At 45.8% G+C, this 63,051-nt stretch overlaps 1 protein-coding gene across 3 annotated transcripts; it reads left to right on the top strand.

The window, feature by feature from the left end:
• The first annotated feature begins 2,828 nt into the window (after positions 1-2,828).
• On the top strand, positions 2,829-53,972 carry LOC118771860 (receptor-type tyrosine-protein phosphatase beta-like). 3 transcript variants are annotated; one of them, XM_036519985.1, is made up of 34 exons: positions 2,829-2,965; positions 3,772-4,173; positions 10,201-10,388; positions 15,047-15,320; positions 18,028-18,300; positions 19,806-20,063; positions 21,630-21,893; positions 22,326-22,595; positions 23,053-23,313; positions 23,725-23,991; positions 25,395-25,658; positions 26,116-26,379; positions 26,627-26,890; positions 27,304-27,567; positions 28,758-29,024; positions 29,473-29,736; positions 31,975-32,241; positions 32,655-32,945; positions 37,292-37,570; positions 41,000-41,149; positions 41,385-41,658; positions 41,746-41,852; positions 42,229-42,334; positions 43,173-43,253; positions 44,446-44,463; positions 44,576-44,657; positions 44,779-44,869; positions 45,581-45,657; positions 47,173-47,307; positions 47,596-47,718; positions 48,032-48,195; positions 50,028-50,163; positions 50,733-50,853; positions 51,458-53,972. In XM_036519985.1, exons 1-34 carry the CDS (start codon positions 2,911-2,913, stop codon positions 51,478-51,480), a joined length of 6,624 nt encoding a protein of 2,207 aa, XP_036375878.1. In that variant the 5' UTR covers positions 2,829-2,910; the 3' UTR covers positions 51,481-53,972. The 3 variants fall into 3 exon arrangements, with proteins under 3 accessions (XP_036375878.1, XP_036375877.1, XP_036375879.1); XM_036519984.1 differs by lacking the exons at positions 2,829-2,965; positions 3,772-4,173; positions 10,201-10,388 and adding an exon at positions 10,396-12,080; XM_036519986.1 differs by lacking the exons at positions 2,829-2,965; positions 3,772-4,173; positions 10,201-10,388 and adding an exon at positions 14,699-14,893.
• The last annotated feature ends 9,079 nt before the right edge of the window (positions 53,973-63,051 follow it).

The following is a 63,051-nucleotide window of genomic DNA, read 5'->3' as shown; positions in this document are numbered from 1 at the left end:
AAACAATGGTTGCAATTACAGTTACATGACAATTTCAATGGTACTATCTAGATATTTGACAATGTAGTAATGTTGGAAATAAAGTTAAAAGAAAATGTAAATGTAATATTTTTGTAAAATTATTTTCAATAATGTTTTAAGATTTAAATCCGTAATTATGTGACTAGGTATGGGATTATGAAATGTGAATCTTTTGCATGTCTTTCAACATTAGAAATCAATGCATTTATTAAATTGGTAATAATCAATCGCATTGTCATGGATCTATAACTACGCTCACACCCATCTATTCTGCCTACACCCTCAGGTGAACCAATTCTGATTTGGCTAGTCTCATTCACTCTGATTCATCTAACTGCACTGAAAGACTGAGATTCTAACAAATAATTTGCCTGAAAGGCATATTAAGCCATTAGATGACCTACTCTTTGAAAAAATCTGGGATGCCACACCCTCTTACCCTCACAAACCACTTTTAATCACTACAGTGGCATCATAGATGGAGGATGTAATTCAGGGACAGGGAGATGGAATTCATTCTCTGAAACTCACATGGTGTACAGCATCAATATTGCTTTAAATCAACCTCAGACATTTCTGACTGACTATAAATGCTTTGTCAAAACAAAACTACAAATCCCATGGATGCATGGAACAGGAATCACACCCAAAGCAGTGACTGTACTTTAAGGCTATTCTGATGTGGATGTGTGAGCTAAGCTCACCCTGAATGGCCAAATCTACTTGACCCCGACATAATGTGCTCACATAGGCATATTTTAGACACCACTTGTGAGCTTTGAGCTTCACACACTAAATAATTGAAAGAATCAGAGAACGAGGTATTCAGAATAAGTAACGCTGACAGCGCATGCTTTCTGAGCATTGACATTTTTGCTTTTGTTTTGGTAAAATATTTCAGATTATTGAGCGATGCTTTACAGGGTAAAATCATTTAAAAACTCATAACCGCATCAAATGTATCCATCCATCATAATGATATACAGTATATGAGAGAGATATCCAGTGGGAAAATGAGTATGTGACAGGCATTACTAGGGTATGTAGGGTCACACAGGTTATTGTGTCACCACTTCTGAGGTGCTGGTCTGTTTTGCTCCCACCTGCCAATGCTGGTAGCAACTACAGTTACCTTTGTGCTTTTCAAACCCCATGTGAACTTTCTCAAATGTATTTACACCCACCCACAGGTAAAACATGCTGCACCTGTGAATCCCTCCTTTCACTACAGTCCTTTGTAAGCCGAGTGAATTTGTGCTGAGATCAGGGGGTCTGTGTGTAACTGCTTCTCTTTACGGTCTTTACACGCAGTACATGTATTGTGGAGCAGTATGTTCAATACATGTAAAAGTGCTATTACAAATTATGTGGCTGGCGTATCATTTGACCACATAAGAATCTTGCTGCTAAGACTGCAAGTGTTTTATCTTTAGATCTTACGAAGTAGATGGGGGGGGGGAGATTGTTGTTTGACAATGAGAACTTTATGGAAACTTTTTTGTATGTATTGATTTTTTATTATTATTTGTGATACAAAGGTTTCGAAAGATATATTTGTCTATTTATATTAGATCTATGTAGCAGGTACAATGCACAACGTCCATTGATTCATGTTTATAACTCCAATGTCAGTGTATATTGTTTACCGTTTGTAGCGATTATCCACTATGTGGTCTCATGGTTGTAAGAGCCAGACCATGAGCTGTTTTCCTATAAACTATTAATCAAAATGAATGTTGTGATAAGTTCACTGTCTAATATGACTATAATGATAACTGTTTATATCCACAATATACTGTACATATGTATGCCTCAAATTACACATAAGGAGAGAGAAAAGTCTAGAGTTGAATTGAATGACTGCTTACCGATGTGACACTTGATTGAAAGGTTTTTGTACTGCGTTGTGATACACCTGGGCTGACCTCTGATCAGTAAATCGTGGTTTTAAAATTTAAAAGGAAAAAAATTCCATACTGGCCAAAGGCAACAGTGCATTTTCATTGGAGGATTTCGCTGATTAGACACTGTAATAGTGTAATTTGTGCTTAAGTTCCTTATCTCCACAGAGTAATCGGGGCAGTTTACAAGTGTTCAAAAGCTTGCGCAGCGTGTTCAGAAGCAGATATTCCAAGTGCAGGGGTGGCCCGGGTGTGTTAACAAGCCATGCTATGAAGCTTTCAGATGGAGGTGTCGCATGTTTGTATACTGGATTTAAGCAAACATCACTATAATGATAATGTTGTCTTGTGGAAAGAGTTGTTTCCTTGGATAGACTGAGCAGTGTACGTCTTTGCAGACTGCCCTGTGTTGTTACCTATGCTGTTGACTTTATATTCTTTACTGCCAATAAACTGATACAATTTCAACAGATCCACTTGTGAAGTTTCCTTTGTTGTATCAAATGTTTCAAGGTAGCCCTCCACAAACTGTGAAATGTGAAATGGTGTATGTCAGCGTTGATGTTGAAGATGTTCTAATCCTGATGGTTTTAAAGTACTTCATTGAACTGACAAACTTGTGTACTCAGCAGATTTGAAATAACCTGTTCTCAAGAATGTGGGGTAAACACATTATTAAACCGAATTACGCCTGCCATAGTTAACGCCCTGCAAACTAGGATCGTGGTTTTGGATGCAATTATAGGGTCCTGTCGCCGCAGATACGTGGTCATTTGAACAGCTGCGATGTACTGTGGTATTTCCGAGGGGAGAAGGCTTCCAGTTTGATGAGTGTCACTAAATGGTACTTTACTATGAAACTCCAAAAACAATTGAATAGAAGGAAGCGCTCGTCATTGGCTTTTTTCCCCTTGTAGGCGCATTTCCTCTTGACGCCTTAACTTCGCTCATCTGAATCTAGCGGACGCGAGGAACTGTTGTATGTAAAATGGATACTTTGTTTTTGACCGCAATGTTAATGTTTCTGCCTTTTACTGAAACAGGTGAGTAACACGCGTAGTTTTATTAGTTGCTTCTATTTGTTTATTTAATTAATTATTTCTTGGATATTTGAGTATTAAACGGTAAGACCACTTTCTACAACTTGCCCTGGGGGCTGGATTTGGTTAGCCGACATAACGGAAATCTGTCGTTTTCATCACAAAGACAGTTAATTTAAGATAAAAGAAAATATAAGAGTTTTTTTTTAAATGTATCGTTGAGAAAGCCAACACTGATTTTCAGGTTAGACTACGGACCATGTAGACCAAGTACAATAATGTTGTTCAAATTATGTGTCTAAAATAATATCTGTTTGTTGCATTGAAATGAACACAGAGAAGGGATGGGTTAGTGATTAATCGTTTTCCAAAAGTCGTTGAAGTTAGGGTTGTTAGTTATTTTAGTTCATCATATAAACTGGTATTTATATATAATATGTGTGAGTTATATGTATATGTATGCATATAGTTATGTATATATGGTTGTCAGTCAGTGATAATTATATAACACCTATAATACCTAATAGGTGCTTCATCAGCAGATTTAACATAACTCTTACTTATGCAGAATACCACGCTTAATCAGTCCATTCATTCTTTTTTGCATTGTGGCTTGTGTTATCGTATTGCGTAATTGTTCGTTGTTTTATTCAGTCCATTACTTCTGAATGTGATTATTCCTGTGTTCGTGGCGTTTTTTCACATTGATTGATTCATGAACTAATTTCAAACAAGGGCGAAACACCTGATTACCTGGAAATGTTTTTTCCGTGTGTGGCCTAATTGGTCCGTGTATGTTTCGCTTATAGAGGGGTTCCTTATTGCCCACGCTCCCAGGCGAGTATGCTTATTAACACATCAAGAAGCGGTCCACGTTGGAAAATGCAATTTGACAAGTCCTCAGCAGCACTGGAGGTGGACGAACGACATGAAACTCCAGCACGTTCAGTCCTCCAAGTGCCTGTGGGCCAACTCCAGCAGTTCCATACCACACCACACGCGTTCGGCCTCCATTAAAGACTGCAGCATCGCACCTGCGTGGCGGTGCTACGATAAGAAAGGGACGTTCGGATTGGCTAACTGGCCAATGTACCTCAAAAAACAAGGTCCACGAGTGGTGCTCAGAGGAGAACCCAAATATTCAAATTGGACCAAGTACAACATCGACTCCGGGGGGCGACTGATGATGACGACTTTGTGCCAGAATGAAGGTGAGTGGAAATGTATTTACTAAACATTGTTTAGTAAACTCAAAACAAAACAAAAAAGACACTATGTTGAAAATAATTTCTCTTTACTGAAAAAGGCCATTATGCTCAAAAGGCTATTTGAATACCCGAGAAAATATAGCTGTAACTCTTAGTGGCCTATTTGGGAAAAATAACGGGAAAGGGAATAATTATTTCATTCGGTACCGACAGTTAACACGAAAATAAATCGTGTCAAGTCTGTCAGTGTTTTGGCTCTTCAGACATTTGTGTTAATGAAAGCAGAGGATATCACTTTTGATACCTACTTCCCCGCACATTGTGCTCTGGGACATTCCCGGCCTAGACACCGGCACAGGAATGTCGTAAGCAGCCCCTCGGCTTCCTGAGAAAGTTGGCTTTGCTGGAACAGCGACTAACAGGTCCGCATGGAAGTCTCATTTCGCCGCGCATTGACATTGCTCTGTTTAATATGAACACATTTTAAACGGTATATTATTGGTTAAATGTAAATGTTTACCAAACGGACGTCATAACTAGTTTTGCGTCATTTTGGAAATCATTTATGATTACACTTTATGTTGTCATTTGAGTGTAAAGAATTACATTTATAGCGATTAACTTAACTAAATGAACAGACAAAGTAGTACAGCAAAATATGCTTGATCTAAATTGTGGTGGGTCATTCTGTAATTTTGGATTCATCATTGCTTACATATACTTTAGTTTTGTGGGATATTGCACATGGTAACATTGAGTTGAGAACTGTTTGTAAGTCCCTTGAACTAAATGGCTGTAAATAGAAACCGAAAAAGAAAGAGATCCTTGCCTTGCTCATTCATAGTACTTGCCAATGGATTTGACCAAACAACAGGCTCAAAGTATGGATAATTTAGAACAGAAATGACCGATCCCTGTCCCTGCAGGCAGGGAGTCCTGGGGGTTTTAGTTTTACTCTACCTTTAATGCTAAAACTAGATAGCAATTGGATTTACACCTGGTACATCAGGTGGGTTGACTTCCTGCCCAAATCAAGACTGCACGTTAAACAAATAATAGGTGAGGGAGAAGGAGAACCAGCAGACCAGTTCAGAATTAGCGACGACTCTCTGGGATTTGGTGTTTTATGCCAAGGTGTGTGCTTGACCAAATGCCTCTATCTGTTTGAATGGTAATAAACCACATACATGACTTTGATCAGAGTTATAGTGCAAGCATTGCTGTGGATAAATAGGTGCTCACACTCAGCACATTATACACAACACATTATACCTGTATCCCAGCAGAAATATGCGCAGCCAGCTGTGGCCAGCATCTGGGCTTTTCCCGCTGCAATAATAATGGCACTCAGTATTCTGTTATTATCATTGTGTTGATTTTATCACTCTGTGCTTTGCGTGACATATGGCCATTGGTTTTAAAGGTCTGCATTTGGGTGGAGGGACCAGAAATCCACTTGAAATGGCAAGGAAAGGGCAACAGGGGGGCTATAGTAAAACGAGGCTCTGCCCTGTCCAGAGGCAGTAATTACGCACCCGCACAGGGCAGCATGAGATGAAGAGGCATTGATGATGGGATTTCAGTCATATTTGTGCTGATGCGAGACCACCATCTGTAAGACTGGATGAAATGTCAGCACAGCTGTGAGGTAGCTGAATGAGGTGCAGGGGCCAGGGCTGGCACTATGGAGGTGTTTAGGGGTGCATTGCACCCCCAAACGGACCTCAGTGCACCCCCAGCTGTCTCCTTATATCCCAATGTCTACATACATTTTTTAAATATTGACCTTTTGTGCCCCCTCATGGATTGCAAATGCACCCCTCTGTATTTTGTTCTGGCGCTAAGACTGTCTGGGGTTATTCTTTACCTCAAAACTGGTACATTTACTCAAGCAAACCTACAAAGAATGTTCTTGTTTTCTTTTTATTTTATGAAAAACAAACAACATTTAACGTACCTTTTAAATACCCCCGAAGTTTGTAGTTTAGTTTTAGTGTACCACTCAAATACAGATGATCTGGAGTTGCCTGACTAAAGTGTAAAAAAAAATCTTTAAAAATCTGATGTCTTCTTTAGGGTGCAACTCATGCTTTCTGCACCATGGCCCATATTCATGAAACACTGATCCTGTGCTGCTCTTCAGTGAACTGCCAAGCCTGCTGCTCTTAATCTGGCAGGCAGGGGAATCTACCTTAAATTCTCTAGGTCCCATTTTTTAATCTCTGTAACCTCTCAGACCTCTCCCTCACAGCCAGAGATGTTTGGCTGCTAATGGCACCAATTTGTGGCACATGCCAGTGTGAACGTAATGCAAGCCAAAGGCTAATGTGCCCAGATAAATGTTGTACTGCTGTTTGCTCATTGTGCTTTTAAATTGTGACATTCTGAAAATGTCAGTTAGTGAAATTAGCAGGTTTAACCAAACTGTCACATTCAAAAAGTGTCAGTTGGTGAAGTGGACAAAATATGTTTGGGTTAGGGCATTAGCTATGTTTGTAGTTTTAAATGACTTCTTCAACATTTATTTGGTTAGAACAAGATTCAGTCATAGCGGAGAACCTTGTCTGTGATCTGGAGAGGCTCCTCCCATTGGCCACTGAGGGACTTCCTGATGGAGAGTCACACAGGTGGCCTTGTGACCTCAGACCTTCAGCGGGACATCTCCCACAGGATTTGCACATGTCTGGCCCCCTCCAGAGGGGAGGCTCTCTCAATTTTGGGAACAGCACCTCCTGCCGGTCAAGTTTCATAGGCACTCAGGTCTTTTAGGAGCCCGGCGCGTTAAATGCCATCCAGGTTCCTTTGCCAGGTATATAGATTCATTGCAGCTTTTGAACAGCAGCTCCCAGGTGCATCTGTTCACACCCTCCCCTGACATACCGCTCAGACAATCCAGGCATGTCCCTCATCTGACCTTTCATAACCTCAAATTTCAGTCCACATCAGTAGGAGGCACAGGTGGGACCCCTGCATACTCTGGGGTTTGATGGCAGCAAGGGAAAATTGAACTGTGAGGTCTTGGATTTTTATGTGCTCTTCAAGGTCTCACAATACAGACTGCAGTAGAATCCAATTAAAAGCTGTTTTAAATGTGCTTTATTTGATCTAAACATACATCAAATGTAGGAAAATCCAAATAATGTTAAATCAAATGTAATTGAATAAATGCACAATTTATTTTTTGGTTGGATTCCCTGTTTTAGTCAATTCCTTGTAATGTAGCATAAAATTACATGTATAAATTAGTGCATGGAATCCCTAAAATTCATATACTGAGATAAGCATGCTCATGAGCCCTAAAGCTGTGTGTTAGCATTTTAGCTACTTCTTGTTAAATGCACCATCTTCTGCCAAAGTCACTCATATATATAGTTTGTGCTCCTACAGGCCTATAGGATTGCATGGATATGCCTTAAGTAGAAGTTTAAGGCCCACGCAAAGGCGTCATGAAATATGGGTTGATAGCTGTCTGAGTGGTTGAGCCCCACCCAGGAGTTATAAAACTCTTCCCTCTAGTTGTGGAAGGGCTTCCTGATGAGCAGACGTGGGCAGGCGTATCCGTCCTTGGTGTAGAGCTGCAGGCTGGCCTCCTGACCCCTCGTTCTAACAGGATTTCTCCCACAGGAGTTGCTCATTTCCAGCTCTTTCAGAAGACTCAGTCTGCGGTTGGTGGGAAGAGCACTTTGGGTGCTGTGAATGGTCTAGCCTGTCGTCCAAGGTTCAGAGGCGCGTGAGGTTACATAAGAGCGTGATTTAATGATGACCCAGTTTCACTGTCCAGAGAGGTAATTTGTGTAGAGATAGGTGTCCTACTGGAAAAGCCTCTGCCAGGCTCTGAATTGAGGGAAGTCCACCCCTGTGTCATTCCAGACAATGTCAGCACATCAGCTTGATGAGGTTTTTATTTCTAGTTTCCTAACAGCTAGTTTCACTCTTCTCCAGGTGTACTAACAGCCAAAAAAGAACCAAGAAAGCACAAAACTGTAAATTGGGAAATCTCCATAATGTGGCCAGTGCCAGTGAAATAGATGATATGTGATACATACTCGTTTCTTAACAAGTCTGACAGTAGTGCAAGCCATTTAAATCTGAGCCCTCTCTAACACATCAAGGAGGGTTGTTGGCTTGAGAGTATCTTCAGGAATCCAGGATGCCTATAGTGTAGTATCAATAGCACAAAGGCAGAACCGTAAGAATGTCCTGGAACGGATGAAAGCCAGCAGCCTCCCCTGACAGGATCAATGCTTGATTGCATATTGTCATAGCTGTTGAACCCTGTCACTGAGTGTGACAGCCAGTGCCTGAGGTGGAGAGTCTGTCTTCAGGGCTTCGCTTCTATCAAATCATCCATATCACGCAGCTTCCGTACCACTGAGACGTGGGCAAGGGTCAGAACCAACAGGAAACTGTACAGGATGGTCTTCACAGTGATCCAGAGAGAGAAGCGACACAGAGAGAGAGAGAGGGAAAGAAAGAGGGAGAGAGCGCTTCTAGCAAGCAAAACAACATGACACTCTTTAGCAGGATAGAAATGCAGGTTGTGACAGTCACCGGTTTTATATTTGTTTCGCAGTTGCTTCTTTGCTTTCGGATAACACAAGATTTGATAAAACCAAGCTGAAACCTTTTTTAAACATGTTTAACTTTACTGTGAACATACATCCAATGAGGCAAATCCAACTAATGTTGAATCAGATGTTATTAACATACTGCACACAACATGTTTTGGTCAATACACACACAATGGCTGGTTTTAATACTGGGTGAATAGACATTAACATGTCTAACATTAACAACAGCATGTGTAACTTTTAACAACAAAAAATATATATTTGCAGTATACCAGAATAGAGAGAATATAGTTAAATAAACCAGTTGCAAACATTTTGTTTATGACCCTAAAAAGTAGGTTTGAATGATGAATTGTGTGAGACAGAAACCACTAAACTGTAGATTACTACTCTTGTTTCTGTAGTAACAGACAGTTTATCTCTATGAGTAGTGCTTCTTATCATTATTTTAGAAAAGGAGGTTACCTTAAGAGGTTAACAGTGCCGGTTGGTGGAATTATCTGTGAAAAATAACCCTGCTTGGCTTGTTGGTATGTCAAGAATTAGGTTTGCTCAGTGGATCAACGGCACACAGATTTAGTGATCTTTATGATCACTTGAACAGCTCATTCTGTTCGTTCTGACCATAACGTTTCCTCTAAATGTAATCGATGGGAGTTATAGTTTCAGGTCTTCAGAGTCTTCATCTAACTAGTTTTACTAGTTAGTTAACTACATTGGTCCTGAAATACAAAGAAGAAAGGACTAGATTCCCAAAACACAATTGTATACTCAACAAAATCATTTGTGTATAGTGAGTTTACCACTGGTTATCTGTCAATTCCCGATTTAAGCACTAAGCAACAAAGGTATAATCAGGTTGTTCATGAAAGTTACTGTTATTCTGCTATTGCAACATGTACAGTACCAGTCAAACGTTTGTACACACCTTTCTTTCTTAATTTTTACTTTTTCAGCATTTTAGAATAATAGTAAAGACATCAAAACATAATAGTAAAGACATCAAAACTAAAAAATAACACAAATGCATTTGTGAATTATGCAGTGGCCAAAAAAGTTTTAAGCAAATGATTATATTTAAGATTCTTCAAAGTAGCCAAATATATGTTTTTTTTTTATTTAAAATGTTGTTTGGAAAGAAATTCATACATAGGCATCATTTTCATGATTTATATTTGTCTAAGAAACAAATTTCAAGCATTTAAGCATAAGTCTTTAAATCAAAATATCTTTGAATGTTTGTTTCCCTATATCTTAATCAGGTCTATCCAAACATTTCACTGGTACTGTAGATGGATGGATATATATATATATATATATTGATACATATACAACAATGAGCAAGATACTCATAACTAATAATAATTAACAGACTGATATTTCTGTTTTCTAACTAATATGGAGCCACAGTCGTCCAAGCACATGTATGTAAGAGAACCCTCTTGTTACTTTTTTCCAGGTCCCACCACACTCGCGACTCCCACACATGCGCCCTCCACACTCAGCAACACAGCCAATCCCAGGAAAGCTTTCCCCACCCCCAGCTCCGCCCCCACCACAGTAATGGCTGCAGGCCTCCCGGCGAGCCAGGGGACTACCGGAATCACAGCCACTCACAGAGGCACAAGCAGAGCTCCCAGCACTATGGTAATCCGCACCAGTGACGCCATCAAGACCCGAACCAAGCGGACCGGTACCACTGGTCTTTTACCCAGTACCTTCTCTCCAGTGGTCACCAGAACAGCTCTCACTGACAGAACAGCCCGCACCACCAGTTCACCAACCCACACCACACACGCTGCTGCCCACACCAAGACACAGGCCCACACTTTGGCCCCCACTGTCACTGAAGCCCTGTACTCAACCAGTGATGAGGAAGAGGTGCTTCCAAGGACTGCTGCAGCTCCTACCGCTACCACTGCAGCTGTTACTGCTACCGCCACAGCTCATACCAATCTTACCACAGAGGTCATCTTCACTGCACCTCCTATAACTGATACTGCAGTACCCATCTCCATTTTAGCTTCTAAAACTACTAATACTGTACCCATCTCAAACGCAGCTTCTACTATTCCTTCTTCAGATCCTACTACTGCTAGTATAGCTGATACCGCTAATACCGCTGCTCCTATTTCCACTGAAGATCATACCAATATTACTAACGCACCTATCTCCAGTCCAGCTCCTGTAACTGCTGCTGGAGTTCCTATCTTCACTGTTGCTTCTACAACTCCTTCTATGGTTCCTAACACTGCTAGCGTAGCTGATGCCACAAATACTGCAGTGCCTGTCTCCACTGTAGATGATACCATGGCTACCACAGCTCCAACAATAGCTGCTACAGTGCATATTAAGACTTCTACAGCCCCCATCTTTGCTGTAGCATCTACCGGCACAAATATAGCTCCTACCTCCACTGTACCTACTACTATGCCAACAACATCTCCTAACACAACTACTACAGCACCTACCCCTACTACTGTATCCCCTACCATCCCTACTACAGCTATGACTACCACTGCCGAAGCTCCTACCACTGCAGTTATTATCATGACTGAAGCTTCCACTATGACTTCTGCAGCTCCCACTACCAGTACTATAGCAGCTACCTCCAGTGTAACTCCCACTATATATACTGCTTCTACCATAACCTCTGCAGCTCCGACTATGACTAAAACAGCTCGTACAACTACCACTACACCTCCTACTACCAGTACTACAGCAGCTACCTCCAATGTAACTCCCACCACACCTGCTGCTTCTACCATAACCTCTTCAGCTCCAACTATGGCCAAAACAGCTCTTACCACTACTACACCTCCTCCTACCAGTACTACACCTCCTACTACCAGTACTTTACCTCCTGCTACCAGTACACCTCCTACTACCAGTGCTATAGCAGCTACCTCCACTGTAACTCCCACTATATATACTGCTTCTACCATAACCTCTGCAGCTCCGACTATGACTAAAACAGCTCGTACAACTACCACTACACCTCCTCCTACCAGTACTACAGCAGCTACCTCCAATGTAACTCCCACCACACCTGCTGCTTCTACCATAACCTCTTCAGCTCCAACTATGGCCAAAACAGCTCTTACCACTACTACACCTCCTCCTACCAGTACTACACCTCCTACTACCAGTACTTTACCTCCTGCTACCAGTACACCTCCTACTACCAGTACTACAGCACCCACCTCCACTGTAACTCCCACCACATATACTGCTTCTACCATGACCCCTGCGGCTCCTACTACCACCACAACTGCGACCACCACAACAGAACTCACATGGACCACGACGTATCCCACCACTACTGCCTCGACACTGAGGGTGAGTGGGGGGTGCTTAGAGGCAGCCTTGGCTGTTCTCTGACTAACGAGTGGTAGCTTATCGTCATTTAAAGTTCATACTATATTACAGATTGAGTTTTTAGCTCAAAGTGTTCTGGAGAATGCCCAAAATGTGGAAATGAAGCAAGGGGCGGTGTTCAGTTAGGGACACACTGAGTGTCCTTCATTCACGTCAGCCTTTACAGGGCACTGAAAGCTGAACAGAAAATAATGAATGCCAAAACATTATAACTTATTTATAGCTTGCCATTTCTCTTCTCTGGAGGAAATTCATAAGTTCTATAATTATATTTCCATTCTGGTGGGGTATTGTAATTCACTGTCAATAATTTAATGATATGTCATATGTTAATGATATGTCAAATTGTATGGCATGTCATTCAAACTTTTTTGGTACATTAGAAATAAGTCCATAAAGTAAACAGAACCTTTGGTTTGTAATATGGTAATAGTTATTATTACTGTGCACCAGTTGTACTTGTGATATAGTTATTTGGTTCTTTGTGTAAATTTTCTGTCGTGGGTGTTCATACAGTATGTGCTTGATAATCGCATGCCGACAATGAAGGAAAAACGCGGATCCACTGAAACAATAGCAGACGAGCTCAGCCAATGGAAAGTAGCCCCCATCCACTGTGCACAGGCCACTGGGCGGAGTGGAAACCAAAACACTCTGCGAGGGGGCTCCACTGTCTCTCTGTAGCCTCATCAGATTTTAATTTTATCCCAGGCTGGCATGCCCTTTAGTGCTGTATGAGTTTTGGCAGGCCAGGTTATTTTCTTTGTATGCCCTCTGCACCGTGGCCGGCTGTGGTCATGATCCCCGCGAGTTTGCCCGCGAGCGTTGCGCAAGGCGCCCCCCCCCCACCACCACACCGTCCTGGCGACGCATGCCAGCTCCCAGCGTATTTCTCCAAATGCCAGGAAGCGATGGAAAGGTTTCTGGGAGTGGCAGCAGGGGGGGGCTCCTATTTAAGCACATCCGGCCTCTCCTAGCTGCTCTTCCGCTCCATTCTCTGTTTATAGATTACACCTTTGAAGAAACATGCGTCCAGTCGGACTCTGTGAGACACGCCAAAAGTGTTACTTTTTTGTACTTTACTCATAGATTATGAGTTACTCTTCCTGAGTTTTTATTTCATGCAATGTTAGGGTGTTCAAATATATACGTTAGCTGATGTTCCATATATATTTTTTCTTTTCAAGAATGTGAAATTGAAAATGGGCTTTTCTGTCTTATTAGAAAGAGCAGAATAATATCAATAATTCAGTTTTTATTATACAATATAATAGTATTTGATTTCATTTATACAGTCACACATATTGTTTCCTTTGTATTTGTGAAGTACAACAGCCCAATATTACATAAGGGCTAAGTGATAATTAGTAAATGTAGATGTAAATGTAAGTGATAAAAGTGCTCTGATTGACATATACCTTCACTAGTGTTTAATTAAGACAATTCAAATTTTTAGTGGATTAAGCCACAGTTTTGGATTCATATTTAAAGTACTTGCTATGGATTTTCCATGATCCTAGTACAGTTCAGTTTCACCCGACAGAGAGGCTGACAGTGACAGTTAAAGTCATTATGGCATAGGTTCAGTATCAGAACTTTTACTTTGATTGGCTGGTGTTGGGGGGAAAGGGGGCGATTCAGTCCGACTGTGGTGCCAAGGTCGACGTCCCGGTACAGGCTGGCATTCTCTGGTTCTTTCATTGTGTTACTTCAAAAAGCACATGCAATCATTTCCATACAGGAATTGTAAAAGTAAGTTCGAATATTTTACTGAGCAGATTTCCGTTTTCCCGTATTGTTTTCTTTGGATTTGAATTGGCGGAGACTAAATCTGCTCGCTTTTTCCCATTTTGCAACAAGTAAGAGACAGTCACTTTTATAAGGGACAGCGCTATCAAATGTGTTTAAATGATCTGTAGGTGATGACAATGATGCATAGTGCGGCTTTAGAGCATTTAAAAATGACCTAATGCAAACAAAAACCTGGGTCTCCAGAGAAAGCTCAACAGGAAGGAAAGCTGGGTGGGACATCACAAAGGAATCAGGACTGCTTAAGGTAGAGGCGTCCTCCAGTCAAGTGAAAGTTTAAAGCCGCCCCTTTGATTAAGACGTTTTGAGAAATTGCCGTTTAATTTCAGCGCTAGAATTACAGAGAAGAGAGACGCTAGAGCTGAAGCGGATAATTGTCGGAGGAGCAGAAAAAATTGATCCCCAGGACAAGAATACATTTATATCTTATTTTTTTATTTTGCGGATGAAGGATACTGCCTCTGTCAGTTATAGGGGTTGTATTAGTGTGTTACTTGGCTCCAAAATCTGAATTAATTGTTTGGACAGAGCCTAGAAACTTTTTTCCCCCTTGATTGAGGACGTACATGAAAGAGGCTGTAGCAAGTCATCACGCGTCAGAATGGCCGCGTGGGAATGGCGACAGGCTGCGAGCTCCGATCTTTCATCAACCTTCCCATAGAATGTGTAATAAATGCCACTTTTTTCGAATATCGGTTTACAGGAGCGTCACTGTTATTTCTCATAACCTGCAACTAAAAGCAATTTTGGAAAAACGTAAACGGAAAAAAATGAACAAGAAAAACTTTTTATGCTCTGGAATACATTTTGATTATTAGGTCATTCATTTTCTCAACTGTTTGTTTTTTTTTAATATATTAATTTTTTTTCCTATTTATTGTACTGGATTATTTAAAACAAAAATCGCAATGCTGACATATAAAGCTGTGTATTTAATACTATGTGTAGCATCGGGGTTTCTTCAGGTGAGTCTGTAGTCATTAATATATCTTAAATAAAAGCGTTTGCCAGTCATGTTTTGTAATTCCTTATAATTATGCATTTGTCTTAAAGCGAATTAGGATTTAAAACGTTTAAAGCGTTTTGCTAATGCTTGATTGTATTTTCTTTTTTTATAGTTCGAGACCACAGAAGCTGTGAAGTGTAGCGTGAACCTAACTGAAGCCGGCATTACCCAAAAATCTATTCTGCTAAGATTGATTACCCCCGGAGAAGCGTGCAATTTCAGTGTGAGTCCCGACGACGGAACATCTGACACGGATTGTGAGAGCGACGGAGAGTACAGGCAGAAGTTTAAATGCGAGATAAGGGATTTGGAACCTGGCACCGTTTACCACCTGGGAATTATATCCAAGACTGATGGAGAGCGAGCCAACGTTTCACTGCAAACAGGTACGTAGATAGGAGTTCACATTCGCTGTCATAATTTTATTGTGCACCGTTACATGCTTCCTAAAATCCTTCATTTTTCTAATGTTTTACCTAACGTAGTTTTGCTCTTTTGGTGACTTTTTTCTATATCCCCTTACTTTGATGTATTGTTTCGATCTGGTGCATATGGTAATAGTAATTGCTATTAAAAAAATTTAAAGTCGACTTTGGTAATGTGAGAACAGTTTTAAGTAAAAAAGCTGAATGTGGATGCATGAAGTGGTCGAGCTAGTTTTTATAACAGTTAGAAATTCACTAATTCAAAAAAACAAGAGAGAATGAAATGCAAGAACAACAATAATATTCTGGCTGAACTTGAGAGATATCTTTTTGACAAAGCACAAGCAGTTTAAACCTCTTTGTTCAAAGTTTATCGAATTGACTCCTTGATGTATACAGTTAAATTACTTCTTATTTATTTTGTATTTCAAATTATGGAATCTATGTATGAGGTGAAATCAATATATTTTCAATATTTTGTTTGAAATCATGAACTGATTTACAATTTCTCTAACACTGCTAGAACATATTTAGTGATTATTAGTGAGAGTGATCACAGCTGTCTTTACAGTTTTACTTGAAGCTGCATCTCATTTTTTGATGTTCTGAACACTGTTGTATAGAGTTTAAAGAAATGATTTGGAGGTGGATAATGATAACACCTTGTGTCTATATTGTTATGCATGGATGGATTTCAGTGACTGACAGAGACCTGCAGTTGTCTGCCCTGATTTTGGTGGTTTTCTTCTTTGTGAAGGCTTTCACCACAGCAGAGTATGGGTCAAAAATTGGTGTGGACAACTTCCTTAAACTGTGCTGTTTTCATGCATTCCTTTGGTCATCCCAAGAGGTCATGATGATTAAGTGACTTGGCCTGGGTGTTGGTAAATCATAAGTTGTCTTGACAACAGACCAGGAGTCACAACCAAAATGACTTGTTTGAATGAACTTTTTGCCCAAGTGTTAAAACATTTCTAAGCTGTGCTTTTGTTGTGGTTGTTATTGTTGATTATTATTTCTGACGGAAAAATGATTTGCGCAATGGCATAAACCTGCTTTTCAGTGAAACCAGCGATAATATGGATTTCCCCGTCCTGTAACTCACTCTTTCCATTTCCCTCCCTCTCTTGGTTGCCCTTTAAATAGCCAAGATACAGCAACACACTAGGCTTACATGCTTTGGTAATCACCAATCAACCTATAGAGACACTATAGAAAGAGTGTGGAAAATATCTCGTGTCTATCTGTGATAGAAAGACTGTATTTCCCACTGGGGTGTTATATATAGAGGATGGTGGCTTGCATGTGGTCGAGGTTAGGGTCTCTCAGTTTAAGGGCTGCTGGCAGCGGGCCAGAGCAGAAGTCAGTAACAATGCGGAGCGTCTAATCTTAAGTGTTTGTTTCCAGACAGGACTCCCTCTCCCCGGCCATTTCCCGCACTCATTGTTCCTTTGTTCTAACGGATACAGAAGGACCCAATGTTTAGTTTTGTGGGACCGATAGATTAGATAAAGCGTGCACTTGTGAACTTTACCTTCGAAGCACGCAACCTTTTTTTTTTTTTTTGGTGAACCCTCGAAGTCACTCTCCTTATGGCCTCAAATTGATCTGCCATTTCAACATTCATCCTACTGTTTCGTGGTTGGTCGGATTTTAGGATTTTAGGAAGATTTATTAATATTTGATATTGCAATATTCATTCGTATTACATTTATGTATTCCAAGGATTTATGCATTGTACTAGTATGCATTTTATTTTTCTCTGGTTTATTTGAGTGATAGAACATAGGAACAAAAACTCATTCCATAGCATATCATTCTGCAACAATATAATGCATGGCATTTTAATTCAAGGCTAATTTTACTTAACAAAAACGTGATTGTGCTTAAGCACATTTCAAAAAGCCCCGGTGGCATTTGTGGAGCTTGGCATTGTTCTGGCGTCCCAGTTGAAGTGCTGATTCTGGGGGTCGCCCCCCTTCTCCCTTCCCCCCCAAGGGTGCCTGGGAGGAAGCCGTAAAGAAAGGTTCAAGGTTCAGAGGCTGCCGGAGCAGGGGACGCTGGCTCGCCCCGCTCAGCACTGCCCAAAGGTCCCCGCTCTCTGGTCCCGTTTCCTGCGGGTCTGCCTCCCGCTCTGCACGCGCGCCGGCCCCCTCGGCTCCCACGCAGACGCCCTGTACTCAGAGCAGCCCAAACAATCTTATCGCCATCCGAAATCTCGGCCAGAGCTGCTTTTCAACGTCTCACAAAAGACGGACTCATGTCAATCACGCTCTTTTTCCTGAAATGTTGTGTAACGGTGGAAAGAAAAAAAAAAACAAAACAGAAAGTTCACCCAATTTCATGAGCTCCTGTTTTGCTTAATCTTGCTGGAATAGTTCATGCATTCACCATCTCGTTTTATGTCTAAAGTTTTAAAACCATTGGAAGTCCAGCTTTTTTAACCAATCAGATTTTGGTATGAGGTCGTGTAAAGATGGCTTTTGCAAACAATAAAAGAATACATAACAGGTCAGGTTAGGTGTACAGTTTGTTAATGCTTTATTTCTTTTGCTTAAATACGCTTTTTTGCAGAAGTAAGTCTTGCAGATGATGCACTAGGACAGGCTAGTGAATGCTGTAGCCTCCTCAGGTCCTGACCCGTCTCTGGTGCCTCTCTGTCCCTCAGAGCCTCAGGAGCCTGCCAGCCTGAATGCCCTGCCTGACGTGGGCGGAGCCGGGCTGAGGGTGTCATGGACCCGCTCGCCCGGCCGGGTGGACTGGTATGACCTGACGCTGTGGGACACGGTGACGGGCGAGACCCAGAGCACCCGGGTGATGGGCACCGCCGCCCAGCAGTCCGGCTTCACCGCCCTCACCCCTGGCACGCCCTACACCCTCAGCCTGACGGCCATTGCCGGAAACAAAACCTCAAAGGCTGTGACGGCCACGACGGCCACAGGTATCAAGCACCACTCACCTGATGACAGCAGACATATAACAGCAACAGGCGTACAGTGATATAGCATAATGTAATGTAATGGCGTGGTGGTTTAGTGGTGAAGTCATGCAGCACTGCAGAGCCACAGCGGTGCTTTGGTGGTTTACTGGCGTAAAACTACCGTAGTGGTGCACTGGTGTAGTGATGCTGTGGTGTAGCTGTGTAAGGGTATAATACTGGTATTGTGATATGTAATGTAACACATATAGATATGTAATGGTGTAGCAGTATAGTTGTAGTGTAATGGTTAAGTGGTATAGTGTTGTACTGGTGTAGTGGAAAAAATGTATAATGGTAGAATGTGTTATTGGTGTAGTGTTATAGTAGTGGTTTAACAGTGTAGTGGGTTAGAGTTACAGTGGTATAGTTTTGTAGTGTAGTGTAGGAGTGGTATAGTGATATTTTTGTGGTGTAGCAGTGCAGCGGTCTAGTGGTAGTGTTGCAATACAGTGGTGGTCTGAGGTATTGCAGTGCCTTTGAGTGAGATGCTCCTCCTTTTAGGCAGTAATTTGTATACTGTAAAGAAATAGTTGACTCTTTAATCTTTTGAAGTTACCCTGGATTTAGGAATTAATGTAATCAGAATCAGTTTGTTGGAATAACACCATGCAAATCTCCCTACAGTTGAGATTCCTCACACTTGTTTTTGCTCCCCAATATGCTCTTGTACAAAGACTTCAGAACAGTTTTCACAAGCCACCAAATTTTTAAACCAACGACACGTTCAGGAGAGTCAAAATGTTAATGAGAGCTTTGCCACCAGGTTTCAGATCATGCAAGATGTTTTCTAAAATGGCCTTATGACTAAGATATAGAATTTCCGATCCCAAAAGCCATGACCATGAATGTGTGGTGTGACTCCTGATCTTAATCTGGTCCAGTGTGATGTCACAGGTGTGAAAACTGCACACTGAGAGGGAGACGTTGCTGGTGCACGCTCATTTTCACTTTGTACTTTGCCGCTTTGCGAGAGGCAGACTCGGTCGGGCTTTGTGTAGATCCACCCTCGCAGTTTTACAGAGGTTTATTTTCCGTTTCAGGATTCCTATTTTGAGCTATTTTGAAACTGAAGTTCAAACAAAGCGCTGTGTTTAACTGCAGAATTACACAGCGGGCGGATGCCTTTTCAGACAAGCTTATTCACCGTGTCTGTGCTGCTGCCTGAACGGTGTCTGTACTCTTCTGGAGCTGAACCAAATGTGTTTGTCCTGTTCAAATGCAGATTAATTTAACAGTGCACAGCCACTACACAATAGAAATAAATAACAACGAGAGCTTTGATAGATATCACACTATTTTGAATATAGATTGTGAAATGTGAACATGTGTGAAAAACAGGTATGTTAACATTTGGTGTGTTAAGCCTTAACACACTCTAAGAGAACCCACCATCTGAGTTGAGGAATTCATGGAATATCACAGAAACAGTATTTTATCTTGCTTTTTGCTGTGTTTTTGGTTCATAGCTCCTTCGGCTGTCAGAGGCCTGCAGCTCTCCCAGTCCTCCAACAGCCTGGGTGTTTCCTGGCAGCCAGGCCCAGGGAGGGTAGAGCGTTTCCGGCTGCTGCTGAGGGACTATGACAGCCTAATCCAGAATGTATCCCTGGAGAGCAGCGTCACCTCCTACAGCCTGAACAGCCTGATCCCAGGACACCTCTACAACGTCACCGTGGTAACAGAAGCTGTGGGACAACAGACCTCTGTCTCCAAACAGGAAAGGACAGGTGAAGCACATCGCCATGAAACAGCTCACTTGCTGCTCCAATCAGAGTCGTGTTCCTTACTGTGTTTACCATGACAACCATAAGTGTGCTAAAGTCAACTGCAAATTCAGTAACTCTTTACCATCTACGTTCAATATTGTTTTTGAAGTGAGTTTAAAGTCTGTGTTCTGTTGCATTTTTTAAATTAAAATCTGTGTCTATCATACACTTACTCTAAATCAACATTTCTGAATAACAAAACCATCCCCAAAATGATTTAAATCTACTCCACCCTTTGCATAAACAGAGACCTTGTGGCTACTGCGAAATGATGGTTACCCTCTTCTCTGTCCTTTGAGGCCTGTAGAGAAATGTTCCACTGGACAAGCCTGCTTATCTGTAGATCCTGGGATCAGGATCTTTACCAGAGGATCCAGTTAGTGGACCCTGGCCTGCCCTATAAGAGCGCAGTTAGGCTGCCCTCGCTGCACTCCGACAAGGCCCGTGTGAGCGGGCCGCAGGTGCGGGGCCCCACGTGAGGCTGGGAAAGGCGTCTCTGCTAATGAACTGGCCGAGCAGCTCTTTGTTTGGCTTTCCACACGCCTCAAGCGTTGGAACCATTTCCAAGATATTTTCAGCAGCCCCCTCCACCCTTCCTCGGCCGCCGGCCGGCGATCTGGTCGAAGTGTCTTGGGACACCCTCACTTCCCCCATTCCTCCCCCCCCGCCGTCCACCCTGTACTGTCCCATCCCGTCCCGTCCCAAAGCCTCCCTGCTGTTCCCTGGTCCCTGCCTCATTATCATTTGAGACTCCCCCCCCCCCCCCCCCCCCCCCCCAAAACTGTGACCCGTTTATTTCCCGTGTTCTAACCCCTTTGTTTGGGAACACTTTGATGTGGCAACATGAGAGTCGACACACACACGCATACACACACACACACCGAGGCGACACAGTGCCTTTCTCAGCAGGGTGTGAACTGTAGACTTTGGCTAATCGGTGTGTTTTTGCAGTCCGAGTCCTGTCACACTCCCTTTGCTCTTCCTGAGTGTGTCAGTGCATTTGAGACTACAGTGCTTTTGACTGCTGCCAACTAACCTGATGGCCCTTCACTGATATTTTAACATTGTTCCACTCCCCGCACACAAAGAGTTCAAAGGCTCATAGGTCTCTATATGACATTTTTGTCAGAAACAGGTAATAAACAAGAACACTTAAAATAATATGAGTTAAACATTCACACGGTTTTGTACACAGCAGGTTGAATACTGTTAATGGTTTTCTTAACAATTTAAAATGTTGTAGCTCTAATATTTTATTATATTCTGATAAGGGATTTGAATATTTTGAAAGCTTGGCATTTTAGAATTATGCTTTGTGCAGCTAGAATTTTACTGTCCCAGGTCTTTGTCCTTAAACACACTGTGAGGGTAATCACTCTGTCCCTCCTTTTTTGTTAGCTTGGCATGTGGGAAGTGATTGTCAGGCTGGGTCCTGTCCATCAGTAATGTCTATATGCAAACTGCACAGTTGATGAATATGTGTCACCATTGCGGTGGTCTGATCTGACTGCCCCCTCTTATCTCCAGCTCCTGCGGCCGTGTCGGACCTGAAGCTGGTGAATAATGGCAGCCGGGACACCCTGCAGGCCGTATGGACCCGGGCCTCGGGTGACGTGGACACCTATCTGGTCACCCTGTCCGCCCCCAGCTCACCCCCTCAGGAGAGGACCCTCCCCGCCGGCACCTCCAACGCCCTGTTTGGCAGCCTGACCCCCGGGCGCATGTACCAGGTGTCTGTCCGCAGCAGGAGCGGGGAGCGGTCGGCTGAAACGCAGGCGTCAGGCAGAACAGGTAGGCTGAGCTCCTCCTCACACCACCTCAGTCTGAAAGCTGCCTCAAAGCTCCTGCACCCGGCAATTTAGTGTGATTGTTACATAAGCACAAGCTTGGCCAAGAGAAAAAAGGGCAATTACATGGAAAGTAATAGGCACTTGGAATCACTTTCTCTTAAATGCTAGTCTCTTAAAGTAAGGTCTCTTACAAGTCCTATTCTGTGGAGCTTAGAGGTCTCATATTCATGTCCTTTTAAATTCTTAATTTCTTAATTGAAGTGATGAGTTGAGAAAGTATCTACTTGCTGTGGCTGGATATGTTGTCCCACATGCCAAAGAAATGAAGAGACCTATATATTGAAATAGTGTGTGTGAGAGCTGCTGCTTTGCATCATGGGAAGGGTGGCTCATCTTCCCCTGTGGATTAGCTGCCTCCCTGTCTCTCCCTCAGTGCCAGACTCGGTCGGTCAGCTGGCGATGGTGGGCCTCACCGAGCAGGGTGCTCTGAAGATGACGTGGGCGGCCCCTAGAGGAGACTGGGAGAACTACCGCATCCTGCTATTCAACGGCTCCCTTCCGCTGGTGAACAGGACTATGGGGAGGAGCGTGCGGGAGTACACCTTCTCTGGCATGAGCCTGGTGCCTGGAAGACTGTACAAGGCTGCGGTCATTGTGGAAAGTGGAGCCCTGGCCAGCACCTCGTACTGCCAGGGCAGGATAGGTACACCACCTCATTACTGTCTGTGGCAGTATGGCTATAGCAAATGATTTCATGTAGCAGCATAAACATCATTTATATTGTTTTCAAATAAACAGACAAATGGAAAAAAAATGAGAACACAAGAATATCCATTATTATATTGATAATTGATGCACAGAAAGTAACCTATTGAGAAAGATAATGATTTGTATGCAGTCTCCAATCAAATCCGGGAGGATATCATTTATGACAGAGCTATTTCAGGGGGCACTAGAGTGACTCAGATAAAAGATGGCCCTGAGAGAGTGAAGTTAATTGTAAGCAGTAAGCACATGTCCTTCAGTTGGAGGGCACTTATGTGAGGAAAGAGAGCCCTTGTTAAGAAATATGATTCACTGTATCAGCCAGGCTGTAATGTTACATAAACATTGTGAGAATGTTGTTTGACAGCTGGGTCCATCCTCTTCTTTCTTCTCAGCTCCTCGCCCGGTCCAGCAGCTGCACATCCGCCACGCGGACGAGACGTCGCTCAGTGCCATGTGGAGCCACACCGCCTCGGAGTGGGACGGCCACACGGTGCTGCTGAAGTACCAGGGCAAGCAGGTGGCCGAGCGGCACCTGTCCCGCGACATGAGGGAGTGCACCTTCAACGTGCTCACGCCCGGGCGCCAGTTCACCATCGAGGTCGTCACCAAGAGCGGGAACATCAGCAGCTCCGCCTCCGTGACCGGAAGGACCTGTGAGTCGTCCCCCCCCGGTGCCTGTCTGAATTCTAGTTTTTCCCCCTCGGGACAGGAGCTGCTGTGCAAAATACACACCTTTAGTAAATCTGAAACCCAGAAAGGAGTCTGTACTGAACAGTAATTGAACAGTGACTTCAATTCACTGTTGAGTTGGGCAGAAATGCAGCTCAAACTTAGTGCTGTTCTGTAAACAGTGTCAGTAAGTTACAGTTATCATGCACATTTAGTTGTAGTTTTAAACAAATGTTACTTTGTGCGTAAAACATAATTGCCTATTTGAGAATAAACTTCAGGAAGTGAATAGTTGGACGTACAAAGTTCCATCCAGACAGGTGCTTTCCCTGGGGCTCGTCACCTGTTTGTTCTAAGAGCACAGAAGTGACGCAGCTGTTTGTCCGTCTGCGCAGTGCCCGCCGAGGTGAAGCGCCTCAGCGTCAGTAACCAGGGCCGCACCGACAGCCTGCAGACCAGCTGGGAGCGCGCCGCCGGCGACATCGACTCATACCGCCTCCTGCTGGTCCACGACAGCATCGTCATCAAGAACGAGAGCGTGCTGGCCGACACCACCGCCTACCACTTCCACTCCCTCAAGCCTGGCGCCCTCTACAGGGTGGTGGTGACCACCGTCAGCGGGGGCCTGGCCTCCAGGCAGACCGTGGCCGAGGGGCGGACAGGTGAGACACCTCTTCCCGCTGTGGTGACACCCCTATGATGTCACTTTGAAACCGCAGTGTGCTCTGGTTTGGGACTCTGTGTCTAAAATCTTAACATCGATCGTTCATAAGTCCTTACCTGCTCACTGATATGCAATACAGTGTCAAGGGTGAGATCAAATCAAAACACTAAACTCCTTGCTGAAAAACATAGAAATATGTTAATGGGATTATAATTCTTCAAGATTTGTTTTCCTTTTTGTTAACTCTGTTTATTTACTTGAATTTTTAGTACGTAAAAACTGTCAAAATCTTAACATTTTAGCAATGTGTCATGTCAGTCCAAATGGTAATATGAGACTTGTGTTCAAGTGGAATTTCTGAGAAAAGGCAGTGAAGTTCATTCATTACAGTGATGCAGAATTGCATCACCTTCTCAGAGCAGAGGATTCACCTGCAGTCATGAACCGTGTTTTTATGTTTGGCTTACAGAGATAAAGTTACATAAGCAAGCTTTTGCATCCCTCCTTCCTTTTTATAATCTCGTTAGAAATTTGAGAGCTGGATAAAAACACTTCATCAACAAATGGTACTGTATTGACCACATCTAACTGGTAGGTTAATGTAAATGAGGTCACAGTCAGTAATAATTTAATAGCATCAGAGTTGAAGTATGAATGATTTTCATTAGTTGTACATGATTATTGTTCAGATATGGAGAAACACATCTTGCATAAGGTCTATTGCGTGATACTTTGTGTCATCTTATGTGTGTTTCCATATATGAGAAAAATAACATTTAAGCCATTTGTTTAAGCCATTGTCCCAGGAATGGAGGGCAAGATCATATTAGTGATATATATTGTTTTCCAATCGAACCGGAATGTCAGGAATGTTCAGGAAACTCTGCACGGACAAGAAAAATTTCAAGGTCTTTCTTCAAAGACTTCCTGTTAGGACTGTTTCTTTCCTGCGCAATGTTGAGCTATTTTGAGCCTTGGACTTCCACCTCTTAATTAACTAACCAGTTTTAAAAGCTATCACTGATAACGAAAAAACACATGGCTACAGATAAGAATTTGCAAAACATAAATGCTGGTCTAAATATCCTTAATATCAATACCACCCTGTCTTTACCGTCAAGACTCCAATGCACTGTCAGTCACCTTGTTTAGGGATCAAATATAATTTAATAATTTAAATTCAAGACTACAGTATTGGACTCCCTTTACATGTGCAAATTCACACTATACCAATTCATCAAATTTAATATGAGTTTATATGAACTTGGTGTGAATTTATCTGAACTTGGTGTGAATTTGCAACCCAAGCATATGAATTCAGTGTCTGGTTTTTGTTTTGTAATCACACAGAATACTCAGTGAAAAGTGTACTATACTGCCTGTCTTCTCCACCCCCACCAGTGCCCGCGGCCGTTGGCGAGGTAACGGTCAGCAACAACGGCCGCACGGACTTCCTCAGCGTGTCGTGGCGCCCGGCTCAGGGTGATGTGGACAGCTACCTGGTCACCCTGCGGGACCGGGAGAAGGTGGTCCACACGCTGGCTGTCTCCAAGTCCAGCCCGGAGTGCGTCTTCAATTCGCTGGTGTCCGGGCGCCTCTACAACATCTCCATCACCTCCCGCAGCGGCCGATACGAGAACCACACCGCGGTGCAGGAGCGCACACGTAGGTCCCCACCCTGTAGCAACATTGGAGCAGATTGGTCAAAAAGACCCATCCTCACTTCCTGTTCGCTCAGTCGTGTAGCAAGTGTTTGTGGGAAATGTGCCAGAAACAATTCTGCTCTTACTGCCTCAGTTTGGTGATTGGTCAAACACATCGACTGCTTTGGTTACTGTTCCCTTTTTCACTCCATAATTTTACTGGCAGTGAAAAGAAAATATTTTGATTAGTGCAGTAATGTCATAGGTCATTGCTGAGCATCATCAGTCTTTGATTAATGCTTCAGTGTTCACTTATTGGTACTTAATTATGGCTAACTTTGAACAGTTTTTCAGAAACTTATAATGCTGAGGAAATAACAGAATAGTAAGACCTACAGTACTTCATTTGAATGTAGTATTTGAATCAGACACAGACTTAGGATAGGTGACTGGTGTGAACCTCTTTCCTTTTGTTCCAGAACCCTCCAGCGTTCAGAACCCCACGGCGATCCACTCAGCCCGAGACGACTACCTGAAGGTGTACTGGCGCCACGCCGCAGGCGACTTCGACTACTACCAGGTGGTCATCAAGCACAACAACATCTTCCACCAGAACAAGACGGTGCCCAAGTCGCAGAACGAGTGCGTGTTCACCTCTCTGGTGCCCGGCCGCCTGTACACCGTTGTTGTCAGCACTTGGAGCGGGAAGTACGAGTCCAGCGTGTCCACAGACGGGAGGACATGTGAGTCACTGCGTGGTCCCAACGCTTTGTGCATGGTGGTAATGTGCTGTAATTGTTACTTGTGTTGCTAATTGTTACCGCATTGGGAATCATTAATTCATTAGGAAGAACATGGTCAATCTGGGACCATTTTCTTAGGTTGATAGTTTCAGCAGAAATAATGCATTCAACAGAAGGCTGATTGTATCTCATGCCATTGCTGTGAGCCCAGTGGGGATAGAGGACAGTGTGTCTCTGTGTCCCGCAGTCCCATCCACCGTGAGCAACCTGGCTCTGGCGGAGAGGGGGACGGAAGACCTGCGGGTGACCTGGGCGTCAGCGCCGGGCGACGTGGACCACTACGAGGTGCAGCTGCTCTTCAACGACATGAAGGTGTTCCCGCCCACGACGGTGAGCAACACGGTGGGAGAGTGCCGCCTGTCCAACCTCACGCCCGGCCGCCTCTACAAGATCGTGGTGTCCACCTTCAGCGGGCCCAATCAGAGGGCCCAGTTCATCGAGGGCAGGACAGGTGAGGGGGCCACACCGTCACCGGGCCGACCTGGCATAACGAATCACACGGGCAATTGGGTACATACTTTAGCAGCTGTGGAAATAATAATCAGTGGATATCATAGCAGCGGGAAATCATGGACCACAGTGGAAGATGTGGAACATTAGACCTGTCATATATTTGGAACAGAAGGCACCCGTAATAGTAATGGTTTGAGCTGCAACACATTTGGCCAAATTGGCTGAACAGCAAACCTTTAGCTAATTACAGTACATCAAGAACAGACCGTACCTATCACGACAACATTTTTGAGACAATATTCACCAGCAGGAGTTTAATTGAAATAGTAGTTTAAACAGAGCAGGACAAGAGGGTAGTAGTGAATGACTCTGTCTCCAATCCACCGTTGGTCATGTTTTGTCTCCCCCTAGTGCCCAGCAAGGTGAAGAACATCCACGTCAGCAACAACGGGCAGAGCACCAGTCTGAAGATCAACTGGACCCCGGGCCTGGGGGACGTGGACAGCTACTCCGTGTCCCTGTCCCAGGGAGGGCGCCTGCTGGAGATGCGGCCTGTCCCGAAACATGTCAACGAGCTGGGCTTCCAGAACCTGCAGCCGGGCCAGCAGTACAGCGTCAGGGTCCAGTCCATCAGCGGCATCTTCATAAACAACAACACCGCCAGTGGGAGAACCGGTGAGGGTGGGGCAGGGGAAGGAGTCACGTCAGGACCAGGATGTTGGCTTAAAAAGCAATTGGCTGTTTCTTTGTTAAGGGTGATGATGCCAGTGCATATCAGCCCCCTTTGTGAAGGTGCTGTCAAATATTACACATTAGCGCAATGGGTTAGTGGGTTGCGAGCCGGTAACAGGCAGAAATTTAAACTTTATGTTTCCATGTTCGTAAATTAATTATGTGAATACATTTATTTAAATATAATGCCTAAATTGCATGGTTGTACACTGGATGATAGATCCCGGCACTTACATAATGCACCTAAGTGGCTCCTCTTTAGAATATCTTGAATGAGTTCTGAGAATGAGTTGATCCTTATTGTAAGGTAATACAGTTATTAGAGCTGCTTGAAGTGTCATTGGGAGGTTTAACATGGGCATCTATTTAAGGTTAAGTACCACGGTCAAGCCAACTTTAATCAGCCAAGCCAAAGTTTGTTTAATATAAAAAAACGTCTCTAAGCTAACAAAGGAGCTGTCACAGTTGGTTCACAGAGCGCGGGTTATTAAATATACGCACTGAGGCAGGTGCACAGAGCAGACAGCGCACATCAGCTTGAGCGATGGAATTAATATCAGCAGTTTTTCATTTATTTATTTATTTTCGTTCGACCCGAATTTAAGGTTCGTTGAGATGTAGCGCTCAGTCTTTACAATGGCCTGGCAAAGAGCCTTGCAACAGAGCATGAGGGACACCTCCTGCACTCTGAAAGCTTAAGGGGGGTCTTTATCGGCCACACAGCAGTTAAGATTGTTCCCATACAGTACTGTTGTACTGTTCTTTTTTATTCTTGCCTTCTCCTTGTGTCCCCTGGGCAGACATGTGGAGCCACTGTAATGCACCGTACTGCCTGACACAGTTGTATATACCGATGATTCATTGTTTGCTGATGTATGTGTGTTTAATTGTATAGCACCTGTTGTGGGGATCAATACAGTATATGCCATATCATCAGATCATAAAATGAAAAGACATCAGACAACAGGTAGATGCAGAACCACAGCCCAGTGCAACAGGTTCAAGTGCAGGTCAGCAGAGCTGTGATGTATTGCATAAAACAGGAAGTGATCTAATGAGCGAATGTGACGTGTGCATGTGTCACTTCCTGCTGCTCTGTAATAACGCTGCTCCTTGTGCTCTTCTGCCCGCAGTCCCATCCTCTGTCACCGCGCTCCAGGTGGACAACAAGTACACCTCCAGCCTGGTGGCCACCTGGCGGGCCGCCACGGGCGTGTCCGACGGCTACCTCCTGCAGCTCCTGGACGAGCGCGGCGTCCTGGTGGCCAACAGCTCGGAGCCCGCCGGCACCACCCAGCACCGCTTCGACCACCTGACCGCCGGGAAGAAGTACCGGCTGCAGGTGCAGACGGTCAGCGGAGGGATCCAGAGCGAGGGGGCAGTGGCTGAAGGACGAACATGTAATAAGCCCTTTATAACAACCACTTTATACTTTATAACTGCTGTATAACTACACAATAACTTTTTAATGTCAGTCAGACGTAATGCTGTATATGGGTGAACACTTCACTCCACTGCCAAGCTGTTGTTTGAATGTGCTTTCACAGGGACTCCAAAAGCTGGCTGAGTTTCACGGTTTTGGCAGTTGGTGTCTGATGAGTGTTTGAAAGGCCCACAGGACAGCATGTGTGGTGTTAGACATTAGACATATACCCTGGCATGCTTTAGCAACATTTGGTACCCTTTACCAATGGCAACAGCGTAAATGTCAGGCAAAAAAAGAAATGGCAGAATTACTGTTTTTATTTAACTTTAAAATCTCTTTTCCTTAGAGGAATAAAGTTGATTTAAAGTTGAAGAGATTGTGTGACGTGCAGGCTGACTCTGTGCTTTGTGTGTGTGTTTCAGGTCCGGCAGCGGTCAGCGATCTGACCGTGAAGGCCAACAACACCAGCAGCCTGACCTTCAGCTGGGCCTCATCGGAGGGGGAGTTTGAGGCTTATGAGATCTACCTGTACAACAGCAATGGCATCCTGAAGGACCGCAAGGACGGCAAGCCCAGCACCAGGGACTGCAACTTCGAGGGCCTGCAGCCCGGCACCCAGTACAAGGTGGTGGTTCTGACCCGCAGCGGGAAGCAGACCAACAACTCCTCCATCTGTGCCCGGACAGGTAAGGGCGTCCTGAAAAACTCACTTACCCACACCCAGGAAAAGATGAACTGAAAAACCCAACAAAGAGTACCTTCTTTTTCCGCTTCTACAGGGAAGTGAATAGAAGTGATATTTAGATGATGTTTTTGTGATTTTGAAAATGGATTATCAAATGTTTTCATGAATGTTAATTCCACCAATACCTGAGGATGCAGGTGGAATTATGGGTAATTGATAGCAGGACTGGAATAGAACACAAGCATTTGCATCACAGATTAAAAGCAGGGAATGATTAGATGGCTGAGGGACTGAGGGAACTGAAGTTGGATGCATAATTTAGACCACTTGGATGCGATCCTGAGAACCTGACAGATTTGAATTCTGGGTGTGATTACTGGTGTTAAGAGTATAATAATATGTTGTTACGTAACACACTTTAGCAGTATAATAAAGGTAATGATATAACATTTTAAGCAAGAGTGAAGCTCGAGGTTGTTAGACAGTTTAGGTATCCTCTAATTAGATGTGTTCTGAAATGCCATATGCAATGGGTTGCTCCTTAGTTTTTTAAGACTTTGTGGTGTCCTGTTTTATATTTTGTTATGTAAGACTTTTCTTAAGTTAACTTTTTAAGTTAGTTTTTCTGATCAAAGTCACTGAAATTAGAAAAACGGGTAAGTGAATAAATTGCAAACATTTGCTTATCAGTTCAGAGATAATATTTTTCCACTGTGCCATTGAGTTAAAATGTACAATGTGCAATTTCATAGCTGAGTAAGTACAATCTAAATGCAAATAAATCTCATGCATCATTACATTTTATTTATTTATGGTGTTTTTATAATGGGGGAGAGGTCTCCATGTCCTCGGCTTCATGAATGATTCATCTTATACATTATAATGCTGCATGGGCTTTGCTTGATGTTTGTTAATTATGAATAGGCTTGCCAGGGCTTGATTTTTTTAAAAAATCAACATTTATTTCCAGCATCTGTTTTCGATGTTTATCAGCACTGTCTTCAGGAAGCTGTCACATGACTATGTATAAAGGGATATCTGTTCTTAAACAAACAAGAAAGGAAAGCATAACCTAGTGCCAAACTGAGTATTATGTATTAATTAAAAAAAAAACTTTAATGAAATCTAGTTTCTTTCTGATTGGCCGTAAAGGTAAGTGACCCATTACATTAGTGCCCTCATACAGTATGTGTCATTTCTGTTCAGGAGTCACTGTAACTACCACAGATATGGCATTAATGTTTAGGTTTCTGCATTTGTTAATCGCTAGGTGTCGCTATCCATTTCGATATCCAAGGTTTCAGTCACAATATATCCCCATGGATTAATTCCATTGTCCATATAGGGTTCCTGTCATGTTACTTGGCTCTGTGAGGCATGCTATCCTTTTTGTTAGTGTAATATTAGATACCTTTCATCCATGTTGCATTTAAACAGTATCTAATGATGGTATGATTTCAGATTCACACACGAGGAAAGCCTTGTGTTCCTCAAAGCTCCAGCTGTATCTAAATTTTTATTGATAGGAATTCTGATCTGTCCGAGTTCTGCTTTGTGAGTAAATTGACATCTGCGGATGTTTAACAGTAAAAATCCAGTCTTAACAAAGCCGACAACAACAAATATCAGCTCTTCCCAAAAGGAGGGTAAACGAGGGTGATGTATATATTTCGGTATATGATTGTCATTAACGCCAGACTGTCTGTCTCAGTCTAAATGTGAGTCAGAAGGTGTTAGGGAAGACGATGCTCATATTTCTGCCACGTTGGTGAGTAATGACAGCATGTGTGCTGCTGTTTGCATTAGCATTCAGAGCCCTGGTCTGGTTGTAAGTAGGACAGTGCTGTACAAAAGCTGAGCAAAGTTCTTTGTCTGGATCAGCTCTAATACTGCGTAATGTTACTGCACGTATTTATTCGCAGAACTAACTGATTTGTTTGCCAGGACAGACCGCATTGCTTAAGGAGGGATTTGGTTTCTGAAATATTCTGCTGTGGTTGATTAAAGAGTTTAACTCATGACCCTCAGATGAAAAATCTTTTGTAGAATTGTTCTCTGTTGCTACCCAACTTCTTATGTATATATACTGTATCATAGAATATTACTTGTCCTTGTGTATAAAACCTGTCAACCCCAATGTCTTTTAAAGCTGAAAAATGTCTAAACCGATGGCCCCCATCTGATAGTCACAAAGGTATCAGTGGAGATGGTTAACAACTCTCCCATGATTCTCTGCCAGTGCCGGCCCCAGTGACTGCCCTTCAGACCCAGAACAGGAACCGCACAGACAGCCTCTGGGTGAGCTGGGAGCGGCCGACGGGGGAGCTCAGCGGGTACCTGGTGTCGCTCTACAACCCAGACGGTTCCCAGCAGGCCGAGCAGCAGCTGCAGGCAGAGCTGAAGGAGCACGTGTTCCAGGGCCTGGTCCCGGGACGGCTGTACAGCGCGGTCGTCCTCACCCGCAGTGGGGAGCTGGTCAACACTGCCACCGCCGTGGGGAGGACCGGTCAGTCTCCTTCTACCAGGTCTACCTGGTCATTAAACCACACGGTCATCCCGTTTAAACTATAGGATCATCCCATTTAAACTACATAGTAATTTCACCTAGAACACATGGACACATCTAATTAAAACATCCATTCATACGTAGTCATCCCACCAGAACTATATGATTATTTCATTGAAACCACCCCATCTTAGTTTTCAGACCACAAGACTTAGTGAAAGGTCTGGCGCAGTTTCTCCTTGAGCACAGTATTGTCAAGGAGACAAGCTTGGATAAAGCAGTACAAATTACATGTAAATGTAATTTCTACTGCTTGTACTAAATGCTAATTAATAACACTTGCAAGCGCACACCGCACTCGGGATAAAAACAAGGCCTTGGTTTAACATTGAGCTTCTCTTTGTGTGTGACAGCTCCCAAGCCCCCAACTTCGGTGTCCTTCGCCGGGGTGACCAACACCTCCCTGGAGATCACCTGGAGCGCCCCGGCGGGGACCGACTATGACGACTTCGACTTGCAGTGGGCGCCGCAGGACCACCTGTCCGTGTTCAACCCCTACCATACCCGCAGCTCCGGCTCCCGCATCCTGAGGGGCCTGTACCCGGGACGCCTCTACAACTTCAGCGTCCGCACCGTCAGCGGGGGCGGGGCCAAGGGCGGTGCGCCCGCCTACAGCCTGCCAATCTACAAGAGCATCAGGACAAGTAGGTGGAGCTCAAGGCAGGCCTACTGCCCCGAGCTGCAGTTCACCCAAAGCTCTGATTTACCATGCGTGACACGCCAACCCTCATACCCTCATACCCCACACAGAGCTCAATTACAAATGAGATATGAATTGTGGATATAGGATATATATTGAGAGACACGCTGAAGTAAGCCTGAATCCATTGCATTCATTTCAAGTGTGCAGTTTGAGTGCAAGTGCCGTCCAAGCTTCTGGAGTGCTGGGAGGGCCACTGCGGCAAGCTGCTGGATGGAGATCTGAAGTGCCATAACACAAGCAGACAGCACCACAGCAGAGAGGCTTGTGCTTTCATTGCAGGCTTTTGTGTTCCAAGGTTTTGGGTTTAAGAAATTTCACACTATGAGGATGTTTCCAGTGCGGCAGCCTATGCAGTATGTTCAAGTACCCTTAGCAGGTGAGGTTCTACTCCGATGTGGAGTGCAGCACATCAGGACAGAAATGAAAGTAGTCTTGCTGGCTAAGCTGGTCTAAAAAAACACTGAGTTTACTTCACGTTTGGAATCCAAATGAGCATGTTTCATTTTGTAGTAAACTGGCACAGCAGACAGAAGTGCAGAATTTTTCATATGCTAATTCATTCCCAGTTAAAAAAAGCTAATGGCAGATGAGTGTATGAACATTTTACTAGCAAGGAATTATGTAGCTCAGTGTCATATTCCAAGAGGGTGGCTTTGTCACAAAATATCTGAGGAAATGCTGAACACGATCTCTTTTTCATTGTTTTATGTGATGGGTCTCCAACCGTTACGCACTCGTTGCTTTCCTCAAAACGACCAGCAGGTGGCAGCATGTGCCTGGCATGGGCAGGTCAGCAGACCAGATGGGGAATAACACAGCGCAAGAAGAAGAGGGGTGATTGACACCAAGCATTCCAGTGTCGCACTGTGCGGAATAAATCTGCCCTGGGCAGAGTAATCTAATGAAAGCTGTGAGCGAGAGGACCACCAGCGCTCCGAAATAAACCCTCATAACGGCCACGGTGGTTGACTCATCCCCTAATCAAATTGTTTTGAAGTGAGGGATCGCAGCTGGGAAAGGAGATACATTCATGTGGAGGTGGCACGTCCAGCCGTGCCCTCTCTGAGGTCTCAATAAAAATCCAAGCGGAGCTTTGGCAGGTTTTATTAGAGCGTGCACAAAAAATCTGGACATTGTGTCCAACGGCTTTTGTCATGCTGTTAAAATGTTGCTTGGCTCTTTGAATTGTGTACAGTTACCGATATTCCTTACGTGCTGTTGGTACTTGCGTGGCAGTGATGCGGGCGTAGACCCAGTGAAATGTTTAGCAGAAATATAAACATCACAAGGCTGAAAGAACAGAATGGTAAAAAAAAAACTCTCATGGTTTATTCAACACAGAGATTCGTGGGAAGACGTTAGAATGATGGAGTGCGCATTAAGAAGACAAGAAATGGAAATTGCAGTCCTCCGCTATGGCACATCTCATTTTGATTTGAGCGGCCTGCCGTTTGCTCTGGACGGCGTCCGTGTGGGTGCCAGCGTGTGCGGTTATAGACGGTTCGGTAAATATTTGAAAATCTTGGGCCGAGCTAAACGCCTCGCTTGGCGGAAAGGGCAGGCAAACACGTGGCTGGCTACTCTCACCGGAGCCATCGACATCCAGTCCAGGCTTGTTGATACTGCTGCAGTATCTCTGACAAATTCACAAGAGGAGCAGTTTTGTGGCTGGTGGCTTTGTCATATTCCTTTGCCTTTCCAGCCCTGTCCACTAGAACACAACAGACAGAGCAGATGGAACAATCGCATTTCTTCAACCAGACATGAATTCCACATGCAGGGTCACCGAAATAATGCGAAACACTGCTGCAGGAAACCCAGCATTAATGTGTTAGGTGATTTAGTCACATAAAGGGGATCAACCTTAACATGTGTGGTGATCTGTTCAAATAAAGGAGACCCGTGATAGGTGCTCCATGCAAATAAAAGCCAGATTTAACTTGCTGGGTGATCTATGCAAATAAAGGCCAGCATTAAGTTGTTAACTGTTTGTATAAGTAAAGAAAGAAGTACACAGTGGGCTCATGTCTTATTCATCATTCCGCATGCGAAGCTCTCAGACCGAGCGCGTCCCGCCCTCCCCAGCAGAAAGGAGCGGAAGCACTAATTAGTCTTCCACTTAGCCGCGTCCCACTTTCACAGAGACAGCCTGCTTCAGCACTCTTTTGCCACAGAACATCTTGTTAATGTTTGTTGCCCGTTTGATGATAATAGGCCATTATTTGGGCAGCGGTAATGACTCTGGCGCGTATGCGTACATCCTGCCGGTCTGCGCCCCTCTCCTCCGCCCCCCCCTTCCCTTTAATGCATCTCCATTCCCACGAGGCTGTATTGATCGAGGGTTTTTCGGAGCCCCTCGGCGAGCGCTGTGAGAACTTTATCTGGGGGTTGTAAATTGGCTCCTTCGGAGGCCCGTAATGAAGATTTCCACCGGCGTCGGCCCCTTTATCTTCGCTCCGTATTCCATTAGAACTGATAAGGATCGTCATGGACCGCCGATGATTAGTCTCTGCATCATTTCTTATCCGTTTTTTTGTGAGGCGAGTGGCCGGAGGAGCTCACTCAATAAACGCGGAAAGACACCTTTAAAAGATGTGTGGCACTTTTCAGATCAATGTCCTGGCTGTCTGCTCTATAACCGCACTTCTGCTTTGTCTGAGGGAAGAAAAACACGTACAAAAGTATGAAACCTGCCACATTTTGTCTTGGGAACACTTTTAGGGGCAGAAAGATTTTTTGTGTACCCGGCTGTAGCCGCGTCACATTTGTCCCCTGTCCAGGAGCCCAGCTGCTGTGGCCTCTGTCATTGTTCCGAGTCACGGGTTGGTCATTGAGAAAGTTCCGGAACCCAAAGGGATGTGCCCTCAGCCTCTCACATGAAGGTCCTCCCTTTCATCCAGCAGCTGAAAGAGCCGTCAAATGAGATGCATGTCTGAGTCATCCTGCTGAATGCCTTAATTCAGTTACTGGCCGAAACGGTGGAGACACACTTCTAATGGATGCTGCGCATTTTATGTTTATTGACATAACGTAACTGCTGACTCATCAGTGCGTTATGAAGGCCGTCCATCATGCCTGAGTACAGGCACGGTGAACAGCAGACAATGGAGCTGAAGGGCTTCACTCATAAAGGCATGGATGCCATCCAGCCAAGCAGGCCTCTTGGGAGGCCCGCCATTGTGTTCTTGTCCTTGGTGTGTCTTTTGTTACGCTCCGCGATCGGGCCGTGGCCAACGGTGGCTCACCATGTGCAGCCAAGCACGTGGCGCTGTGGTTGGACCGGCACCGACTCCAGTCCATCAAGGCGCTCGCAGCCAGGTGGCTCTCTCGGGTTTGAAACATTTAACCCCGCACTGATTGAAAACGGAGCTCTCCAAACATTCTGCGCCGAAATCGATTCTCAGGCACCTGCAATATCAGTTTAACAGCATGTTTAATTCTCAAGTGTTCAGGGAATTCTAGCCCATTGGATGGAGAGCCAGGTGACCGTCGTGTGGGCCTCCGTGTGGTTGTTTGATTGATGTGGTACCTTGGGCTGCTAAGGGGAGATCACTGGCATTCCCACTACATTACCCAGAATGCCTCAAGAATAGGTCAGCTGTATAAATTGCATTGAAAAGGTTGTGAGTGTGAGTGTCCATTTCATAAATACCTAACGTAGGCAGTGGTGTGGTTAAGGGGCTTGACGTGTCACCGGCTCGAATCTCAGGTGAAGTAGTAAATATGCAGCGCAATCAATAGAAAAGGTTTGGAAGATGCGTAACCCTTAATAAGACACACTAGTAGGGCACCATACCACCACATTTTTAATATGCTGTATATGGACCAGATAGTCAGTTTGGTGCCCATCTCATTGAAAATTCTGCCCTTGCTATTGTTGAATTTAGAAGCTGGCGCATTATTAACATGCTTGAGGTTGATGTGGCTTAAAAAAGGACGTCCGTAGTGAGCACAAGAGTACAGCCAGCACCAAAACCTCCTTCAACAAATTAGAACCTCTTTGGTGGAGGATGGAAGGAGAGCTGGAGCTGAATATCGGGTGAAAACAGAATATCGTTGATATCGCCAGCTTTTCAAGAGATTTCATTGGCAGGTGTGTGTATCAGGGTAGGAGGGCTCTGAATAGAACTGTTGTCAACACAAAGCAAAGCAGCAAATGTTCTCATTGAAAAACATTACCCCCAATACAAAGTCCCATGTGGCCCTACTTTATCTGTGACAATGCTCCACTGTGCGCTTGGCTCCGCCTCCTGGCCCTGATTGACAGCCGCGACTCTCCCCTCCCAGGGCCGGAGCGTATCCAGCACATCCACTGCCGGCCTCAGAGCTCCATGGCCATCTCCTGCTCCTGGAGCCCGCCGGAGTCGGACTACGACTCCTACACCATCGAGTGCCTGCATCAGGACTCGCGCACGCTGGTGTACTCGCGCCGCACCGGCCGCGACAGCACCCTCTACAACATCGCCCAGCTGGAGCCCCACAAGCGCTACACCATCTCCATCAAGGTCATCTCCGACAGCATGACCAGCGAGGCAGCCGAGGACAGCGTGGTGACCATGATCGACCGTGAGTACCGACCGCGCGCCCCCCGCGCGACCGTACAGTAGCGCTAGCTCTGTCAGTTCCCTGGTGTTCAGGGTCACTGAACACGATGACAGCGCCTGTGTCATGCTGCATGCTACACCCAGCTCCACACCAGCATATCAAAGGTGCTTACACTCCCACATCTTGTTCAGCTTGTGTTCAGCACAGTGGACCGTTGGCCACTATGATGACGTTACCCATCTCTACTCCAGACAGCATGTTTATGATCAGCTTTACCGGAGGACTGAGGACGCTAAGCTTAAAAGATTTCACTCGGCTCCATTAGATATGTGCTGTGCTTCAGATCCTTCCTGTTAAATTACTGCAGCCACTTGCAGGTGTACAACACAGCTCCCAAACCAAAGCAACAAGTCAATGACTCCACCGTTGGTGGTGTGATAAAATTCCATGGTTAAGTCCACAGGTTGGTCCAGGATTACCGAATAGATTCTCACCCCAGATTAGGCTCCCCCATTGGAATCAAAACCAGCCAGGTGATTATGTGTTGGTGGGGGTTGTAGTACAGCGCCGCGGACCATAACAGAAAGCAGGTTTTGGGGTAGCCTGCCTGTGAAGCAGGTAAAAACCGGGAAACTCTTGATGAACGAGGCGTGTGACAAACCGCATTTCCTCACTGCTGCAGTATCGCCTCGCCATTTGTCTCTTCTCCACAAGTTGCTGAGTCGCCCTTACCCCCCCCCCATCCGTCTCTGTCCCAACCTTGATTGATCCTCCTACCCCTGATGTTAATAGTCACTTAATCTACGGACGGCCTTGTTTTATTAATCCAGACTCAGAATCAATGGGGTGGCAGACGCATGGACAATTACGGCTCTCCGCTTTCATTAAAAGTGTGTAGTCAAGGGCTTTATTCAGCTTATTATCGATTTTGCTCATACTGATAAATAACAAAGCTTCATACGATCTGAAAGCTGTCTATTCGGAAGGGGCCTCCTGTGTCTCTCACCTGCAAGAAACGGTTTCTGACTGAACTGCAGAAACGGAGGTGAAAATCAGCGTATGAGAGTGTCGTTTCATCTGCCATTTTCATCTGTTGTACCCAGAAAAAAAGAACAGGTAACAAGTGTAAAAATAGATAGTGCTATTTTGCTTTGATGGACTGAAGGTGTTATGAAACCAATCCTTGATTGCGCCGTGGAGATGGAGTGAAAGGCTGCTGCCAGAGCTGGTTGATTTAGATGGCATTTTCAGCCATCACAGAAATGGTGTGAAAATAGAGGTGTTATCCCACCTACCGGACAAAATCCCTCTCCTGATGTGGGAATCCAGATACTCAGACACTCTCCTTTCTTAGAAAAGTTTCAGCGTATTTTTTCTGTAGTTTTGTATTCTAGTTCTGTCAACATGATTTATTAACAGGGAGAGAGGGGGAAAACAGGGAGAGAAAATGATGAGCTGGAATAAAATAGCTTTTCGGTGTGTTTGTCCTCCCGCATTCGTTTATTTAGGACGAGGCAAATCCGGCGTCAGTCATAACGAATGTGCCGCATTAATTCAGGGGAAAGTAACTCGGAGTGCCGTGCGAGTGGGACCTGAGCTTGGCCACTCGGGAGAGGCCCCCCTCTCCTCCGCTTTTTTTAGAACGGCGTTGCTCAGGTAGGAAGGTCACTCCCCTCCCCCGGTCCGGGCGGTGCAGTGATGTCAGCTGGAAGGGCCAGGGCACGGTTTGGCCCCCCCCGGGGGGAAGGAGGGGAGCCGGGTCGGATGGGTAAACGGGACGTCCCTGCTAAGGAGCTCTCCCCGTGTTCCCCGCGGATGGCCGCTGCACAAACACCTTTAAATAAAGATTCCTCTGAATAGCTCCTGCAGAAGGCAGGGAGGGAGAGATAGGAAAGGTGGGGGTGCTCAGAATCACAGAGACAGGAGGGAGATTTAGCTGAGTAGGACCGCAGCCAGGTCCTCAAATCCTCCCCTTTCGATGGAAATGCCACTCTTTTGGCACAGAGGCAGAGAAAGTAGTTAGAACAAATATAATTAGATCAGTGAAGACAGTGCCATATTCAGCAATAAATCTTCCAGATGGCTTCACCCAGTAGGAACTGGATCTGCTTCTGCCTTCTCTGTAAGCAGACAGATTTACGGTAAAGTGCTTTTTTATTTGACCCTTTATGAATATAAAGAGGCGTTATATCATAATTCCATCAGGGGTCGTGTTGTTTTATAGACTAAAGAGTAAATAGGTCCCTAAAGTGCTGTTTGTCCTGGTGAGTGTTTATCTTCAGGTCAGTAACTGTAGCTATGGAGAAGTATTGCTGGGGCTAAGGCTACACAGAAACAGGGCTAAGGCTACGCAGAGACCTGTCCAGGCCGAGGGAAGAACTCTTCCCGAAGTCTCAGTCCAAAGTCTTCCCCGAAGATGCTGCCATGTGGATAATCAGCTTGAGCCGCCGCAGAGTTGCTGAACTAGAAAAATGCCAAGCCTGGCCAGGCGCGCGTTTGCTTTGGCAGGGCAGACCGAGTGCAGATTTGGGAGCGCGGCCAGCGACCCAGCTCCACGCGCGGCCATGCGGAGCTGCAGTTCAACTGCGCCCCGACCCCCCCCCCCAGCCGTCAGCTGCAGCCCGCCCCGCCGACCCCAATTCTGCCTGGGCCGACCCGCGGCCGACGGCGCCGCGTGACCTCATCAGTCTGCGCACGTCTGCAGGAAGCCAGATTCAGCGCAGCCAGGCCTCGTTCAATAAGAGTCAGTTACGGTTTTTAATTCGCATGAATCCAGTCCCCCGCTCTCCCACACCAAATAAAAGGAGATTATTGGAATTAGAGCAGCAGGTGACTCTATAAACTAAGCCAGGGAGGCTTTCCTGTGGCGGGCGGCTGGTGATGTTGTGCAGGAGGAATTCACTTCTGATTTCATAAAATATATTTAAAAAGTTCCATCAGCTGTCTGCAGAACTAATTTTCCCAGATGTTAGAGCCTTGCAGCTTTCATCGAGTACGTGTCGGGTGCTCACAAGTTGAGGCCAGATGCCATTAGTTTCCAGTCAGTGATTTATACTGCCTTCATACATGTGTCAGCAGGGCTGCATATGTGCTGACAAACCGGGGCACCGAGGAACAGATCGATGCAGAACCCAGCTACACATCAGTAACTCAACCCTGTGCCATCCGAGAGGCCTATAAACCACATGTATCACAACCCTGAGCACTGTAATAACATCTCATTACCATATGGCAGGACTGTACATCAACATGCCAGGTGTTAGATAACGTATTTGTATTTTTTGAGACTGATGGCCAACAGGATGAAGTGAGCTCCAGTGTTGGAAGTAAATGAACTTACGCTTGTGTTTCTGTTGCTGTTGTGACATCGCCAAAAATAAACAAAACGGTCCGGATTGGTGGTTCAGTTTTGATTGACGCAGTGTCTGTCCTGCCTCTTTCCTCCCTCAGGCCCTCCCCTCCCGCCCCTCACCACCCGGGTCAGCGAGAAGGCCGTCCACATCACCAAGTCCTCCGTCTCCTTCAAGTTCAACTGCAGCTGGTTCAGCGATGTCAACGGGGCCATCAAGTTCTTCACCGTCATTGTTGCTGAATCTGATGGTACGCCCCACCATGCATTCCTCCATCCGCCAACCCCTTCTGTCACCACCAGTCACCCCCCCCCCCCCCATAACACCCCCTCAAACTTTAAGCTAGTGAAACAGCAGAGTGATTTATGTCTATGGTGAAGCCTTGACAAGCCTTTTTTCCTCAGTTCCCCTGGTCCAATTTGTCTACAGCAGTCAGTGCTGTGTGCTTTTGAACAAGCCTAACTTTATTCATTCTGCACCCGCAGACAGTGAAAACCAGCAGCCTGATCAGCAGCACCCCCTGCCCTCCTACCTGGAGTACAAGCTCAACAGCTCCATCAAGGCCTACCAGACTGCCTACTTCCCCAGCCGCTGCGCCGAGAACCCCGACAGCAGCGGCCAGGGCTTCAAGATCAACCTGGGCACCGGCATGGACACCCTGGGGGGGCGGTGCGACCCGGACCAGAGCCAGGATCAGGACCAGAACCACAACCAGGGCCCATTTTGTGATGGGCCACTAAAACCCAAGACTGCATACAGGTGACGGGAGACTCCATTGTTTACCCCCCTCGCCTCTCGCCTTTCTGTGTGAGGATTTCTGACCGCGCTGACTCTCTCCGCTCTTAGGCTCAGCGTGCGGGCCTTCACCCAGCTCTTTGACGACGAGCAGAGGGAGTTCACCCAGCCCCTCTACACCGACACCTACCTGTCCCTCCCCCTGGTGACGGAAGCAGGTGGGCCAATGGCTGTGCTGTCTGGCCCCCCCCCCCCACACACACACCTCTCTGCCTGTCATCATCCTTCACAGCCATGCAGTGTGACTTATCCGAGTATGCACTCCCTCACAGCGAGACAGGCCATTTTCAGCTGTGTGAAGCTAGCCTTTTCATCTGCCAGAGACTGAGGCTCTCACTCTATCCACTGTGAAATGTGTGCAGATGCACTCTAACGCACCGACAGTTTTTCATTAGCCACATAATGCAGCGAGGGGAAATTCAGTCAGGCCCCCACCCTTCCTCAAGCCTTTTGCTCTGATGTTTTGAGGCTGGTGTGATACAGCTGGTGAAAGGGGGTCATCGCTCACCGGTGCCTGTCCCCTCTGCTCCACAGAACCCCTCAGCGGAGTCATCGAGGGCATCAGCGCTGGCATGTTCCTCGTCGCCGTGATGATAGGGGTCACCGCGCTGCTCATCTGCAGGCAGAAGGTCCGCAAAGTGTGAGTGTCCGTCTATGCCGAGCGCTCTGCGGAGTCCAGTCGGCCGCTGCGCCCACCACCCCCTCCATCGATTACCGTACACTGCCATTTTTGCACACTGACCTCTGACTTCGCGAATCACCAGTTTAAAGAACAGAAGTCCTACATTACAATACCAAAGCCCCCTGATTAGAGTCCTGGCTTATCTTAGAGCCAAGACAATGAGATCAACCATTTCACCTATCATGCAAGAACAGCAAGTCTCTTAAAAGTAGCAACTCTGTATTGTCTCAGTTTTGGCCCTCTGCACTGAAAAGCCCACTATACCCACGGCTCTGGAAAAAACACAGCGTCATCGTGTGGGCCACTGCCTGTGGAAGCAGGCTCAAAGCAGCCTCCAGGGATGGGCTAAAACAGACCTCCCATCAGCCCCCATGCCTTCCCACACTCCTCAGGGCTGCAGCCCAGCGGGCGTCAGATGGTGTGAATTGGGTATGAGAGCGAGGGCTCCCAGTGGCCTTTCTGGAGGCCTTGGCCCTGCATGGGCACAGCTCTCCATCGCTGCAGACACACACACACACACACACACACACACACGCACATGCACGCAAGGTGCCGTAGGAGCCCAGCCCCTCATCGGAGGGTGTCTGCCCCCCCGCCACGCGTTTCTGCTCAGGACACAGGGCGGTGGAAGCCAGGGTGTGCGTGGGCCGGGGAAACGAGCGGAAAAGATAGGCAGCTAATTTCAGAGGAGAGCGAGGAAAGGCGGCGCGTCTCTCACCCCTCTGCGGGCGCGGCGGGGTTCGGCGAGGCTCGGCGCCGAGGTGTTGATGGAGGTGTTGATTGGCTGTCGTTGCAGGAGCGTTCAGGAGCGGCCGGTGGTCAGAATGAGCATGAGGAGGGAGAGGCCCACGTCGGGGATGCACATGGGCGTCAGGAGGTAAGAGTCTGGATGCAATCCAGTTTCGCTACGGTACTTTACACTCTGTGAGGACTGCTAAGCTTTTGAAACTGAAAAGTCATGGCAGCACATGAAGCCGACTCACTATATTCACTCCTCATTAAATTTACCGTAGCATAGCCAGCATAGATACTGACTCCTCTTCAGATGGTATCACAGCCTTTCTTCTGAGCTAAAACAGTTAGAAGTATATGAGCCACTAGTGGAATTCGAGGTATAGACTCATCCTAGAATTATTCACACTGTGGTATCAGATAATAGTGACAACCTGCTGCACAGCCCTTTCATTCAAAGGTATGTAGCTCTAAATGTGATTTTAGCGCATTAGCGCTCTGTGTTTTGTTACCATTCATTTACATTCACGTGAAAAGAGGCAGGAGGTGGACTGGCAAGTAGGAGAGCTGTCCTGGCATTAGCGAAGTGCAGCCTCTGCCCTGGTCATTATATCACATTACCTAATGAGCGGGCCTGAGGGATTCGCTAATGCAGGGGATTGTGGGTCTAAGCCCTGTCCATGCGCAAGAAGTCTGACAGCCCCACCGCCGAGGTAACCGCTTCTCGCCCGGGCTCGGAAGGAGCTCTGTCGCCGGGGACGTTAACGGGGAACGTTAATCGCCGTGACGACAGAAGCCCCGGAGGAGCGTCATGCCTCCTCGCCTCTAAAAATAACCCCGCCGGTGCAGGGATTTTAATAGCGGCAATTATCCGCGACTCGGGGAGGATCGATGGCGCTGAGAGAAGCGTGTGTTTGAAAGCCGCATCGGCTCTCTCTCCCGTGTGTTTACAAGCCGCCATCGGGGTGATGTATGGGTGGGACCAGGTGTGCACAAAGCTTCGTGCACCAGGGTTCTGTAAACCAATCCAACGCGGCTCTGTTACCCTGCCTAAATGAGTTATGCTGGCCTTTGTATTTAATTAAACAATGTCGAATTGCTTTTGGCCAATTCATTTTCAGCTTGTAATTCATAAATGTTTTTTTTCCCATACAGTCAGTTAAATTTATGTAGTCTATTATGATTATTAATTCATTTTGGATTTGAGCAGAGAGAAGTAGTTTACAGCAAGCAGTGTGCATAGGGTTGGAATGAATGAGGACGCAGACGTGTACAAGATTAGCTAATTCCTTTTAATGGAAAAACGTCTCCTAATCACAATGTCCTTTCTCTTCCAGCAATCGGCGCATTTCAAGGTACGCTCTCACTGCCTTCGGCAGCTTCAGCGGGTGAATTTTAATCGAATCTTGTGGCTGCTGTCTGCTCTGCCCCGGCTTTTAACAAAACTGCCTCTCGTCTTAATTCCAGCCCCATCAAGGTTGCCAACTTCGAGAACCACCTGGCCAAACTCCAGGCCGACTCAAACTATCTCCTCTCGGAGGAGTATGAGGTAAGAGCACGTCACCAACCCCCCCCCCCCCCCGAATTCTCCATGCACCCCTGGTCAGGGCATCCCGATGTTACTGTAACCGAATGTGTGGCTCCCCCCCACCTACCCACCCCCGCACCAGGACCTGAAAGACGTGGGCCGAAACCAGCCCCTGGACTGCGCCCTCCTGCCCGAGAACAGAGGAAAGAACCGATACAACAACATACTGCCCTGTAAGTGTGCCCGCTCACGCTGCCAATTATCTGCTGCCATGGCGACTATCTCCAATCCCCAGGACAGAGCGGTCGGGGTTTGGGAATAAAGTGTGTGAGCGTTAGGGTAGTCATATCAGCCAGCCCAGTCTGGCTGGGCCAGTAATTACTGCTGAGGAGGTGGGCGAACTTCTTGTGAGAATGTTTGCACGCTGCAATGTTTGCAAGTCTGCTTTATGACATCAGTATTTTTATAATCAATTATGCATCTCGGTGTGTTTTGTTGAGAGAATTATTATTTGTTTGAACAGCTTAACAGCATCAAAAGTCCGTGGCTCTATAATAATGTGGCAAGAGCCAGCACAGCTCACAGCAAGTGTTTGATGGAAGTTTGTGAATTATTCAAGCCCTGTCCTTTTTATGAGGCAGGCCAGCAAATTGTAATACTATCAGCTCCTGTCATCTTTAATTATCAACCTGAATTTCCATGCCAATCATTTCTCCCCAAACTACTTTGTATTCCTTTAGGCGCTTGATGCTATTTTTAAATTCCCAATGTTTCCCCCCTTAGTCGTCTCTGAAGTCATCTAAGAGGCACAGTGAAAAATGTCCGCATAAGTCCACACAGGCACGCTGTATCATGCCTACTTGTCAAGAAGGTCATACGTCCGAAATCCAGCCCACCAGCAGCACCGGACATGCCTGTTAACCCTTGTCTTTCACCCTGTCTAGACGACTCAACCAGAGTGAAGCTCTCGCACGTGGACGATGACCCATGTGCTGACTACATCAATGCCAGCTACATCCCAGTAAGTGGACAATGTTCTCTTATTCCTTCAATGCAATAGTCCAGTACACTGGTATACAGCCAATGGCAGATTTTACATCAGTGACAAGTCACATGGTGAAATACAGCAGACTGGGAGCTCATTGGACAATAGGTGCTACTCTGCTGACATCATGCGCACAACTCACAGGCAACTCACGAGCCGGTAACTCAGAGGCTGAAAAGCATTGTTTACAGCACAATAGAAGAGGGTCTGCGAAAACACAGAAGAGGAAATAAAATCCTCGAATCATGAAAATAGAATGATGACAAATGAAGGGAGTAGCAGAAAGAAAATGAAAATCATTGTCAGACGAAGAATAGTTTCTGTTGGACATTTAATAAAGACCTTGATAAAGACACAAAAGCTTATCATATTGAGAATTTTGTGTGCCACAGTGGTGGAACAGTTCATTTCTACAGCATCTGATAATCTTTGGTAATTACCATAGAACAGAAGTGAAGGATTTCCTTCACCACACAGAAGCAGGTACGCTCGCCAGGCTTGGTGAGCAGTCACGTGACGGAGGCGTGTAGCGAAACTGCACGGTCACACTGACCGTGTCAGAGTCGAAAGCGGTCTCTGCTTTTCACCCCGTGACAGCGAGAGGCGAGAGCTCGCACCTAGCCCCAGACCTCAGAGTACAAAGACAGGTGTGGACGTTAAAACTCGAGCGCGCTCCTCAGTCTTCAGACAGCTGCAAACGGCCTGTCATGTCTGGCCAGATATAGCAAGCCCTGCGCGAGCCTTTCACCGAGTAATTGGACAGCGTGTGACTGGTAGGGCTTGGGAGTTCTGAACACCTGTTTGAGAGGGTCCACTGCGCCTCAGAGCATAATCTCCCCTTCCGTCTCCACTGCCGTTCTGATACCCCCTCCAGGCTGCTCTATTGACTGCTTTCTGGCCTGCAAGGGAGGCATGAGCAGAAAGACACAGGCCTTCCTAGCCTTGGTCCTGAAGAACACCATTGCGAGTGGTTAAATTAGGACCGTCACTTTAAGACGGGAGGCAGTTAAGCAATTTCACCCTTGAACATTCCAGCTTGGGATCAGCTGTAGTCTTACCAGCAGCATCCGTCTGGATCATTAAATATCAGTTAGGCATAGTTATTTACAAACAGCAGTGACGCTGGTCTTCGCAGGCTGTAATCAAAGTGATAATTAAGTGCCTTCAGCAGATCTCAAGGTTAATTGATGAAGAGGAGCTGGGCTTTTTTTTTTGTCTTAAAGAGAGCACATTTACCAATAAAGTCTGCAAAATCCTGGGAACAGGTTTGTCAGAGCACTGCGGTTACAGCCTGGCGTGGACAAAGGCCTCTCACGTTTTGTTCTCCTTCTGCGGCGTTATGGTGCAGCAAGAGCGTTCACAGCAAAACAGTTCACAGTTGCGAAAACATCAGAAACCTGTTGCTCCGTTCCCGTTCTCGCATCCGTACTGTTATCAGCTGTTACTTGGAGACCACAGGAGTGAAAGGTGTCCCTCTCTTAACTGTGTCAGGGCAACAACTTCCGGCGGGAATACGTCGCCACCCAGGGCCCCCTCCCCGGGACCAAGGACGACTTCTGGAAGATGGTGTGGGAGCAGAACGTGCACAACATCGTCATGGTGACACAGTGCCTGGAAAAGGGGCGGGTGAGTGGTACTCGTCTCTTTCTCTCTCTCTCTCTCTCTCTCTCTCCGTCTCTCTCTATCTCTCTCTCTGCGCTTTGTCTCGGGCTGCCGCTCTCGGGCCCGAATGCTCCTGGATAAGAAAAAGGTCAGCTGTCAGAATCCAAGCAGCAGACAATATTGCGAAGAGCTTCATTTCTCCCTCTCTCTCCCTCTCCCTCCAAGGGCAGGGAGTCTTTGTGTCTGTGAAAGAGTGTGGAGCCGGTCCCAGCCTGACAGCGAGGGTGGGGGGTGTTCTTTGTTCTCTTTCAGGTGAAGTGTGATCACTACTGGCCTTTCGATCAGGATCCCCTGTATTACGGAGATCTCATTGTTCAGATGCTGTCAGAGTCCGAGCTTCCTGAGTGGACTATACGGGAGTTCAAGATCTTCAGTGTGAGTGTGGACTGTTAATTCCTCCCTGCATTGACTATGAGCTATGAAACTGAAGGGCTTCTCTCCTGAGAAAAGGATATTTTTCATGGCCAAAATTGCACCAATTCAACAGTAATTCTGTGTCTTACCCTCTTCTGATTTGTTGGTGACCTTTCAAACGCATAACTTGATCCCTTGATGTGGACCTAAAAACTGAGCAACTAGAGCACAGACTGTGTGAAACAAACCATGCAATAGCTGTAGTGAACAAGAGAGCCAAACTCTGTGTTGAGTAATGGGGTCATGAAGATGGTGTCTGCGCCCCCCTCTGTAGGAGTACCAGCTGAATTACTCCAAAGTGGTGCGGCAGTTCCACTACACGGTGTGGCCGGACCACGGCGTGCCGGAGACCACGCAGTCGCTCATCCAGTTTGTGAGGACGGTTCGGGACTACATCAACAGAACCCCGGGGTCCGGACCCACTGTGGTGCACTGCAGGTACGCGCTTAATGCTCCCACAGCTTTCCACTCTCACACACACACACACACACACACACACACACAAACTAGAGCTAGGGATATGCACAGTACCTACTAGTGGTTAAAGCACTCTCACATTGCAGGTAAATGGACACTCAAAGATAAGCGGCTTCTCTCAGGGAGCCACATCTACAGGCAGAAGCATGTGTGTGTGTGTGAGTGTGTGTATGTGTGTGTATGTGTGTGTGTGTGTGTGTCTGTGTGTGTGAGTGAGATCATCTGAGCTCGGCAGAGGAGGATAAATATTTAAACACCTCCACACTTTCATATCTGAGGGTCGCGACCCCCCGGAGTGAGTTCTGTGTCTCCCTCATCCGCAGCGCGCTTATTGGATTTGCATCGCCCCGCTGTCTCTTTATTGCGTCTCCCTCCTTTATTACTGCCGCACTAGGGCACCTCTGGCAGCCCGTGAATCCAGCCTCCAAGGCTACTTTTGGGCCGAGCTCCTCGTCCGGCTCGTTCCGTGTGCAGTCGCTGATTCTTGCTGCTAAAGTATCCAGCGAGTGTGGTGGAGCCTGTTCCAGCTTCAGGGCTGAGCAGGAGGGGGGCGGTGCTGGTTTAACCTTTAACCTCTGCCATGGCAGTCACCCCCAGAGACCTCCAGTCAGAGAACAGAATTCACAGAAGATGTCAGTGTGAGACTGGAGAAAGATGTATTCATCTCTCTGTCTATCTTTCTGTCCGGCACGGACAATGTGCCGTCCCTGGCGTGACCGCTAACTCATAAGCTGCGGTGTGACAGCTCAGATGATCGTTGTCACCTGTCTGCCCTGGGTACTTCTTTAGGGGGGGTGGCGAGGTGTGGGCGGTTACAGCAGAGCTGTCAGGTTTTCCCCAGCTGTGGGCCGGTGCGTAGGCGTCTCATCGCTCAGTGCAGCACGTGTGGGAGGAAGCGCAATTCTGAATGGGAGTTCTCTCTCGTTCTCTTTCGTTCTCTCTCTCTCTCTCTCTCTCTCTCTCGTTCTCTTTCGTTCTCTCTCTCTCTCTCTCTCTCTCTCGTTCTCTTTCGTTCTCTCTCTCTCTCTCTCTCTCTCTCTCGTTCTCTCTCTCTCTCTCTCTCTCTCTCTCTCGTTCTCTCGTTCTCTCGTTCTCTCTCTCTCTCTCTCTCTCGTTCTCTCGTTCTCTCTCTCTCTCTCCCTCTCTCTCTCTCTCTCTCTTTCTCTCTCTTTCTTTCTTTCTCTCCCCGTCACGCACTGGAGTCCCAGTCGCGGGTGGCCGAGAGCAGCACAAATGTCACCCTCTATCTGATTCCTTCTCTCAAAGGCGGCCTGTTCCCCTGCCTTTGCGTCTTTTTCCCGAAAGCAGATCGTGATGTTTCTTGACAGGGGGGTTGCGCACTCCGTGACCTCACAGTGTCGACCAGTGCTGTAACAGCAGCATTTTAGTCACGCTGAAACATCTCCTGAAAGTGGTGATAAAACAAAACAAACCCGAAAATAAAAACTGAAAATCAAAACCAGCGGAAAGGTCCGCAAAGCACCTTGAGCCACGCTGAACGTTACAAGCTTAACCATTTTTTTTATTTTATTTTACCTTTATCTTACCAGGAAGTCCCATTGAGATCAAAAAGCTTTTAACATACAGTGATTGTTACACTTAATCATTAAATCATTAAATAAAATTGCCCATTTAATCACACATATGAAATGTTATTCAGCAAATGTACAGTACCCATTAGCATTGGATTACCCATAGCCCTTGTATGTTTAATGTGAGAGATGGGCTTATTTGTAACTATATGAGAGCATGGGGGATGTCCTGATTGATCAGTCCCCCTCTCACTCTGACAGCGCTGGGGTGGGGCGAACGGGCACCTTCATCGCCCTGGACAGGGTGCTGCAGCAGCTGGACACCAAGGACACGGTGGACATCTACGGCGCCGTCTTCGACCTGCGGCTCCACCGCTCCCACATGGTGCAGACCGAGGTGGGTCGCCGCCCCCGCCGTGTCTCTGCAACGTTGCCGCAATGTTGCAGTCGCAGCGCTAGCAGCACTCTGACTGTGCTGCGGGCACCACTGTTGCTATAGACAGGAGATGCTGTAGGGGGACCAGTGAACAGAGGAGGGGTTATTTATGAGCCAATATAAGAGCTTTGCTGTTATAATCTGTTAACGTCAAAACGCGTGGTGCGCTGAGGCATTGCGTCCCATTAGAGATCCTGATCCTCAGATATGGGTTATGAATTAGGAGAATTAGCTGCACAAGCCGCTCAGCTCCTGCTGGAAGCTGAGGGATTAACCAATGGGCTGGGAGGAGGAGGGAGGGGCTAGAGGGAGGCTGGCCAGGTAGGCAGGCGCTTAAAAGAGATGAAATGAAATGAAGTTAAATGTCAAATGCTTCAAATGTAGAAACTGTTGTTTAGATATAAAACTGCACCAAAGCAGTCCTCACAAAAGGTGGGGAAGTATTAAACAAGTGATGAAGAGCAATTGAAGAGTGCCCCCCACTGCACTGGAATGCCAGCCCTTAACAAGGTCTCCCTGTCCCCCCACAGTGCCAGTACGCCTACCTCCACCAGTGCGTGAGGGACGTCCTGAGGGCCAGGAAGCTGCGCAGCGAGCAGGAGAACCCCCTGTATCCCATCTACGAAAACGTCAACCCGGACTACCACAGAGGTGAGCCCCGCCCGCTCCATACCGCACCAGTCACGCGCCGCGCGAGGTCTCCCGCTCTCTCATACAACCGCCCCGGCGTGCCGACACGCCAATCAGCAGACCTGTTGACTCCCCACAATGCCTTTCACTTAATAGTGTCAGGTATTTAAGAATGTATATATGATGGGTGTTGTCATTCGTAGGGTATTACCAAAGTGCCATTGACACTGTAAATCAGTATGAACATTACACTGTTTCACAGGGATCAGGCCTTCCAGTGTGAATAGACGCCTTTTGTGATATATGATCATTCCATCATAATTCCAAAATATGTTACTTATCACGATTATATAGAATTTATTAGACATATAAGCACACGTTTGTGATCTCAGCACCTTGTTTGGCGCTGACACTGTATGGTTAGTGGTGTCCTGTTTGTGCAACTTTTCAGGCCACCATTGCTGGATAGGAGTATCTGCTAAATGAGAGTAATGTAACGTAATGTAATATAATCTACACTGTTTTTAGTACTGTGCTTGAAGTCAACACATACTTTCACTGTCAATAGTTTTTGGGAGAACATTCAGATGCAGTAACTTGTACTGTGTTGTGTTTTCTCTTGCAGATATGGTGTACACCCGACGCTAAAGCTCACTATGACCTCCACTCCACTGACTGCGAAAAGCAAACCTGTTTCTATGGCTGATTTCACATGTTGAAGCGCTGCAGGGATACATGGCAATTTATTTTTGTACACTGTTTGGGGACTGTTTCCCATCTGTCCTGTAAGAGATATTATAAAGCTATTTAACTGTAACAGAGTATTGTATATACTTGCATATTATATTTATGTAAATATATATATATATATATATATATTTTTTTTTGCATTTTCAGAATGGGCTTGTGTTCTGTTGGTCTTTGCAGATGAGCTACATCATTTGCACTGGTGGAGCTTCTGAGAATCGCAGGCTAATGGAACACTAGGGTGTTTAAGTGCATGTATGTTAAGGGAATAAGCCCATTAATCGCAGTCAAATTTGGCTTTGTACAGCCATTTACAAGAAGTCATTTGAGCTTCCCAGAACCATCTGAAGTACTCCCTCTCAGTGTGAAATGTACATCCAGAAGCCATTGAGACAGTGTTAGCTAGCGGAGCTTTGTCACCTGGGTGCAATAGCATTGTAACCAGGAGCATTGTATGAAGTCATTCAGTGTAGCAGACTTTATAGCTGCTGTAGAATTAGGGTGTGGGTTTGGCTGCCGAGGGAATGGCGATATTTCCGCCACCTTCCTGCCTGTTCAGCAGTCTCTGCGCCGCTGTTCCAAGGACGATTTCTCTCAGAAACCTGATGCAAGGGAATGTTCGCGCATTTTCGCATGTAAATTCCAGCTCAGCTACCTCTTTGTCTCCACGGGACGGAAATGAATGTGGAGGTTCCGTTCTCTCTGCTGACTCAACCAACAGCCGGTCTCATGGGGGTAGCACCTGTCCCCCGCAACCCTGTTTTAGCGGTTGAGTTCTGCCATAGTTCTCATTAGCAATACTCATATACATATTGCAGTCCTCAGCAGCAGCAGCAGCTTTGCATGCAGGTATCGGTAAATGCTTTGTCCAGTGTCAATCACAGATAGCATGAGAATGAGAATCACCTGAGAATCACCTTTGAGTGGCGCCCCATCTGAGGCTTTGGGGGCAGTTCCCCCAAGTTCTTCGCCTCAGGGTCCCCAAATTCACCCCAGGTTTTCCCCTCATTGTGTAATGCACGCCGCCAAGCTTCCAGCAAATTTGCAAAGAAGTAATGCAATCTAATCTCTTTCCCACTTGCAGAGTATAGCACTGTACATGAGCCTAGTACAAATACATTTAGTTGAAAAGTGACAGCTTTTTGAATCTGTGAGCATTGAAAAACCAGAAAGTCCTTCCACCTTTATACGTCACAGGGTGCATGTTTGTCACAGGCACCAGAGTCACTGTCCCGCAGATTATTATTGAGGGAGATTTACCAACAGCAAATCACTGTCCCTCACTCCAAATACAAAAAGACAGGATTTAGGTGGAGCTGTGCTAAGCTGTGTTGTAAATTCCTAAAAAAAAAAGTCTTTATGTTGTCATTTTCCATAAAGGGTCATGTTTGTGTCGCCCCCCGCCCCGACCCCTCAGTCTAGATTGCGGTTCCCTCTTGTCCCTTGTTGGCTAGTCCCATGTAACAATGTGTTTGTCCTGGGGCTGTTTCACTGGCTGCCTAAACAGGGCAGATCCCCCCTGCATACAGCCCACATAGCAGGATGCGTAACACACACAACGTTTCTGTAACGTTGTGACAACATGCTGGCAATACTGCAGAAGAGTTCTGCCAGAGCCCCAGGAGCTGAATGCACAATCCATGTAACAGGTCTAAAAAAAGATTAGGGTAGAAAGTGTCTCCTATCACAATAGTGTATCACAATAGTTTACGGCAGTAGTGCTAAAAGCCCCCGGTATGTCCCAGGTAAGCACACTGCCGGGGGACCGATGGAAGGTGTCATACATTCAGGTCTTAAGCACGACCTCACGTTGGCTGTTGGGCTTCCAGTGCTTAACAAAGACATCACGTGCGCTTTGCTTATTAGCAATGGAATGACTTTTCTCTTATCTTCACCACTGCCGCCTCAGCATTAAGACGGCAATTTCCGAGGCTAGGGTCTTTAATATCGTGCTAACTTATGACAAAGGAGATTTTCACAAAGGTGTTTGATTTTCTTTTTAAATATTTTTTTAAGGATTTTGTTGATATTTAAGAGGAGAGCATTTCTTATTTGACAAATATGTTATCTGAAATTAATTGGGGGTTATAGTTTGAAAAGACCAATAACCGTACATGCTGTAACAATTTCATTTTGCCAAGATAATGCAGTCTGACTGACTATATCAGTCAGGTATCTGTAGCATTAGTTTCAATATGAACTTTAACTGCACTTTTCCCAAAAGGACAACACAAAGTCAGTGCTTCAGAAACTTAAAAAAATCTACTCAGACACACTTAGATTATAACCACAAAAGAATACTGTGCTACTCTAATGTATGTTGTTTTACTTACTGGACCGATGATGAAATGTAGATGTAAATATGCTGTAAATATAACCCATTTTACCTTTGATGTATGCAATGTGTAACCATATGGGTAGTTCTGTTTATTGGTTCTTATAAACTTTGTATACAAACTAAAAAACATGTTATTTTTCATTAAAGCATTATAAAGAACAGTTTGAAATTAATAAATGCATTTAGAAATGTAAGTTAATCTCAGAACATAGAAGTATATATTTATATATATATGTAGAGATATCTATCATAATCATATTTTATGCTCTAAAAGTATGTATGCTGCCTACATATCAAGTGAATTGTAAGGGCAAAGCCCTAGAGTAATGTGTAATCAGCTCAGTGTATTCACTGTAAATGCCATGCTACAAGGCTGTGGGTGTGCCTCTGCCCTGCTTTAGAGGAGTTGCATTGGTTGGCTGTGACTACCGAGGTGGACGTCCACACCTGTTCATGGGCCCTCAGGAGTGACCATTGGGAAATAAAACAGGTCTAAAAAAAATTTAGCACTTCTGTCCCACTTGTACTTTCTCTTGCTCAAACACCACACTCACAACCTGAGAGAAGCTGGGAAACCCACTGAACAGGTAATGAGCCTTTAAATGCGCTCAGGTGAATTGAATTAGCAATTATCTAACAAGGTGGCCTCCAGGTGTGGAAGCGAGCTAACCCAATCACAAGTTTGATGAACGAAGTGCAGTGAGTGTGTCCAGGCAGTTGGTGCAGAGGGCTAAGCCGCGTGGGTTTGGCGCGCGAGGTTTGCGGTTCAAGCCCCCGTTGTTCTCTGTTCTTTGCTCTTTGTCGGTTGTTTTCCGGTTGTTCTCGCCGAGTCGCTTGTCAAGCGCGCAAAAAAAAAAAGGTGAAGTGTGTCCTGGCGGTTGGTGCTGAGGGCTAAGCCGTGTGGGTTTGGTGCGCAAGGTTTGCGGTTCAAGCCCCAGTTGTTCTCTGTTCTCTGTTCTCTGTTCTTTGCTCTTTGCCGGTCGTCGGTTGTTTTCCAGTTGTTCTTGCCGAGTCGCTTGTCAAGTGCGCAAAAAAAAAAAGGTGAAGTGTGTCCTGGCGGTTGGGGTGGAGGGCTAAGCCGCATGGGTTTGGTGCGTGAGGTTTGCGGTTCAAGCCCCCGTTGCCCTCTCTTTGCCGGTTGTCGGTTGTTTTCCGGTTGTTCTCGCCGAGTCGCTTGTCAAGCGCGCAAAAAAAAAAAGGTGAAGTGTGTCCTGGCGGTTGGGGTGGAGGGCTAAGCCGCATGGGTTCGGTGCGCGAGGTTTGCGGTTCAAGCCCCCGTTGCCCTCTCTTTGCCGGTTGTCGGTTGTTTTCCGGTTGTTCTCGCCGATTCGCATGTCAAGCGCGCAAAAAAAAAGGGGAAGAGCGCCCTTGTGTCGGTGGCGTCGGAGGAAGATCTGCGCCTCACTCCCGTGAGGTTGCGGGTTCAAATCCGGCTGTCGGCGGCACGGGACCTTGGGGGGGACTGCGTCTCCCCCAGAGGTTTCGGAGAGGTGGAAGCAGGGGGTTATGAAGCGGGCCGCGCCGGCCGGCTGGGGTTTTGCTGCAATTTTTTTTTTTTTTGGGGGGGGGAGGATGGGGGGGGTGTGGGGTGTGGGGTGTGGGGTGTGGGGTGTGGGGTGTGGGGTGTGGGGTGTGGGGGGTGGGGGGTGGGGGGGGGGGGGGGGCAATGCGTAGCGTTTTGGCAATGCGTAGCGTTCGCTTTTTTTGGGGGGGGTTTTGCTGTGCGGCTCGCTACGCCCCCCCCATCCCCCCATCCATCCCCCCCCCCCCAAAAAAAAAAAAAAAAAATTGCAGCAAAACCCCAGCCGGCCGGCGCGGCCCGCTTCATAACCCCCTGCTTCCACCTCTCCGAAACCTCTGGGGGAGACGCAGTCCCCCCCAAGGTCCCGTGCCGCCGACAGCCGGATTTGAACCCGCAACCTCACGGGAGTGAGGCGCAGATCTTCCTCCGACGCCACCGACACAAGGGCGCTCTTCCCCTTTTTTTTTGCGCGCTTGACATGCGACTCGGCGAGAACAACCGGAAAACAACTGACAACCGGCAAAGAGAGGGCAACGGGGGCTTGAACCGCAAACCTCACGCACCGAACCCATGCGGCTTAGCCCTCCACCCCAACCGCCAGGACACACTTCACCTTTTTTTTTTTGCGCACTTGACAAGCGACTCGGCAAGAACAACTGGAAAACAACCGACGACCGGCAAAGAGCAAAGAACAGAGAGCAACGGGGGCTTGAACCGCAAACCACACGCGCCGAACCCACACGGCTTAGCCCTCAGCGCCACCTGTCAGCTGCTGGAGTTCTGACTTGCTGCTGCTGCTTGTTTCCACTGTTCCACTGATCTCCTCATTAGATTCACCTGAGGTACAGCTGCGTGCATTACCTGCGCAGTGGGTTGTGAGTGTGGTGTTTGAGCAAGAGAAATTGGAGCACTTCAGAAGTGCTAAATTTTGTTGCTAATAGATTCGTTTTCAGCTTCAGCATCTCTGCCCCCGCCCAGTGCAAAGAGTGTGGCACTAGATACTAGTGTTGCACTAGAACTAGATAAGGCCTTCCAACCAAAAGCTGGCTGGCACCTGGACCAGGTGATTTGAGTTCCCATGTATTCAATGGCTCCAATCAACTAATTCTGCTTCTCTTAATGAATGATGCTGGAATTTCAAAGCTTTACAAACAGATATGATGTATTGGGTGTTAACGACTTTGAAAAACATGTTTGGTATTGCACAGGACAGCCATGTCAACATTAAGCCCTAAAGCAACCTATGTAATGTGCTTAAGTGAATATACTGTGCACACTGTGTGCACTTGTATTAATCGCTTGAGGGCTTAACCATTTTTACCAAGTTGTCCTTCGAGTAGCCTTCTCAATGGTAAAATTCTCTGAATGGGATACGTCATTCCCTATCTAATTAACCACATCTATTAAGCAATTAAAAAGTAAGTAAGACATTCCTGTTTCCTGTTTCCCATTCTCAGTTTCTGCTGGTTTTCAGTTAATGCTTACTGTGTTGGGTTCCAGATTCTGAAATACTGAGAAGTTAAACAAGAATATCTTGTGAAAATGTATTTGCCCTTCTAACTGGCTGAGGTCAGGGACAAAACCACACAGGAGAGAGAGCCATGCTGGGATGGAGATATTCTTCCGTTTTATTTTATTCCATTTTATTTTAATAATATTTCTACCTGCAAGTGGAGCTGTGGGTTCAGCTTTGACCTCTACACACAAAGGATACAAGAGACAAATGGTGGACAAGGATCTATCCCTGAACTGTGGATCTGTACTGAACAGAGGAAGAAGAACAGGAGGTTTGAGCTGGGCCTCTTAACACCACACACCCAAAGATTCAGACACTGGTGTTGTCTGCAGCGGCCTCATCGTGTCTGCAGGTGGTCCGGTCTGTCGGGACAAAACACGTGAAATCGACACCTGCACGTTGAAACTGTTTGTCATGGCTAGACCACAGAGCAGAGCTGGTTTTGCCAGTCCCATGGTGCCCTCCTCCGCTGCTTCACTCTGAGGAAAACAAACAGTAGCCAGAACAGCATGTTCCACAAGCCCCTCCTGCTCCACTTCCTCCTCCCACTCCTGCTAATTAAGGCTTCATCCTTAGCATAATTAACGAGTGCTTTCAGAGAGGGACATACCACATGTACTTTCAGCCTCTGATCAGCCTGTAGGGTTTCAAGTGTTCTACAGTGTGGCGTGTGTGTGTCGGGGAAGGGGCAGAGGACAGGGGGGTGGTACAATGCCATACATACGTAAGGCTCTGCCTTTCAGAAGAGGAAGGTGCTTACAAATGTGCTCTTTGAAGCATTGTTATGCTTTACAAACTGCTGGAGACTGCTGGAGTGAATGCCTATGCGCTGGGCTGGTGGATGTTGTGTTGATGTTAAGATTAGTCTTAGTCTTACTGATGCTGTCACCTGTCATAGTAGTGTGGTAAAGCGATTTATATACTGATGATCTAAGGTAACTGAGGGGTGTGTGGTAATATGTTGGTCCAGGTGCCTAGAGAAGTGTGGTACTTTCTGAGTGAATTGTTTGTGTTTGTGTGCGTGTGCGTGTGCGTGTGTGTGTGAGAGAGAGAGAGAGACAGACACAAAGAGAGAGAAAAAGACACGGAGACCGAGACTGTAAAAGATAAACTGAGAATCTACCTGAAGCAGGGGCTTTCTCAAATGCCATGTGACACAGGACAAGTTTATCGGACATTGTTGCACATGCCATATTTCTGTGTTTGACTAATAGGCTCATAAATTACCACACAATGACACTAACAAACTATCAATAAACTCCTCAAAATAATTATTAATTATACTCATATAATTATATGTGCATCATTTGGAGACTGTCTTTGTACTTTCAGGATATTGCCTAAATTCCAGGCATGTTTCTCTTCTGAGTCATTTATAAACCGACAATAAGGAAACCACCACTTCAGACAAACAATCAATCTTACATCTAGATAAAACCCACATGAAATATGTTTGCATTTACTTACCGCTCCTCAACACAGGACATTAGGCAATGTCAACATCTCTCCCACTGTGGGTGCTTAAAAGGTACTGTTTTTAAAAAAAATCCATCAGAAAATGTTATACTGGCTTTCTGCAGTTTGGAAGTCCAATAGAAGGTTCTGAAACTGCACAGGGACATCCAAAGGCTTCCTGTTTGTAAAAGCATGCACAGAAACACAGGGTAAATTCAGTAGTTGCACACATTATCAAGGACAAGAACAGAGGTTGCGTTAGGCTTTCTTGTTGTCCGTCATTTTGACGGACAGGGTTGTAAAAATTCCGTCTTAGGCTATTATTACCCGTCATTTTAATTTTCATTTTTTAATGATGACATATTTAATAGCATTTCATTTTCATTCATTCATTTTTGATTTTTAATAATTAATATAAAGAACAAGATAGATTATGCGTTTATAAGGGCATGGAGAGCAAAGATGAACAGAGACACTGACCGTGCGGTCACTTTTCATGGCAACAGCACATGATCCCTTCCTGCTCCCAATGAATCCGGTACTCCCTCTTGACCTCCTTGATGCCACTTGCTTGCCCCGTGGCCGTAACATTAGCTGCCGCTGGCTGATAAACGTTATCAGTATTACCTGCTTGTCCTTCATCTTCCACCGCATCAATCCCTCTTTTTTCACCTCGTTTATCAATGCCATCACAATTATTGGGCTTTTGGCAATGGTATGTAGTGATATAGCCTACCAATGCGATGGCTAAAGGTAGCCATCGAGGTCATGCACGTGAGATCAAAGACAAGACTAGACAATAGCCAATTAATATGTACACTTGCCACCAACTGGACAGGGGTGTGAATTACTTAAAGTTACGGTAGATCTCCCTCAGTGTTCTAATCTATCAAAATGACGGACAGCCTTCAGATTTTTCCATCATTGTTAGAAAAATTCAGTCAATGAGGGAAAATATTTGCTTAACGCGACGTCAGGTCAAGAATAGGGAGTCCAAAGAGTCCACTGACCATTCCACAAATTCTGCCTGACCCGCCTATATCTTTCAGACCCGCCTATTCACAGTACTACTTATTCACAGCACACTGGTGGAATGAGCTTCCTGTTGAGCTTCGTACAACAGACTCCCTGGATGCCTTCAAGAGAAAGCTGAAAACTCATCTCTTCAAGCTTTATCTCTCGTCTGCCTTCCTTTCGATCCTATCTATCCACATTTTCTATTTTAAAAAAGCACTCTACACTCATTTAGCAACTCAGTATCTTACTGACCTCTTGTAGTACTTCTCGATAACTAGTCTTAGCATTGTGATGGACATATTTGGAAGTCATTCTGGGTAAGAGCGTCTGCTAAGTGACGTAATCTAATGTAATGTAAAATTCATACACAATTAACCAAACCTATTCAAACCGGACCCATTTACCACTTCCTTTTCACATGGCATCTCTCCTCATGGCATCTCTCCTCTGCCCTCTTTCTTATCTCCCCCTGGGGGGGGGGTGTGGGGCTCGTCAACAACTTCATCCCACAGCCAGGTGGGTGTGGTGCTATATGCTTTGATTCAAATCTACTGAATTGGGAGATCACTATAAGGGTAGAGAAGTGGATATACGAATAACACAAGCACCTGAAGCACCTTTATCATGTTCCATTATTGAGAGAAATGTGTGTATTTATATGGAGGTATTTTCTAGAGTATCATCTAATTGTGATGCATTCCCATTTAAAGTGCTGCTGAAACACTTAAACTGATCACCTGATCTACCATCTGTGGTCAGGAAAAAGAACACTTTAGCGCAGACATCTCTAAACTCCTGTGCTGAATATCATCTAAATTCATTCCGCAACTAGGTTTTCAACTGGACAACTGGCAGTGCTGGTTTATAGGGAAGATAGGGAGACTGTGTGCATGTGTGACATTGTGATTGCGTCACCTGTCAGTGTAGCTGTAGAGGTGACACGGCTCTCTGGAGAGGGATCCAGGTGGGGGTCACAGAGGGGAAACTCCTGGTCCAAACCTGCTGGAGAGACAGCTGTGGATTGAGATGAACTGGCAGCTCTGATGGCCCTACCTTGTGCTTCTCAGGAAAGGACCAGCACTCCTTACTGAGGAGGGAGTGTTTTCACAGGTGGAGGTGTAAAAACCACAATGCTCATCAGCACACGCCATTTAGAGGAAAGGATATTGCCCATCTGTCTGCAACACGCCTACACACTGAGGAAGAGAAGGTATGGTTAAAGATTAATCTGTTGGCAATAAAAATAAAAGCAAGAGCAAAAACAATACTTGTGTGTATGTGTGTTTATGTGAGTAAAAATAAAGTGCTGTGTAACAGTCGTCTCATCTAGGAGGTTCAAAAAATGGGAGTGAGAATGCAATTTCTACCCTGTTGTATTAATTTGGCAGCGCCTGTGGTGTCTTATTGTTTCCCCAGACCAACACCTTACAGAGTTGAGTTTAAGGTGACCATTGGCATATGCCCAGAATGTAAGACGCTTCCACTCTACAGGCAATAAAACATATTATTTGTACTCACAATAATTGACCGGTCTCATGTAAATACTTCTGTTCTTCCCTGGTATCATCCAGAAGTCTTCTATTAACCAGGAAACCAGGAAAAGATGTAGGAGCTTACCATCCTCAGGCTCTCTAGGGCACCATTCCTCACGTGTCTGGCTACCTTCCAATTAAGGAGATGTGGAAACACTTTCTGCAATACCAGATTCTTCACACACGGCAGCCATGTCAAAGTCTTCGGTATTGCAGGCCTGGACTGTATAACAGCACTTGTGAGGCTTCATTTAGATGTTTTCAGAAAAATCATAATGGTCATTTAAGGAATTTTTGGCTCTGTTGTAGATAACTAAGAGGTCATATCTCCTCACCAGATTCTAGTATTAGTTGCTTGAGTCTCTTTTCAGCTCTAGTCCGCATAGGGCAAGCTGTAATGATAGCTACAGCACCATCTGCAGGATTCAAACAGTCGTTTTTATTTCTGGGACACCGTGACCCTGTCACAATTTCCACTTATCTAAAATGGCGGCAAACTAATCCACAGCAGGGAGAATTCTATGAACCAATCAGATGAATTGAACTGCCTTGTGCTAAAGCATATGCAACCCACATCCAATAAGGCCTGAGCTGGCAGATGCATTGCAACTTTAGGTAGCGGAACCTTGATGGTCAAACATCACAGAGATATTTCCTCCTATATTTTTTTTCTGTCCTTTGTCTCAGAGCTTCCTGTTGGTTGCAGGATGGTAGAATGCTGTCTACATTACGGTAGACTCCGCCCCTTCAAGAATCTGCACAATAAGACAGCAAATCAGGAGGTTTACATCATCAACATTGGCACACACAGCTGAATAGCTGGTCACAATAGAGAGAATTTCTGTGGAGTCACCTTCTCTCTCAAAGTGTGAAATGTGATCAATCACAGAGAACCGCCTCTGACCAGCCAGCCTTTATATCTGTTCCCCTTGGTTTGCTGAGGTCAGTTAACATTGTAACATCTCTGTTCCTCCCTCGCAAACGCAATGGGGACAGATAGACTGATGCTTTTATTTCATTCCTTTTTTGCATACGACCTTCAGTTTAGCAAATCTTTCAAAGCTGACTTGTATAATTTTTTTTTTTTTTTTTTTTTTTTGGAGCACATAACTTTTTTGAACACGACAATTTTTTGAAATGACTTCCCCATGATTAAAAGTGAGAACAATCACTCTCTGACTCTGACAGCTGTAAAGTGGAATATTCCTCCGTTCCAGGAGTGTTTTCTTCATGGCGCTCATGGTACTTACTACCATGGTAATTACTTTAGTGTTTCAGCCCCAGAGAGACGCAGAATTCTGCTGATTTAGAGGTGAATTTGGAGCGTTGTGGGACACCTTTAGAACACAGTCCACTGGCCTCAAGGGGGGTGGACAAGGTAGTGTTTGCCTAAAATAAATGATCACTCCAGGGTGGTCTTAACAGAGCTAAGAACAGGTAAACTAAACTGTAATGACTGGTTGGGGCACTAACCTATGCCAAGCCTTCACCTTATGTCACCAGCCTTCATGCTCAAACTTAAGTTCATAAACTGCACCTTTAAATGCCCTTCAGTGGGTGCAGATGGAGAGACCATCAGACAAAGACGACAGGGACGGTGATGTACAGGAAGCTTTTCTGGGCTGGGCGATCGAACATGCCAGCCGTGAGAAACGATGAGTGTGTCCCGGGGTGCTCGGAAGAAGCTGTACCTCAAGGTCTCAGTCAGGTGTCTCTGTCCCCTGTGTATCTGCATCAAGCCCCTCCAATGTTTTCTACAACTGTCCAGGCGTCCTGGAGAGTGAAGTCCCTCTGGGGGGAAAGGGGGGGGGGGCCCTCCTGATGGGGTGTAATGAATCACAAAGGTCCACAAAACCCCCCTCTGCTCCCTCTCCAGCACCCCATCGCATCACACCCGCACACGATTTTAGGAAGAAACATCGTCGTCCGACAGCCAGTATTTATACTCTTGTTGATGAACAAAAATAAGACTACTGCAGCGCCCCCCCCCCCCAGAAGCCCCCCCCCCAGCCGTCCGCCTCCTGAGACCCTGAGTCCTCTTAATCCCATTTGTCACAACAAGATCAGGATTAGCGTGTGCGGTTTTCTGAAT

This window comes from Megalops cyprinoides, chromosome 25 (assembly GCF_013368585.1).
Source record: "Megalops cyprinoides isolate fMegCyp1 chromosome 25, fMegCyp1.pri, whole genome shotgun sequence".
Taxonomy (NCBI): domain Eukaryota; kingdom Metazoa; phylum Chordata; class Actinopteri; order Elopiformes; family Megalopidae; genus Megalops; species Megalops cyprinoides.
Note: the sequence above shows the minus strand (reverse complement) of the source record. Positions and strands in the feature narration are given on the sequence as shown.

Coding starts and splice junctions, on each gene's coding strand:
- LOC118771860 (XM_036519984.1), top strand. CDS start 10,980: ATGGTTCCTAACACTGCTAGCGTAGCTGATGCCACAAATACTGCAGTG. Junction 27,568..28,757: donor CACCGCCAGTGGGAGAACCG/GTGAGGGTGGGG, acceptor TTCTGCCCGCAG/TCCCATCCTCTGTCACCGCG. Junction 32,946..37,291: donor CTACAAGAGCATCAGGACAA/GTAGGTGGAGCT, acceptor CTCCCCTCCCAG/GGCCGGAGCGTATCCAGCAC.